General features: G+C 33.5%; 2 protein-coding genes, 1 long non-coding RNA gene and 1 pseudogene across 3 annotated transcripts; 2 read left to right on the forward strand and 2 right to left on the reverse strand.

Moving 5' to 3' along the window:
• The first annotated feature begins 1,358 nt into the window (after positions 1-1,358).
• LOC148599268 (uncharacterized) lies at positions 1,359-3,612 on the forward strand. Its single transcript, XM_088557213.1, has 2 exons — positions 1,359-1,482; positions 2,817-3,612. Exons 1-2 carry the CDS (start codon positions 1,359-1,361, stop codon positions 2,933-2,935), a joined length of 243 nt encoding a protein of 80 aa, XP_088413339.1. The 3' UTR covers positions 2,936-3,612.
• Positions 3,613-4,263: 651 nt separating this feature from the next.
• LOC148599269 (uncharacterized) lies at positions 4,264-27,171 on the reverse strand. Its single transcript, XM_088557663.1, has 6 exons — positions 27,092-27,171; positions 15,665-16,386; positions 12,480-12,647; positions 8,994-9,164; positions 8,387-8,551; positions 4,264-5,818 (listed from the first exon to the last, which is right to left on the reverse strand). The coding sequence occupies exons 2-6, from the start codon at positions 16,383-16,385 to the stop codon at positions 5,178-5,180; spliced, it is 1,866 nt and encodes a 621-aa protein (XP_088413789.1). The 5' UTR covers position 16,386; positions 27,092-27,171; the 3' UTR covers positions 4,264-5,177.
• Positions 27,172-53,758: 26,587 nt separating this feature from the next.
• Positions 53,759-56,743, reverse strand: LOC148599270 (uncharacterized). Its single transcript, XR_015917790.1, has 2 exons — positions 56,544-56,743; positions 53,759-54,327 (listed from the first exon to the last, which is right to left on the reverse strand). It is a non-coding gene; the product is annotated as an uncharacterized LOC148599270 (long non-coding RNA).
• Positions 55,076-55,844, forward strand: LOC148599271 (uncharacterized; annotated as a pseudogene).
• Positions 56,744-72,089: the final 15,346 nt, after the last annotated feature.

Below are 72,089 nucleotides of genomic sequence, written 5' to 3' on the forward strand. Positions count from 1 at the left end.
ATGTCAACAATACCTGAACTAAACGTCGTTTAAATATTTTTATCCTGCAATTAGGTAATTTGTTATACGAATAAAGGTATACGGTTATTATTATTATTATTATTTTGCTGCATCCGTACATTAGCAGGTTACCGACTTTCTGGCTCCTTCCACTCACGTGATCGACGGAACTACTTTTTTTTCAGGTATGCATGAATTAATCATGACCGCCACCATAGATACGATGTAAGCATATTGCGTATCCGGTTAATCTTTTTTTCTCTGTTTTGTTTCGTTTTCACTTTTTTTACCTGAATGAAATAAAAGATGTTATGTAAACCTAAGAATGATGTTGTTTTTTTTTTCACCGTCATATATATATGACAAATACCAAATCTCGTTCAGATTTGATTCATTATCAATTTGCAGACGACTTCCCCTGTCATTTCAGTCATGTCGGACTGAGAGCCAGTGTCCGTCACATGAACTGGTCCCCACTTAAAAAAATTGATTTTAGCATTACATTATGATAAAACTCTTGAAGAGACAAATGACGAGGAAACTGTTATGGATTTATTACTGCCTAAACCCAAAGATAATGAATCAGAGAAACGTTATAGATCTGCCCACACAACTGCCCCCTGTTCTTCAAAAATCTCGAACAAATATTTCAAATCCCAGAGAAACTAGTGCACAAATTATACCCCTGATATCTACTGCCATATGCCAAACAGAAACAAGTCAGCATCTACCTCTACACATGGAAACATAACCTCCTGTTATCACACCCCATCGCAGACCAGCTGAAACCGATGTGAATGCTGAATCTGTGTTGAATTATCCACAAAATCATGTGCATGATAATAAACAGTGTGAAAATGACACTCCCACAGCTCATCCATCTAAATCTAAAAATTCTAAATCTGATCTAAACACAAATGTTGAAAAGGAATATAATCCAGATTTCATGGACATGTCTGTTAGTGATATAAACAAATACATCAATGGTCAAGAAAATAAAACACACAAAAGAGAAATTTAACTGAAGTAGCCATGTTTACAAAATTCCTGGAAGAAATTAAGAATGAAACCAGAGAAATACACACCATACCACCAGTGGAGTTGGATCCGCTTCTAGCCAACTTCATTTTAACAAAATGAAAAAAAGACGGGAGAGTATGAACCTTCCTCTTTACGTGGCATTATTGGTAGCATAGACAGAAAACTTAAGCGCTAAAAATGTGAGTATTGTATTCTTTGAGAATGATCCAAAACAAATGATGTGTTTAATTTGACAAGGCATGCTTTGATGGAAAAACAAAAAGTTCTTACACAACAAGGGAAAGGGAATAAGCCCAAAAGATCACGGCCAATTATCGATGAGGAGACCAATATGTTGTACGAGAAGGATCTTGATTAACACACTATGGCTAAATAATACAGTTCACTTTGGGTTGAGAGGTGTTAATGAACACTATAGTCTCAGGTTTGTGATACAGACATGTACATGTATTAAACAATATTTTACTCATTATTGGAACTTTTCAAAACTTTGCATGTTAAATGATGTCAAATTCAAATATATTCAAACAGAAAATGCCTGTTCCAAGTGAAGAATATAATCACATTGTATCATGGACATCTATCAATTATAAAATAATAAATTTTAAAGCTTCAACATAAATGTGCATAGTATGACATGTTCACTACTTTGAATACGAAAACAAATACCATACATTTATGGTTTAAATTCAAATAAATATTTTCATAGGTTGTGCTTAGAAGGATATTCTGTAATTACGGCTCTTACATGTACATGTAAATACAGAGAAAAAAAATGTAGTATTGTAGAAAAATCATCATATGTCAATTTACATAAATGAGAGAGTTATAATTGTGTGTCGATTTGCACTACATGTAATATATATATTGAATAATTCCATTCTTACACTTCTCATATTAACAATCCAGTGTACACTTGTTCATGTAAATACAAAATATACATGTACATGTATTTGATTATCAGATCACACATACATTTTTATTCTGATTTAAAAAATACTTCAACAATTCACTAATATTTTACACTCAATTGAATATTACTATTCCGATTTTATAAAATAGATTTGTAAGAAATCCATATTCGCACAGGATTAGTATTTGTTCACATTCTCCTGTCAATAACTTCATATTAAAAATGCAATAAATACTAAATAAAAACAATTTCTATTGGCATCTTCATTTTATCCACATATATCACCTGATATGAATATTAATACCTAAACATCTCTCTTGTTCCCATAATTAATGCTGTCGCAACATTCCACGGTTCACAGATAGGATTCGACAAACACAATCCAACAATGTCATTGCAGAAGTCCATACATGTATGTATGGGTAGTATGTACTGGTAAATACTTCCAACCACCAATGGAAATCTGCAAAATGACAAATATATATATTAGTTTTCTGGAGTACTAACAAACATTAAGAAACAAAAATCAACTGGTACAACATTTTGTTTCATCAGATGTGTAGTGTTCATTAGAATGAATAAAGGCTGGTTTATACTCTGGTAGCGACAGCAACATAATAGCAAAACTGACTGGAGTAGCTTCATCGCAGCGACATCACTCTCATGATGAACTTGATTTAACTTTTCTGCGAAGACCAATTATTACAGGTTGCGACAGTTCGCTGTCGCAACCGAAGTATAAACCAAGCTTAATGCGCGCTACAAAACATGATGGAAAAGCTCGCTGAAGCTCGCTTTATTATGTTTCTAAAGCTCGCGCAAACTAATTATTAAGTTTTTTCTAATAAATATTATCTTCCAGATGGGGTTGATCTCACTTTAATGACAGGATCTGATGGCTGCAAATATCTCGAAATGAACGAGCGACAGACAAAAACAAGAACAGGAGAAAACATTTCAGACATCCGTGATGTCACTTAACGAATGTACGAAAGCTTCAACCATCGCGATCCTGTTGCATTGTATGAATTTTATTAGTCAAAGCGACCTTTGACATGTAGCGGGCCGGATGGCCCATTTTATCTAGCACCTATAACAATTCCCACGGAGGACAAACGGTCAGAATGTTAGTTCATCAGGCAAAAAAATTGGGAAAGAAAACTTTCATCCTTGATGAAAATTATGATAGAGAAAGCCGGACTAATCAAAGACAAGAGATAAACAATTCAAAGTGCTTGAAAATATCTAGGCAGTAAATTAAGGGAAAATGACATTGATGCAAGAGATATAATGCAAATTTATGGACACAGTCTGTTAATAATTACAGTGCCATGCCCGAGAATGAACATAAACAAAGTTCTAATATTCTCAGCAACACAAACAGGTTAACAGCGGCAATTCACGAAAAAGAAAACATACCTGGTGCCCGAAACGTGTTGCCATCGTCAGTTCCTCCGCCGGTGTTTGTTCCTTCGCAGCCCACTATACAAATGCCTCAAAACTTTCCTCCGATTTCCGTTCAACATCCTCACAGAATCGGTCTTCCATCGTCATAGATTTGCTCCCAATCCCAGTCAAACCATCGAGTAACGTCGATGTTTTATGGCGCCAGTCTCAATGTTGACACACTTTATGTGAACATGAATCCGCCAAATCAAAAGTGACATTGACCTTCCTCACAAAATTCAAAACCTTGATATTCTTAAAATCGATTTTACAACATTTAGAATATTTGTATTTATTGTTCATATTTTGATTTGTCTCTTGGAATTAAATAAACTTTAATATATTGCTTATTTTCTTCACACAGCTTTGGTGCGGAATAAATTTCAATGTTTATTGAGTCATGCGTATTAATTTTTTTCTTTGTGTATTCGCCTTGGAACGGGAGAAATAGCTCGGCCGAGCCTCTCATTTCCTACCGGTTCCGTCGCCTCGTGGTCATCATATATCTTCAATAATTTTCGACAGTGTACTTATATTGTATATCTATTTGTTTCACGTAATTTTTTGTTGTTGTTTGTTTTTGTTTTGTTTTTGTTTTTTTAACTAAGGCATTTTTTACTACTATATGAGTAATCAATGGAACCAATTCAATGCGTAACAATTCAATTACATAAAATGATCGATGAATGGTTTAATTAAAAGGCATGCAAACATATCGCCCATTATGAACCGCTGACTTCTGTATGGTAATCCCTATATCTATATGACCCACTGCCCATCCTGGTTCGTTAAAGACATATGGAAATATCGAACACTTCTTTCCCGAATAAGTTTTCTTACATTTCCACATACAATGTCAGGTAATTAATTCTTTATTTAGTTTTTTAATACTTTATTTTCCTAAAAGGAATACAGCATATAGGTATACATAATACACATTATAACAAATTTCATAGCATACATGTACACCATATAGATACATGTACACCATATAGACAAGTCAAACAAGGAAATTTGTGGAGTAATAGAAATCTTGCTTAACACGCATAGGAATGATGACATCACTGACGTATTTTTTCAGCAAACATTAAATATGTACTTAAATTTTTAAGTTATTTAACTTTTTTTTACAGATAATAATTGAACAAGTTTATAAATTGAGGGATTTCACTAATAATGATTTTTATTATTTTTACTGATGTATTTTCTTCTAAGTTCAGCATATTTTTAACATTCTAAAATAACATGAAATTTATCTTCAATTGAATTAAATTATATTGCAGTTCATACACGCTCTGTTATTTATGTCAATATGGTAAAATCTACTTGTTTCTCTATTCAAGTTATGAGCACAAATTCTATATTTACACATATTCGTTTTTAAGAGGGTATACATGGAAGTTACAAGAAGTGGGTGGTATATGGCAAACTTTGTTTTCAATAAATTTTTCATCCATTAAAGATTACTAACTCGTGTTAGAAGAATTGAATGTTGGTTTTTAATTTGCCGAAAGGGTAAAACGAAATAAATTACAAATAATACACGAGAAACTTTAAGATAAAGGGAGATATCTCTATGATCTGTGTTGTGATTTGATGATTGGGGAACTTTGAGAATAATTATATTCTGAGTCATCCACTTTCGATACATAAATATGTCGGTTCTTCTTGACTTCACAATGAGTTTACAAACAAATTGGTGGGATAAATTTACCCTGTGTGACCCACATCATAGTATCAGTCTGGTTTCTACATGGACGGACTTTAAATGATATCGCTATATGGAAAAAAATGGAAAACTGGTGAAATTTCTTGCACGCAAAATACGAAGTTTTGTATTAGCAACGCTTCCCATTCCTCCAAACATGGGACAAAGAACACTTGTCGAAACTACACCGTCAAAAGTATGGAAGATGCTAGAGTTTATATACATTATAAATCTATTGTTCAGTCTATCAACTAAGAAAGCCAGCTTTCCCGATTTCACCAGTCCGATGGAAACGTAACTTATCGTTTTCAACCTATATTCGCCATTAAAGTCCCGTGCCTGTAAAACTATTGCATTGATTTTGTTATTTTTATACATGATAAAGGACCAGCCCTTTATTTTTTCGTCAAATACAAAAAAGGAATTATCTGTTCTTTCTAGTTCTGCTAACCCGACCTCAAAAACAAGAGAAGAAAATGACGGATTAGTAACGATCGTGTAGTTATATTCCACTTCATAATAAACAATATGATTATCTCTCACACAGAAGTTTGCCATTACGCCTCTGTAGACCTTTAATCTTCCGTCATGACTGTTTGGTGTTTCTGCCGTGTCTTCATCACTTATTGTTTTTTCGTCTTCCGATATAAACAGAAATCTATGAGTCGTTGTGTTATCAAATTTCATTTCAATAATCTCGCTGTCCTTCTCTAAAACACAAAATAAAAATATATCCTGATTACCCAGCTACTTTTGTTTTTTGTTTCTTCTTTGTATGTTTGTTTGTTTGTTTGTTTGTTTTGGTTTTGGATTTTGTTTTGTTTTGTCTTTGTTTTTTTTTCAGTAACCGGAACTAATCGGACATTAATTTGCCTCTAAGCCAAACGAAAAAAATCGACAAGTACCGAATCGGTTTTGGGGGTACCTTGTGCCTTACAGTACACGTCAGATAATTGAAAAGGGCTTACCTACTAGTGTACTTATTACAACTTTTATACTATACAATATAAATATTACCAGGATTTCCCACATAAAACAGTTCATAAGATTCCAGATTATTGTTAACGATATATTAATACGATGACTAACTGGAAAGAGTGAATAACCGAAATGTTATCACGTGTGATGAAGAACGTCTAGATTATTACGCACACTTCCTCACACGAGTTCAAAATGTCCTTACCACGAGTAATTTAGTTATTCATGAAAACCAATTGATTATCATATTTATTGTATGGCTTTGACCCATAACTTATTGCTATTTTCAAAATAAAATTTTATATTTTATAATCTGTGGGTTGGTATTTGTGATAGAGTAATCAAGGGAACCAAGGTTATAGCGGTAATCAAAAGAATGTAATCCAGGGACAACATGGAAAACAGACATACACAACAAAGAACATAAAGTAACTAAAGTCATACATACAAAGTAACAAAAGCAAATGAGCAACTCGGACTCCACTAAAACAGGGAGCATGGACGAGGTGCACCGGTAGGGTAAGCGTCCTCTGCTTTTCTAGAAACACCCGCCGAGTTGCTCATAAAAAGACATGTCCAGGGTAGACAAACGAGGACAGGAGAACTATGACCCGTTGAATAAATCAGTTTTCAAGGTGAAGATGGATACACCATAACGATCCACGAGTTCATGATAACGACCATAAAACTTCTGTAGTGATGACTTCTTGTAGCAACATAACCCTGTTCCAGAAGCCTATTTGTTAGAGTTCTAGCGCGATACAAAAAGTATTTTCGTAATTTCGGCAAGCTCTGGCATAACGTATGAGTTGTGATATAAACACTCCATACGCAGGTGCTGAAGGGATGTTGCCACAGATGAAAGGAAAGTTGACAATTCTGAATACAAGTCATCATGTTTGTCGTAAAGTTTGGTCAATAGTTTTCCTTTATCATCGATTTCTAAGTGTAGGTTAAGATATGAGGCTGACTTCACAGTGTCTGTAGTATCCTTTATCTCAAGTTCTTTTGGGTAGATGCGATGTATCAAATCCCGGAAATTAGGATTGTTTAAAGATAATACGTCATCTATGTAGCGGAAACTGAGATTTGAAGGATCTAGCCAGACGATGTTCTTTCTTTCTGATCAGATCAGCTATAAAGTCAGCCTCATAAGAGTGAAGGAATGTGACGTTTTGGCGGGAGAGAGTCCTAGAGTGAAATTACTAAACCAAATTAACACTGTGAATTATCGAAATTATTTACACAGAGAATATAAATTATATTTCTGTGCTACTATAAGAAAAACCGATGAAGAATCCGCCCGATTTATAACTTGATGTATAACCCGCCCGATGTACAACCAGTCCAATGTATAACCCGCCCGATGAATAACCCGCCCGTTGTATAACCTGCCTGATGTATAACCCGCCCAATGTATAATCCGCCGCCCGATGTATAACCCGCCGTCCGATGTATAACCCGAGCGATGTATAACACGCCGCACGATGTATATATAACCCGTCCGATGAATGTCAGTTATTTCTTGATACTCAGTGTATAATTGAATTTTATTTGTAAATAATTTAATATTCTTTGCAACAAGCGTTCATTTATTTTTGTACATTCATTATTTCATTTATTTAATTGTTCTTTTTTTTATATTTTTGCTATTATTAATCCATATATTTCTATTAATTCTATTTTAATTTTTTTTCTTTCATCATTATTTGTTAATATTATTGTTTTTCATGGTTCGTCTATTGTCCGTTTAAACGCACGCTATGAGCGTTCGTCTATCGTGCGTTTAAACGCACAGTAGAAGCGTTCGTTTAGTGTCCGTTTAATGAGCGTTCAGCGTGCGTTTGGGTATGGTGCGGGCAGGAAACCTAAACGTCTCAAGGAGTGTAAGTACCAGTTCTTATGAAATCCATACGCTGTCTATGGTAGAGGTGATTCATCGTGTAGAAAACCCCTCCAAACAAACGATGCTTTTTCGCTTTTGATATACAAATGCTAAATCTTCAAGTAACGATAGCCCTTTCTGTATTCTGATGTGTATTTTTTAGAAAACCATACATGATTAACTCTAACTAAATCTAGCCAAAGTAAACCTTGTCAAGAACAATAACTCTTGTTATGACCCAATTTTTTACACAATTCATATAATTCTATCTCAAAAGCGCAACACCTGAATGACAAAATAAGACCAGTTATGAGGTCTGTAATTATTTCTAAATTAGATACGAAAGTTAGTTTGATGGGTTATCTGCATAAACCACCTACATGTACTGTCTAAATTCTATTTTGAATATACGCACCTATACATGTCTTGTTGTTAAGACAAGTTTTCGTATCTTGTTTTTCTTGTCGCTCACAACCGCTGTCGTTGCCTTGCCCAAGATATTGTTTTATCCTGTACTGCGTTCCAATATCACAGGTCGCACTACATGAAGTCCAAAAACTCCAACTTGTCCAAAAACAGTCTGCATTCAAGACAACAATGATGGTAAGCTTAGAATGTGGGTGAAAAGCCGACTGAGAGTATATGATCAGTTTGACAATTATGAACTTTTTACAAGTTAAGGTCACCTGACTTCTAGAGAAGAAGGCTAAACACAGCTAAATAATTGGTAAAACCCAAAGGCCAAAATTGGTCTTAACACATGTGGGGCTAAAATAATTTCCAAATTTGAATATTACCATATTCACTTTAGAAAGTACATATATAATAAGAAAATGTATACAAGTACAATAATTCAGATATACATGTATTTTGCTGATTATGGTATATAAACACATCTAATTGAATTAAATTATAAGAATACAAACGCACATTGATCTTATGCCCTGTTAGGAATCAACTGAAGAAGTTTAATCTTGAACCTCATTTTAATTTAGTACTATTTCACAATATGTAGTACTTACTTATACAAGCTGTAAGATTACAAGGTCTCGACTCAGTGAATTCGTCATTTGTACAGTTGTGTTCTGCCTCTCCACTGTACTGTTTAATTCTGAGTGATGTCCCCTTACCACAGGTGGTACTACATGGTGTCCAATGAGTCCATGCAGTCCATGAGCATTGGTGTCTGTCGTCTGGAAACAATATTGAATATGTCCAATCATGCAGTCCGCATTGTAAAAATTGAAGTGATTATTTAAAAAAACACTTATGTGTACACTGTATTTGCTATCGCATACGTAGAAATGATGTCACTCAATTTCTTCAGGGGCGGTTCCAGAGGGGGTCCGGGAGTCGGATTCCTTTTTTTGTCGAAAAATGTACAGTCTCGGGTCAAAAGTATTTCTGCAATATGGCCGACGTCATTCAACGTCATTTACTTTATACCACTAAATAAATCAATAAAAGGGCATTTTAAAGACAAAATAAATGAGATACTAACTTTAATATTTTGTTATTGCACCATTGGCTCTCAATACACGACGAATTCTAGTTGGAATAGAATTATATAATGTCCTTATATAGACTGGTTCAATGTCCATCCACACACGTTTAGACTCCCTGATCAAGTCCTCCTTCGTTTTGATCCTGTGCACCACCTTCTGTAACCGGATTTTAATGTACCTCCAAACATTCTCAATAATGTTGATATCTGGGCTTTGCGCAGGCCACACCATTCCTTTGATATCATTGTCTGCCTTCCATCAAATCGTGTGTCTAGATCGGTGGGGGGTAGCATTGTCATCTTGGTAGATCCACCTCCCTGTCGGAAAAGTTTTAGCCACAACTGGCCAAAGATGTTCATCCAGAATGTCTGTATATTTCTGTGAATTAATTGTCCCATTCACTGGTACAAAAGTTCCAACACCGTCAAATGTTATACATCCCCAAAACATAACACTCACAACGGGACCGGCTGTGTCGTCACCCTTCTCTCCAAGGCAAGAATTAAACCACTTTTCATCGTCTCTCCGCAAAATATGAACTTTGCTATGCTTTCCTATACATATTTGAGTCTCATCAGAGAAAATTATATTCTTCCAGTAATTGTTCACAGTCATATGAAGCTTTGATTGACACCAAGCCCTCCTTTTGAACCTGTTTCCATCACTGATCACAATTTTCTTCTTCACAACTCGTTTTTTGAATCCATAAAACTTAAGCCTCCTCTTAACAGTTGATTCATTTACCTTAACTGGTGTTCTCTCATTCAAAAGGTTAGTAACATCCTTTAAGTTCTTTCTACGCTCCGTTTTCACTATCCGTAGCAACTGCCTGTCCGTCCTGGCGTCACATTTTCTGGGTCGACCACTTCGTGTCCTGTTTTCTTCATTTTCACGGATCCGATAACGTTTTAAAAACTTTTGAACTGTAGAGGGATTCAAACCCAACATCTGAGCGATTTTTCGTCCACTATGTCCATCTTCATCTAATTTTACAATGCATTTTTTCGTATCAACACTCATCTCTTTTCCTCTCGGTGCCATTTTTTAGCAGACGACAAGTAAACAAAAGAGAGACAACTCTATGCATCCCTTCGATTTCCGGAAAATACTCTATAAATAGACCTTTTAAAAAACCAAATCTATTTTCACTTTGTTACAGGTCATGACAAAAATATCGGCATTTGGTTCACGCACCTGTCGGGCACGGATAACGTCGGCCGCCATTGTGCGGAAATACTTATGACCCGAGACTGTAGTTACATGTAATTTAGCCTGGACCCGTTCCCTTTTCTATAACTTCTATGATTCCCCTCTTCCTTTTCTGGAACCCCATCTGAACCCTCCTTTAAAATTGTCTGATCCTCATAACGGTATTAAATGCGAAATAAAAGTCATACTTGGAAGTACTGAGAGCCTAATTTTAGTCTGACACGAAGTCACATCTTTCTGACCATATAAAGTCGATAAAAAGCGTTATCGCGTTTATTACAGGTATATATGGTCTTCATTGTTTATTTAAATATTTATTTAAACTCAGATACTTTTTTTTTCGTTTCCGACTTTACATTTAGCCAGAAAGACGACCGATCTCACTAATTAGCGACAAGAAGTAACAAGAACTATCAATATGTCCAGAAAAAGTGACAAAAAGATTTTTATACACATTTGTTTACATATGCTTAGTACATTTAACTCCGCTCTCTTACAAATTACACCTACCTCAAATTACACACGTTATTTTTCAATTTCACGAGTCAGTTCTTAATGAAAAATATAACATGATTTTAGGCTTTGCATATGAGGAACGGAGCAATTTGTACTCAAATAACATTTATCTCTGTGGAAAATGCATGCTGTTAGATCACAGTATTCGAGACCTCCTGTAACAAATGATGTGCGTCTGCGTTCCAACTTCAAACAATCTCATCTTAACTGCATACGTTACTTCCAAACTACGTCACTTCCGACAGAAAGATTGTTTTGACCGAGGATCTGTGTACGTATGTAGGACGTCACTGTTAAAAAACATCTGGTAACAAATCATGTGTATATCCCTCAATTTACATACAAATAACATTATCGCGTAAAACACGGTCGGTTTCTTTTAAATAAAGGGCGACTATTGATTCTAAGTGTACTAGTGATTATTATCACAGGGATTGGATATGCGCCTAGTGCAGGGGGAGTCGAAGACTCTACTACTGCCGCTGACTAGCCTACTTGTAGGTGAAAAAGAAAGCCGAGTGCATAAGTCTTTCTTGTCAGTACAAAGCCTCTACCAGTCTAAGACCTCTACAGTGCCTCCTCGCGACAGCACACGGTAACTAGGGTCTAGTATCCTAGGCTAAACTGTAGAGGATCTCGGAGTATCAAGGACCCTAGAGATGCAGTGTGTAGACCCATCGGCGTGTGGATACGCCCTAGCACTCATCAACCTTGATCCAGCTATGGGTTAAATAGCATCACACTACTGCCTTGTAGAAGGCTTTGGACAGTCAAAGGCTATGGGAGAAAACCCAGACAGAAAATCCGTAAAGATGGTACTCGTTAGCATGGTGATGCATCCATCTAAGGGAAGGATCCCCCTACAGAAAATCTACTGGTCCTCCAAGTTATGGGGGTTAAGCTCAGGGCTAACAACCCTAACTTGTAAAAAAAAGATATGTTACGGAAACAGCAACGCTGCCCTACATGCCAGTGGCGTAAAGGGCAGTAAGTAAGTAAGAAATTGATTCTAAGAGGGCGATGGCAAATTTTGTGGGTCGGAATATTTATTTTGAAATGTCCTGGTCAGAAAGGTATTTTTTATCTAACCGTAGCAAGATTATTTATTTCTATTTTTTAAATTATCTTGAGGTCAGCAAATCTTTATTTATTTCTCGAAGGTGAAGGCCAGAATAGTTTTGTTCTAAGAAGAGATATATATATATATATAAGTGTGTGTATAATTTGGTTACAAAAGACGAAATCATTGTGGTGTTTTCCAATACAAAATGTGCTTACATATACAATCTGATGAGACGCATGGCGTAGATTCTATTACGTCATCCTCCAATGAACACTCATCCTCGCCAGTGTACTGTTTCAGTCGGTAGGAGGTCCCATTGCCACATGTCACACTACAGGATGTCCAACTACTCCACATTGTCCACGAGCATTGTTGTCCGTCGTCTGAAAGAACATGAAAGCGTACCTCTGAGACTATATGTCAGTTTGAAATAAAAAAAAAAACGCACCGAATACATTTAATTTGAAAGTACACGTATCAATAAAATCATTACAGCCTGGGAGATGTAACATTATTTTATTTCTACTATCAGCAATTACATGTATAAATGTAAAAACTGTGTATAAAAAACTCAAATAATGTAACATACATGTAGAAGCTGCACATATAATATAGCAAAACATGGCTTAGTCAATTGTTAATATGGGCAAATTGGAGGACCCTTCTCTTATAACGTAGCGTACGGTGTTGGTGTCATTTTTGGTACCGTCGAAATCGGCAAAATTTGACGTCTTTTTTGTATTGCGACGTAGTACATCGTTCTATAACTGTTACATGTAAAAAGAAGTGTGCTTAATTATTTTTTTTACATATAACACACATGACATGTTTTATTATTTAATTATCCGATTCGATATTAATTTTTCGTACGTTTTGGTCAATTGAAATGATCAGATTACATCCTGATATGGTAAATTGTTTGGCATCAACCATTTAAAAATGATTTGAAGAAAATTTTATCCTATGAGAAAAATGTTAGGAGTTAAGTAAACAAATTTCGTGATGCGAAAAAAGTAAAACACGCGCACTAAAATAGATAGCCAACTAACCTACAAGCAAAAAAGTCAGTAGCACCACCCCATCCCCTTTCCCCCGGAAATCATATTGTAAAAGCGTATAAAATGAATCTTTCCTATTTGGTTTTATATCTCTAATGCATATGTATGTTGATATTTCCGAATACATGTACTCGTTTAGGAACTTTATAAGGTCTGTTGCTAAACATAAAACATTGCTAAACATTTCGAGAAAACAAAACCTTGACAAATCTCTTTCTTTGAGAAAATCTGAAGGTGAAATCTCCCGTTTTTATTATACGACGAAAAAAAATTGCGGTCGTATAATGTTATGGCGCAGTCGTCGTCCGTAACATCGTCGTCGTGGTATGGGGACACTTTGTTTCCGTGCGATAACTTTAGTTGTGGTTGACGAATTGTTCTGAAATGTTGATACTTTTTATTGTTGTTAAAATTGACGTTAAAAGAGTTTGTACGTCGCAAAATGATAAAACCATGGAGGAGGATAAATACATTTTTATGGATATGAAGAAATCGACTCAACACCATTTGCCTTTTTGAACAATTCGTTCTAATTTCGCATGGTGTACGCGTGAAGAAAAAAAATATACAAATTTTAGATTTTGTGACATTTAATTCAAAATTTCATAGTTATTAGTTCACTCAAAGCTAACGAAAAAAGCTTTTGATAAAGACCGGGTAGCACGCAACGTGTAGAAAACGTCGGGAAAAAGACAACGTGACGTCACAACATACGTGTGTATTTATCTACTATTAGACAATATAAGTCATTATTTTTTTTTTAAAATAAACATGATATTCTGAATATTTAAATAGTCCTTTAAGCGTGAATATACTTTGGTAAAAAATACTATTCGTTGTTACATTTTACAACTGTAAGCGAGGAAGTAGCGAATGACCAACGTCGAAAAAATTCAGATTTGTGACATGGTTGAAATATGGACAAAAAGACTGACTGAAATTTTATATATAATTTAATTGGGGTTATGTAATAAATTGTCAAAATAGTAAACAAAAATCCCGATTTAAAAAGCTGTTCGCATAACAAAAAATGTCTAACGTTTTGTCTTCGAATCGTCTTTTTTCCATTTTTAGAATGTCCACATCAAAGGGGAGATATTTGTGATATTGTAATATGCTTTGATCTTATCATTACGTCATGAAAAATATTACATCGTCTGCAGCACAAACTGCTCTTTCCAAACATGTTTGTTTTATCGAAATACGCCAAGAAACAACTTAGATATATTGGTGAAATGGAAAGCAGCATTTCTTAATGTTACCCGTCCACATATGAAAATGGACTTTCTTGTGATCAAACAATGCTTTCCCTCCACAATTAACGGCATCTTTCAAAGATTAATGATTGTAATCCTAAAACAACAATCATTTTCGAACATTTTAATATCGATATTGCCTTTGATAACTCCACATTCTAATAGCAATATTTCGGTTTTCGTAACCAGCCCCGGTTCAATCGAATGTGACATCAACAATGTACGAAACGTCTACCCGTTACTCCTTCTATACCACTGAATGGAATTGAATGAAATTTTCGCAGAATCTTTATTAAATGATCCTATTGTGCACCTTTCGTTTTAGATTTTCATCCAAATCTTTATGGGGTTTTACATAGTTAAACATGGATTTTGTCATTTGTTTATATGGTTGAATTAGGGGACCCATCACTTATCCGTTACTCCTCCTATACCACTGAATGGAATTTAATGAAACTTATTTTTTATTAGGTGTTCCTATAGTGCACCTTCTATTTTAGATTTTCTTACGAATCAATTTGGGGGTTTCATATAGCAAAACATGAACTTTGTCATTTGTTGATATGGGGACATGGGGGACTCATCTCTTATCTGTTAATCCTCTTATACCACTAAATGGGATCGAATGAAACTTTCACAGAATATTTATGACAGGTTCCAGTGGTGCATCTTTTATTTTAGATTTTCATCCGAATCAAATTGGGGTCTCACATAGCAAAACATGGACTTTGGCATTTGTGAATATGGGAGGACCCATCTATCACCACTTACTCAGCCTATACCTCTGAATGGAATTGAAAGAAACTGACATAATCTTAATTAAAAGTTCCAATTGTGCACCTTCTATTATAAGTTTTGATTCAAATCAAAATGGAAGTTGAAATGTGCATGCTATCAAATAGGGAGTTGGGGTATCAAGTTAGAGAACATTGCTCTCAGTTTTTCTAGGTTTTATTATTTAGTCTCCGTTTCCTCTGCTTGGTCTTAATTGCTTATGATTTCGTATTAAGAGCAGTTGTCTTTTATGTAAGTTGGGTAAACGATGATTGTAAGCTAATAAGAATTTGGTTCAATGATAAAGCTTACCAGTATATCTCTTCGCCACAAAGAAAGTAATTGTTCCAGTTATTATGGCTACCACTATTACAGCCAGACATACAACTATCATAAACCGACAAGGATAGCGCGAATCATCAGGTCCCTTTGCAAGATTATCGTTAGCAAATGTAGTAAATGCTCCCATCTGCCCCTGCACACTATCCTCCATATTTGTGTACACAGGCGACTGAACGTGGGAGAGACTGGTGTCATTTCGTGGTGGACGTCTCTTATGAAGCGTCACATCGCTGATATGTGTGTTTTCCTGCGAGGATATACAATTGTACCTAGGCGATTGTGCTTGCGGTTGCAGCCCTCTTTGAGGATCTGGTAAATCATTCTGAATAGGGGAGTACATCTGTGTAATTGGAGCGTCAATTAACTGTGTGTAACGTTGATCTTTCTGAGAAGAAGTGTTATCATATTGTAAAGGTGCTGCCAAAGCATTGTCGTGGTACTCTGGGAACTGTGATGCTATGTCGTCGTATTCTGGGGAATTCGGCAATGCCTTGTTAGAATACGTCGGCGATGCAACTTTGTCGTATTGTGGCGACATAAAAGTAGGGTCATCGTATTGATGGGACAGTGCAACTGTATTTTCGTTCTGATATAGCTTTGCATATCTGTCGTTGCTCTTATCATGGGGGGTATTGTTGTTTTCATCTTCATAACAGTCATTTGTGTAGTAATTTTGTTTTTCTGTATTCATTCTAAAAGATATAACAAAATTAAACAGTATAGTTATACTTGTTTGCGTGTATGTTACATGTAACTTTCATGCAATTGTAAACGAACTTGTAAACAAATGTTTCGATCATTTGCGAATATTTGTGCAAAACAAATAGTTTTTGGTTAAGCTAGCTAGGAATGGCACTATGTAAACACGCTGTACAAAATGAATGTATTTAGAATACTTATATCATGATTTCTCCAAACAGATTGAATAACTTTTGAACGCAATTGGAAATGATGACCAATGGTTGTGTGTCTTTGATTTTGGTAGTAATATTAATTGCCTACTATCCATTACTATTTTTGTAATATGCCACGGAATACGCGTGTGCCGTGGTAAACGTACACTGAACATGTGCATGCGCATTGAGTAGGTGTAGCATAGCTTCTATGAATGTAAAACTAAGTACAACATACATGTATTATATGACTTTCATAGTCCTACATGCAGATCTGAACAGCCTAAAAGGGGCAGCATCATGTTGTAAATTGTGTAACAAATTAATCTTTAAGTTACTTATATTTCAAGGAGTGTAATCAAATTAGAAGTTTTATTTTCATTTGGGCCTTCTAAAACACATGTAGAGAATTTTGGAAGTATACAGCCAGCCTTAATCAGCTGCACTTGGGAGTTGAATCTTTAGCTCTGTCTGTTATAGAGTGCTGAATACAGAACGAATTGTCATGTGTTAGATTCTCGCAGCAACCACCAGGTGACTTTTCCCACAATATGCGCTGCGGGCAAGTCTACTGTAGAAGAAAATTTGAATCAGGGTTTCATAAGATGTTTTTGAGACCGGGTTTACTGATCGTCGCAGGTACAGTGGATAATGTGTGTCCCCGGTGGTTGCTGACTCCCCCCCCAAAAAAAACAAAAAGAAGGGAGAAGGGGTTAAGTGAATTTTGAACTGGTATATATATTTTGCCGGGTTAGATGACCACATCATTTCAAAATACAAATATTAAATTCAAACATTTTTTTTATACATTGGTACCATAAGAAATAAATGATTTAATTACTTACTTATTTACCTCAAACCGTTCTGCGATTACACTCTGTGATTCGAGTTAATAGATCTTACCATATCAGTGAACATAGTTTATCAAGAACCTGAGAGGAACATGAAACACCCTTTGAACAGTGTTCATTACATACGTGTACATGTATATCCATGTAATGTGAACTTAAGAAGGTTGAAGATTAGGATTGATTGGTTTCAGTGCCACACAAGAGCTTTACCGGAAGTCTCACTTATATCATGGACAGTTGTTTATTGTTTTTTTATACATTTAGGGGATGATGTGTTAATTTTTTTATAACAAATATTTCACAAAATTTGAGTTTGTTTTATCAAACTGCGATTAATACATTAAATACATTTCTCTAAAGGTTGAACAGAATTGAACATATTAGACCTTGATGTATACACGATGTATACTAGACACAGGCCTTTTCTGTTTAACATTTAGTTGAAATAGTTAAACAAATAAAATATTGAATTAAATACTTTATCTTTCAAATTCCTTCTTCTGTACATCCATGTGACGGTACGCGTATCAAATTGTAATCGTATAAAAGGCAGCGGTGATAACCAATCGAAAAATGGTCCATCAAAATGACTTATTTACAACTTATAATTTACAACTTCCTATATTTAATGGAACCAAATAAAACAAAAACAACAACAAAAAAATACGAAAAAAACAAACATCAACATAAAAAAAAACAAATTAAAAATAACTAACATGTACATACGAATACATACATGTACACAAACACACAAAAATAGTTTACAGTTGGCACATGGTTTCGTCCATAGCACTGTACGGCTTCACGACTGGTGACCTTTTCTAAATGAATTCCTCGACAGGAAACAACCTTGTAAATCGTTCTTGCATTCGATACGTTCATCTCCTTTGCGAGTATACCACAAAGTGACAGAACATTCTTTTTCGTCTCTACTTATAGTTCTCAGAACGCAAGAACACATCCTAATTTTCCCACGGAAAAATGTTGCTTCTAAATCTCAATATGATGGGAGTTCCCTGCTTCATGTCGATCAGCAAAATATCCGTGGGGTCTGGAGGTGGTATACCTGTATCAAGTAGTTTGTCTTTTTGGCAAACATTTCTTGGGCCATGATTATGGCCTATGATAAGTAATGGGCGTTCAGACTGATGGTACAAATGTAGTGTGATACTTGTTTTTGTTGAACTTGTTTTAGACCAACAACATGACACTCATTTTTTTTTTGGTGAGAATATTTTGAAAAAAATGGCGGGAGCTCGATTCATTGGCCGAATTCAACATATCATCCAAGACAATCACGTGTCTTTCTCTGGGATCCAAGTTTAAAGTTTGGGATAAAGTCGACACCCTCTAAAAATCATCTAGTCTAGGCATCATCATCTGTTTCACGTTTTGTACGAATCGGCGTACACACACATCTTTATTCCACTTCGGTGGGTCCTGCTATGAAACTTGTAAAGGGATGAGCCCACGGCATGAAATGATCGTCCAAGTATCCCTCGGGTACGGCGAAAGCAAGGGGATCGTTTGTCGGACTATGAAAAAACGTTTTCGCCATCTGGGTTCTTGGGAAAACCACGCTAACAGACCAATAAAATCCATTTATACATGTACATCCTGTCAAGCATAAGGCAGCTTTAGAAACACTGAACCGAATCAACAATGCATACTTGTTTATCGGACTTCTATAACAGGAATACACCAAGATGCTTTGACGAAATAAATACACCAAGATACTTTATACTAAAGAAGTTCATTTACGCCGAAACCCTTATATTACGATAAAAGAGATACGCCGATCGATCCAAAAATAAAACGTCAAGCTCGCAGTATCACAAAATATGGGTGTAAATAGAAAATCTGATATGACGTGCTTCAGAAATCTTGAGACCACAGCCATGGTTAAAATGTGATAAACATCGCTATCGCTCGGGGTAAAACAATGTGATATTATCGTTCAGCCCCTTGTAAAATAATTATATAATGGACTATCCGTGATTTATGTCTTTAAAACTACAAAATACGAAATGTAATAATATTCCACTATTGCGGATCGGGACGTATTGGTCATTATCATACTGTTTGAGAGTGGGAAACAGAGAAATTCGGATACAGTTAAAATGTATAAAACCATGGTCAGATCTGAAGCGAATAAAGATTTACATCAATGATAGCACAATAAAGCAAGTAAAATAAAATAAAATAAAATTCCACCCCGCTAAACTAACTTTATTAACGCATAACTTTAAGTACAGTATTTCTCGATTTTACAGTTACACTAGTGTAATACCTATTTAATGGACAGGTCGTGTGCCCACCTGAAACTGCTCGGCTTAAAAAACACAACACTAAAGCGGGGCAATTTTTGAAACCTATTTAAAATGCGTTAAGATGTGCTCCCACCTAAAACTATTCGGCTGAAAACACACAAAACTGAAGCGGTGCAATTTTTCAACCTATTTAATGTGAGAAGACGTGCGCCTACCTAAAACTACTCGGCTGAAAACACACAACACTGAAAGAGGCCGACTAAATAGATTAGGTTCGTTTTGCTCTAAATGGTGTTTAAATATCTTAAAAAAAAAACCAAACAAACAAACAAAAAAACTAGTTTTGTAAATCATGAAGGCATTCAAATTATCACTTGGGTTGTTAATCTTTTGATTGCAGGTACAGTTTTGAATATTTGGGCATTACATTAATACCCAGTGGTAAATTCATGTTAGGATGTACACAGGCAAATGTGCCACACATGGAGTCATTTGGTTTGCATCATATGATTACCATATGAATTGAGCACCATATGATAATCATATGTTTCAGTTAACATATGATAATCGCATGAATATCATATGATAAACACATGATTTTAACAAACATATGATTATCATATGTTTTCAAGCCCATATTATAATATGAGAATCATAAAATAATCATATGTCTGCCACATGATAAATATCATATAATTTTCATATGATTATCATATGAATCGAGCACCATATGATCTTTTATGTCCAATACTGTTCTAATTTATTTATACTTAAACAATGGAAACTATTACCTAAAGCAATTAAATACATTTTACCAATCTCTATAAAGTGTCAGTTGTGTACATGAATTATTAGTAAGACAATTAAGCAAGTACCAACGAATTCAAACCTATTTAGTCTCTTGTCATAGATTACGTATTATTCAATATTACAAATATTTCTTTCTTTCGATGTAAGTACTAGATGTCAAATATTTTTAGCTAATAAAGCCTTTATAAAGAAAATAGATAAATCCTAGTATCAAATGTTATTTGTGTTTGGGAAGTATTTTGATTTGAAGGAACAAAGAAAACTATTTATCTTCTTTGTTCATATGTAAAATTCAGATAATCCGTTTACTAAGGACGCTAATAAATAAGATGGGATGATTGACAAAAGCTTAGATGGTCAGCAGGTATTTGATGGCCACTGAAATTAATTATGGAAAGTAGTTTTAATTACTATTTGGCATTTGATTGGCGAAAATAGAAGAAGTTCTTAAATCCAAAGGTCATGTGACTAAAATTTCAAATATCCAAAATTATGTTTTAGCGACACTTGATCTTTGGAACTTGAAAATAAAACATCATAACTTACAGAACTTAAGAAAATGCACTATTTTTTTTTATAGCATCCATGTTTTGACGTACACCCCTCAGGGATATGCAATGCAATACTAGTACCAACACACATATTCTTCAAAAGTCTAATTTTACTGATTACTTCAATAAGTTTAACTTACAGAAATTGCAGAAATGATTGAAGCCTTGAGACTGAGGTATCCATTTACAATGTAGCTATATTGTAATTTAATATCTTAATGAGTAAACATCCAATTCCTAAAACTCAACATGTTAGACAATTCAAAGCATTGTGCAACTATTACAGGAAATTTGTGAAAGATTACTCCAAAATTGCAGCTCCAATGAATGTTCTATAACAAAAAGATAAACCTTTTTCATGGACTGTTGCATGCCAAGAATCATTTGAAACACTTCAAAATGCTCTTACTACAGTTCCAATTTTGGCCTTCTCCGATCTTTTACCTTGGCATGTGAAGCCTCAGGGTCTGCTATTGGGTATTTTTTAGGGCAGGTGGATGAAAATAAACGTTAAGGTGTTATTCCTTATGGTGGGAGAGCTTTAAAAATGAAGAGACAAATTGGACAATTAGTGAAAAAGAATTTTTGGCAGTTTTGAAGGGATAAAACAACATAAAGTTTATTTATTAAACAATACATTTACAGTTTTCACAGATCACAATTCATTAATATGGCTTCATAAATCAAAAGATACGAATTCTAAACTCGGGCATTGGGCTTTACAATGACAGGATTTTGATTTTGCGATCATTTATAAAGAAGGGAAAAAAATCAGAATGCTGATGTAATTTCTAGAATCCCATATCCACCCCAATCCCCTGAAGGACATGAATGAACAAGAAAATAATGACATAGGAGAAATTCCTTATCATATTGTCAATTCAATGTTATAAAAATGCTCTCAAAATGAAGATCAGAATATTAATGATGGATACATTGAAATGAGATTTGTATATGGACACGATGATCCAATAGTTGCTTCAATTATTGAACATAAACTTGACAATTTATCAGATGTTGCAAAGTTGCAACCAGAATGCCCAGAATTAACTGACTTCATTACATTTTTAGAAAATGGCACTTTACCAAAATGTGAAAAGAGAGCTACATGTACAACTGTATATTTTAATAACGATAACTATAGACTAGGCCAACATGGCGAAATGATTCATTAATGGTGGCCTAGAACTAAAGGTGTACCTAGAATAGACGCAATGATAGAACAATTAGTTCTTCCTAAAATATTAAGGGAAGATGCTTTACTATCCTATCATGACTGTGGCCATACAGGTATTAAGAAAACTTTTGCAGCTTTACACTTGAAATATTATTGGCCAGGATTATACCAACAAGTTTACTTTTATGTAATATCTTGTGATAAATGTCAAAGAGCGAAGAGGTCAGCACATAAGCAGCCAGCTCCTCTAATGCCATTGCCTGTAATTGATACTTTTGATCGTTGGCATATTGATATTTTGACTACACTTTCTAGTACAAAAGAAAATTATAAACACATTTTATTGATAGTTAATAGTTTTTTCAAAATGATGAGAGGCATTCCCCCTTAAAACCCAGGAAACTAAAGAAATAGCCCATATTCTTTACCACAAAGTGTTCACAAGATTTAGTTGCCCAGCTAGCCTGACCAGTGATAGAGGTCAATTTTTTTGCTCACAGCTTACCCAAGCCCTGTGTGAGCTTTTTCAAATTACCCGACAACATACTAGTTCATACCATCCCCAGTCAAACTCAACACGTGAACGTATGAACAGTACTATAGGTCAAATTCTAAGAACTTACTGAGATCAAAATCAAATGAATTGGGCAGATTTAATCCCAAGTGTTATGATGGCTATAAGAATGTCACCAAATACTGAATCCACAGGGTTTTCCCCTTATCATATGGTTTTTGGAAAGGAGATAAACATACCTTTTGATATTTCTTTTCTCCCAAAAGACAACATGTCTAAATCTGGTAAGGAATATTTGCATCAATTGATAGATCATTTGAAAATAGTAAAGAGTAACCAAGGGAACCAAACTTATAGCGGTAATCAAAACAATGTAAACCAGGGACAAAAACCAGACATGGAAAACAGACATACACAACAAAGAAGTAACTAAAATCATACATACAAAGTAACAAAAGCAAGAGCAACTCGGACTCCACTAAAAGCTGGGAGCATGGACCAGATGCACCGGTAGGATAAGCGTCCTCTGCTTTTCTAGAAACATCCACCGAGTTGCTCATAAAAAGTCAAATCCAGGGTAGACAAACGAGGAAAGGAAAACTATGACCGTTGAATAAATCAGTTTTCATGGTTACACCATAACGATCCACGAGTTCATGATGACGATCATAAACTTCTGTAGTGATGACATAACCCTGTTCGTTCCAGAAGCCTATTTGTTAGAGTTCTAGCGCGATGCAAAAAGGTTTGTATGGTTTCGGCAAGCTCTGGCATAACGTATGAGTTGTGATATGAATACTTCATACGCAAGTGCTGAAGGGATGTTGCCACAGATGAAAGGAAAATTGACAATTTTGAATGAAAAGTCATCACATTTGTCGTAAAGTTTGGTCAATAGTTTTCCTTTACCATGGATTTCTAAGTGTAGGTCAAGATACGAGGCTGACTTCACAATGTCTGTAGTATCCTTTATCTCAAGTTCTTTGGGATAGATGCAATGTATCAAATCCTCGAAATTAGGATTGTTTAAAGATAATATGTCATCTATATAGCGGAAACTGAGATTAAAGGATCTAGCTAAACATTATTCTTTATTTTGGATCAGATCAGCTATAAAGTCAGCCTCAAAAGAGTAAAGGAAAAGGTCAGCAAGTAAAGGAGCACAATTTGTTCCCATTGGAATGCCGACAGTTTGTTGAAAAACACGTCCACCACACTGGACAAATATGTTGTCGATTAAAAATTCCAGCATTTTGTAAACATCTTCCTCTGTATTTTTGGAAAATGATATGGAATTATTTCTTACAAAGTATGAGGATTCCCTACCAAAAACTATATATTTGTATCTAGGTGTACCATCTTTTTTGGGAAAACAACGATGTATAATGTTTTTAAGCCGGGATTTTAACTGAGTATGGAGAATAAAAGTATACAATGTTGAAAAATCATAGATTTTAAGCAAAACTTACATAAATCTCAAGAAAAATCCAAACACTATTATTACAAACTGTCAATTGAACCAAATTTTTGAGTAGGTGATAGGGTCCTGCTTCAATGTATGACAGTTCCTAAAGGACTTTCGACAAAATATGGATTTGTTTATATTTAACTTTTAATTCTATTTACAAGTTTCCAATTTCAAGTTATATCCGAAATTATAGTCTTTATCATAAAGCCTTTTTATAGGGTAAAATAAATTTTATTCATTTCTCCTGTTATAAATTTTCTTTAAATACTAAGTATCATAATTTCCTTTCTTATAAAATATTTACTATTTTATTTTATCAAAATTAATCGTACTGTGGGTTTCTTTTAATGGAAATATAAAATTTCCATATTTTGTCTATTTTTCTCTCACTATACTGATCTCAATCAATAATACTATCGAGCACCATTCTAAACATATTAGCAATTGCATCTGACCCAATTTAATACACTGTTTTGAATAAAAATACTGGGGGCCAGTTCTTTAAAAAATGACGTGACTTGTTTTTGTGTAACAGATAATTCACCCAACTGATAACCATAATTCAATGAATTAACAACAAAAAAAGTTAAATCCTTCCAATAAAATTTTAAAAAAACTCAAGATGTAAAACCATCAGAACCTGGACTCTTTTACTATTTTTCATCTTTTGCAAAGCTTCAGGAGCCTCTTGTACTGAAATAATTCCTTCTAAATTATTTGTTTGTTCATGCGATAAAATGGGAACTTGAGCATTACTGAGGACATCCTTTAAATCATTTAATGAACAGGAGTTATCTCTCTTAGTGTACAATGTCTTATAAAATTACTTTAATTCATGAAGAATATCCTGCTGGTTCGTTTTCACATCTTTTTGAACCTTAGGGATAATTTTGCTCATAAAATTTCTGGATTCAAGGCCACATAAATAACGAGTACGGTTTTCACCCTCCTCAATCCACTGAGTGAGTGATCGCACTAATTTACCTTTTACCTTTTTACTTCTCAGTTGCTCAAGTTCTTGTTGTTTCATCTCTAATTCATCAATGAATGTTTGATCAACACTATTTTCTAAGTGAATAATTACATTTTTTAAATCAGTTTCCTTTTTCCTTCTTATAACACTTGTGGATACAGACTGGTATTGCCCGCGGGGCAAGTATGGACGCAGACTGGTATTGCCCGCGGGGCAAGTATGGACGCAGACTGGTATTGCCAAAAGAGCAAATTTGAACATACATGTACATACAATTTGTCATGAACGTGTTTGCATAGTCTCTAAAACTTTTCCATTTATTAATATCAAAATTGAATTATGCATTATGATAAATATCCATCAACATGTGTTACTAAGCATCTAAATGTCTGCCGATTGTTTGTTTTTGTTTTTCAGAAAAAGAAGAAAATAAAGCCAAAGATGTTTTTTTTTCTTTCCTAGATGAACAAACAAAGAGTTAGAAATGCTGGTTGTCTATATTTTGAATCGATTGTAAACACACATGACGTGAGTGTGCTCTTGGTTGTGGATAATATCTTTTGTTATTCTGCACTTCTGTTATTTTTTGTTTTGACCATCGCCATAAATGAATGAATGAATGAACGTGGTCACATGACTAACATAATTTCCCCGAATACACCATGAACCACATTCACGGGTATGACTTGCCCGGGGACTGTGTAAACGCTTCGGTGCTTTACACCGTCCGTGAGAGACCCCAAATGATAGCCAAGGGCGTTACGAAACCCCTGAGCCCGTCATGAATTACAAATACCACATATGAATGCAAACCGGGTCTAACAGTATTTAGTATATATGTTTGCACAAAAACAAAAACTAAACCAAATTAAAAGTATTGGAATTGTCAGCTGATGGTAAGCGTCTCTCATATCGTGCAAATGACTGGCTAAAACTGTGTTACCAACAATTGGGGATTTTTGTGGTTTATATCCAAAGACAGTCGAAGTATGAACTCAATTGTCTGCTAGAAGCAACTATGTCATAGCTTTATAATGCACGAAATGAAAGGTGTAACGGATATACGGAAAGTGCTATCGTTTTCAACTTTATGGATATAGTATTTAATTAGAATAAGAAATATTTTACCTCTGATTTCCACTAGAAGAGTTTCTAGAGAAGCTGAGAATTGATTCTAAAAATATCTTGTGTTTCTACCTTTTCTACAAAATTGCGATAATAAACAAGTAAATACAGTAAAGAGTTGTTGAATTTAAGGGTTAAATTCAGTACAATCATGGAGTGATCAGATCGATAGTTAGAATTTATTGCACACCCTTTCAAACTATTTAGAATGTTTTCTGTAATAAGAAGGAAATCTAATCTTGCTTGCTTAAATGGAGTTTTCTCTCTCCATGTATACCTGAGTACATTAGAATATTGGGTCTCTCAAACCTTGACAATTAGCTGATAGAATATTCCAACCACACATCGTTCTTTGGTATATAACAATATAAAAGATAATATTGAAGTATAAATACTAGTACAAACTTTCAAATACAACTATGTGTGTATGTCAATAATCATAGTTAAAAACAACTGAAATTGTAACATGATACACACACAAGTATGAAAGTAAGAAGAAATAGGTACAAGAGTGATACAAAACATATTTCAAGGGCCAAAATGGCCAAAACAGTTGTAGCATAATTTTAACTGTAGGACAATTGTACTCTCAGTTATGCAGTTTTTAACTATCAAAATGCATACAATAAAGTAAAAATATGTATAAATACTTAATTAGTAAATCTAAATACACATACCATAATATTTAGTAATTAAACGTTGGTGTTTACAAAATAAAAATACTGTTCTGTTCATAAGTGTACTTTAACTACTTTTCAACTCTACCTTCTCTCCTGAAGCCTTGTGTGTACATCATCATATAGTCAATATTTTAGTTGTAAACCATCTCCAGTTCTGCCATATACTCCACAGTTATAATACCACACAGATTCAAAGCAGTTCATGTTTCTCAGTCTATTAATCAGTTCCAGGTTGGTAATTTCTCAGATTTCTTTGGTATAAGCCGTGGTTATCCTTTATCACCTTATCTCTTTTATTATTTGTACAAAGATACTTGCAAAAGGATTCGAGAAAATGATAACATTCATGGTATTAAGATTACTAGGTTGGAGCATAATCTTTCACAGTTTGCAGATGACACGTCTTTGATTTTAGACGGCAATGAAAAGTCACTGCAAGAATCGCTTTTAGAATTGGATTGATTTGCTAGTGTATAAGGGCTAAATATTAATTATTCTAAAACAAAATTGATATGGATATGTAGCAAGAAATATATTAGTGATATCTTATGTTCCAATAGAGATCTTTTCTGGGATGTGACAAATTTTAAACTTCTTGTGATACATTTTGATATAGATCTTGATAGAATAGTTATGGTTAATAATGATAAGAAACTTATCAGGTTACACATATTATGAAACAATGGTAATAAATCTTACTGTAATTTGAAGAAATAATTGCAGTAATACATTTTATATCCCTGTTTTTGACCATCTGATTGTCTCTCTGCCAAATCCTTCAAAAATATGATTTCTCAAATCAATGATTTATCGTGTGAATTTGTGTGGAACTCACGTACATTTAGAGCTAAGCGAGATGTTTTGGTCAAGGATCTTCATTAGTGGGGACTCAAGACGCTAGTTATTAATTCATTTATTCCAGCCCTGAAGTCAACATGGATTAGAAGAATTTTCCAGAGAGATAACAAGCACAGTAATATTGTTTTACCAAATGTTCATAAAAACAAATTTTAAAGTTGTGGAACTGGATATGTAAGACAGATATGTGATAATACAAACAATTTTTCAAAAAAAGGACTGTGAACATTTTTTATCCTGGCCAATATGGTTAATAAATAAATATGATATAAAGATTGGAAACAAATGTGTTTTTAATCAGCATTGGATTGTCCATGGTATTAGATATGATATGATTAATCAACGTTGGTTTGACGCTGGCAGTAGATATGATATATTTAATCAGCATTGGTTTGACCGTTGCATTAGATGTGATATATCTAATCAGCATTGGTTTGACCGTGGTATTAGGGATGATATATTTAATCAGCATTGGTTTGACCGTTGCATTAGATGTGATATATCTAATCAGCATTGGTTTCACAGTGGCATAAGATACAATATATATAAATCAGCATTGGTTTGACCGTGGCATTAGATGTGTTATATTTAATCAGCATTGGTTCTACCCGTGGTATTAGATGTGGTATAATCAATCAGCATTGGTTTGACCGTGGTATTAGGGATGATATATTTAATCAGCATTGGTTTGACCGTTGCATTAGATGTGATATATCTAATCAGCATCGGTTTCACAGTGGTGTTAGATATAATATATATAAATCAGCATTGGTTTGACCGTGGTATTTGATGTGACATATTTAATCAGCATTGGTTTGACCATGATTAGATATGATATATTTAATCAGCAATTGTTTGACCGTGGTATTAGATGTGATATATTTAATCCGCATTGGTTCTACCCGTGGTATTAGATGTGGTATAATCAATCAGCATTGGTTCACCCGTGGTATCAGCTGTGATATATTTAATCAGCATTGGTTTGACCGTGGCATAAGATATGATATATTTAATCGTTATTGGTCTGCCGTGGTAATAGATATGATTTAATTAATCAGCATTGGTTTGACCGTGGCATTAGATGTGATGTTTTATTAATCAGCATTGGTTCTAACCGTGGTATTATATGTGATATATTTAATCGACATTGGTTCTACCTGCGTTTTAACAACAAACACATTTTTATATGAAATCAGGATTGTTGATAGCTCTTTTTGCTTTTTTTGTACAAAAAAAGATGAAACAATAGAACATATATTATGGAGTTGTGAACATACTCAAACCTTGTTAAAAGAAATTGACAACTGGGTTTTATTTGGTAGTATAAGTTTGCCTCTAAGTAAATGTACTTTAATTTTTGGAGATGTCTCTAAAAGGGAGGTCCAGTTAATATGATTTTTCTTTATATAAAACAATATGCATACAACAGCAGATGTTTTTTTTTTCCCTAAAAATCTCTCTGCACAAACTTTAGTTGAGAAACTGCGATGTATGTATGGACTTGAAAGGATCAGTGTCATCAGATAAAAAAAAAAACAACAACAAATTTATATTTTATGGAATCCATATAAAACATTATTGACATGTCATAGTTAATGTAAATATAATAAGGTATACAGCTAGAGTTTTAATTTCTCGAATATATGTATTTTAACAGGATTCTAAACATAATTTATTTTATTAATTTTTTAATATATTTTTATTTCTCTCTTTCTCCAAATTCTATTCTATATAATCATAATAAAAACCCAACTACAATGTATTTATATTTACAATGATGATACAATAGTATTGGTGATTTGTAATTTATTTGTCTGGTCTTTGTCCCTGGATTACATTCATTATCGCTATAACATTGGTTCCCTCGATTACTCTTTATCATTTATATTTTGATTGTAATTGTATGTTGGACTGTTGAAAAATAAAAAAAGGTAATTTTGCTGTGGTGTCTGAATTTTGAAGGTATGTATTTTACCTAAGTAGAAGTATATATGTCAATGCGATTTTAATGAAATATTATTAGTTCATTGTTTATATCTAAGAATTGGCGATAATAAAAATTGTGTCTATTGAAAAACAACATAAAGTTTTCCATTGACATAGTGTTTATTTCGCTGAATTGGCATAAACTCATTAACAATAAATAGTTAAGACCCAACACTTATACATGGTTAAACATTATTCAAATTATATGGCAATTAAAACATCAGTAATAATAAGAATAAATATAATGTTCTGTGACAGACCAGTTATCTATTTAAACGTATCAATGAGTGTATTATCTTATCTACTTTATTTAATTATTTATTTATTTTTAGTTTTTTTTTAAGGAATTTGAAGAGACATATGATAACAATAGCAATTTTCTATGAATTAGAAATTTGAGATGTTTGTCGACGGACATTTCATTGACACTCCTAGTTGTTTAAGGAGGAAGGCGTTTTTAAACAATAAATGCCAAAAATACATATACATTTTTTTTTCTAATATAACATTTATTCAAAATATTTCTGTAAAACTGTTTTTTAACTAGAATTTTTCTCATGACCTTGACCTTTATATCATCGTTTTTTTTTTTAATGGAACATTTTCGTTCCTTGACGCCCCGTGCAGGTCCGAATGTCAAAAGAATAGACTTGCAGCAGCACCAAGCTTGTCGTAAAAGGCGACAAAATTGTGCTCAGACGCAATTTGGTCGTGTGCCCAGGTGGTGGAATGGGATACTCCTGACGTGTTACATTCTGGGGTTGTCAGGATATAATACGAAAAACCTGACCGCAAACCATAGTGGTACAGCGTGTTGGGAAAGAGGCCATGTTCCTCGCACGTTAAAGAACCCACCACAGGAGGCTAAATTGCCAGACCATACCCATCCCTCCCCATTTCTAGTTGCAATCAAAATTTGTAGACCCTATTATCCTTGTGTCCCCATCCCATTTTTTATTTCATTGTCATTTCATGTCATCTTATCATCTATTTTATGTTCATCACCTGAGTATAGCCTAAAATTGTGCTGCTCGGGCGTTAAACCCCAACAATCAGTCAATCGTTCCTTGACAGAAATAAACATTGTCTGAGGGAATGAAAGCTTTTCTATATTAACAAATAATAAAACATTTTCGCTTAATTGTAGTAGTAACCACATTAAAGGTCAATTAACAAAGGAATAGAAAATAACACATACCAATTTTTTTCGCACTGTGAAGAGTTTAGTTTCTATTTCTTTTCATTTATAGAAAGTTATAATGTATGCTAGTTACCATGACAATGGTCCATGTTAAATAAAAGGATAATGTACAGAGAAAAAAATCAATACACGATTCATAGATACATAATATGCGTAAGAAGCTGATGAGTGTACATGTATTGGGAGGAACAATGCTGAGTCACACTCATGATGAGTTTTATATACATAAGTTGAGAAAACTACCCTGGATGAGACATCTTTGTCATATGTCGCATAAATTTACATAAAAGTTGAGAACAAAACGTGATAAGCCAGTTTTTAAGAGCAAGATTGTATAAATTTGCAGGTAGCTTTTCAGATTGTCTAGTAACTTGTTCAGACAAAAAAGTTTAATTTATATTTCCAATTGATACATGTGTATCTGTATAGTTGCCCGTAAACGATAAACTCCAAGGTAGACTTTTAAAAAATGGTCTAGTTATCATTGCCCAATATACTAAATATGTCAATATTAAAAGCATGCTAGTGCCTGTGGCACAACATTATTTCAGTTGAAAAAATTCAAAAATGACATTATATGACACTACAGAAATCGTATGAGCGACCAGAAATTAAATATTAAAATGTCAATAAATAATGAACTGCGACACCAGTATTTTATTCCAATTCTTTTAAGTAAAGTTTTTTTTTTAAACTATTTCAATTGCTGTTATGGAAATATAATTGGTATGTTGCTTGCGGAAAAAGGCAGAACAAACACCTTAATTGACTCATGCCCCATTGCCCAATACTGCATAAAATGCGACGTTTATCCCATACACAACTCATACTTGATGTCAGAGCTTGCCCGTATCCATGCAAACGTTTTGAACCGCGCTAGATGTTATAAATATATGTAATGAGGCTGTTTGAACAGTGTTATTTTGCTACAATATTGAAATCATCACTTCATACGTTTGACGGTCGTCATCATGAGCTCGGTGATCGTTACGATGTATAAATCTGCATCTATGAGAACCTATTTGTTCGACGTTTCATATAGTTTTTCTTTCCTCTTTCGTCGACCCCGGACTTGACTTTTTAGGAACAGCTTGTCGCGTGCTTCAAAAATCAGAGGACGCTTACCCCACCGATGCACCTGATCCATGCTCCCTTTTTAGTATACTCCGTGTTTCTCATTTAGTTTTGTTGTTTTGTACATATTATTTTTTCATTATTTTATGTTCGTTGCATGTTGTGTGTATGTCTGTCGTCGATGTCTAATTTTTGTCCCTGGGTTACATTCTTTTGATTTCCACTAGAATAATGGTTCCCTTGATTACTATTTTAAAACTGTAATTTACGGTGAAGTTCCAGTCGATTCTGTTCATCTGATTGAACGAAATATCTTCTTGTTTGCGTTAGAAACTCGTCTGAAAATAGTTGAACCTTGAATCCATTAAAATGGATATTTTTGTTCAGCAACTCTTGTTAAATTCTTAAAGTTGCATTTCGGATTTCTGGTTGATGACATGATTTAATTGGTCTATGTCCGGTTTACCGATGTTGCACTTTCGGTATTGGGAGAGAAAGTTAAAAGAGTGGGAAATACTTCCCGCGAAGTACATATACACGTAGTCGTGCGACAAATATTAATACATGTTTTGCAACTTTTTAATATGAAACCGTTATTGAAATATTTTCGTTTCTATCAGCCAAATCGTAGTTAACTATAGTTATATATGTGTGCTTAGTTTTATAATCGAAAATATACGTTAGTTTTCAATGCATTCCTTTCATCTTATTTTCTCCGCTTCATGAGAAATGTTTGAAAAAGTTACACGGTACTTACACATATTACTCTGCTGTTCCTGTTGGTATTACAAAAAACATAACTCTGCAAATTTATCAGTTGCGCCAGTTTTATATGCATTTGTTTATGTAATCAGTTGTGTGTAAAATATAACCACCTGTTGAGGACTGTTTATTTCCGGGATTTGGGCATATTTTGAATCAGACCCACAAAAAGGTTAAAAACTGAAGCTGCTCTGCAAATTAAAACAAGAACTTAAGCATTTTTTTGCGTCTATGTACATGACTTCAAAATATTATTACATTAAATATTGCATATGTGTGTAATGGTATCTTTCCTGGTTGTACATACTATTTTGGGTTTAATGTTTATTAATCAATATATAAAAACAATATTTTTCATCATGTCAATTAACATATAAATAGCAATGTCGGTGTCAGAAGTTGGATATTTGAGCTATATTTGCCACAGCTTATCGATTTTAAGGAACATTTATTTATTTTTAATATTTTGTAGTGTTGAGATTCACCATTATTGTTTGTGAGATAAATATACTTTTATTTTTGTTTTAAACGGATGGAAACAACAAAAAAAAATGTTTTTTATAGGATTTTTTTGTATATCAGTTAACCATACTCATATACATTTTGCGATAGACCTAGGCATATTGTACATTAAATGCGGTTTTTTTCTTTCATGTAAATGCTCATTTACACATTTCCATTCAATACAAATGAGTAAGTTAACTTAGTGTTTAAATACAATAAACAAAGTTGGATGGGTTGTAACATGTGTATAAACTTCAATTTGTACTAAACGCATAACAAAACCTTTGGATTGTGTGTAGAGTGTTGTGGGATTAATACCTAAGTTTTATTTCTGCTTTGTTGAACACTCTTTTAAACTTCAATGAAATAATGTCGTCTCTCCTTTTCAGAGGGGAGACAATTTAAAAGTAAAATGTACTACAAACATGAGTATCTTAACATAAAACTGCTTTTCAAGAAATTAGCAAATCTTTCAGTATAAAAGACAGCAAACAATAAGGTCTAATAACTGAGATGAATATAACTTAAGTCTAACACACAAAGTACATGTCACATATACTGAATTCAAAAATAGATGCACGACTGTCTGGAGATTCGTTACTGTCATATATGTTTTCAGCACATACATTGTAAATATATTGTATATGTATAAAAACAGTAAGCAAACTAAATAAACTTCAATGTGGGTTACAAATTACCAAAAATATATTTTAAAAATAGCATAGTCTGCTACAAAAATGACTAATGTCTAGATGTTTATTACGTAGACATTCACACTAAAACCATTTTTGTGTGTGGCAAGTTGCTAGTAGTCCCCATCCGCAGGATGTACAAGTATACTAATGTTCATGTACGAACACCGTGCAAGTTTGAAAAACATTATTCGTAAATACAAGTTCGTATCTCAACTGATGGAATTTATATGTGTGCTCGGTTTTGTTTTAGTAAGCTTATACATGTACATGTTGTGCATCCATTATATGGTCTGCATCAATAAAATAGAAGGTTTTACAGATGAAATAATGTTTTTTTTCAATCAAATAGTAGAGGAGGAAGATTCATTATGAAGATCATTAAGGTTTTTGGGTTACGTACATATTCCTATAGCATGTATTACAAAACTCCATACTCATACATACTATAGACACGTAGTTCTTTGAAGAAAAGCTTAAAAAATTATGGAAATTAAAATGAAATATTCAGCTATGACGAAGATGACTTATTTCTAGATGACTTATCTAGAGTTCTTTTCCATTTAGTTGAATTTGAAAATGATTTAGCAAAGGCTATTTATTAACGGTATGATATCTTTAATAATGTCATCAACAAACATGCTCCTGTAGTAACTAAGAAGGTCAAACGAGATAAAAAACCTGAGTGGTATAATAATGCTGTAATATATGCATGAAAAAAATGAGAGATAAATATCATATTCTAGGCATGAAGGCAGAATATAGATTCTAGAGAAATAGAGTTTTACATATAATTGAGGAGTCTAAAAAATACTATGATAAAATGGTTATAAATTCAAAAGATCCAAAATGTCTATGGAAGTGTATTCACAGTCTCAATCCATCAAATCATGTAAGACCATATGAACTGACTGTCACAGAAGGTATTAGGACAACTGATGTAAACGTAATTACCAATGAATTCAATGAATTTTTCACAACGTGTGTTCAAAACCTTGGAGATGCCAGTCTTAATACCAAATTAAACCCACCTACATTACTAAACTTAAAACGTTTTGTGCAGGTAAAAATAGTAAATGAAAAATTTTGTATTCCACATTTAACAATTCCTGATTTGTTTTTGCTGTTTAATAAACTAGGTGTAACTAAGTCTTCAGGAACAGATAACATTGGTCCTATATTGCTTAAACTAAGTGCACCTATTATTGCATCATCTCTAACATGTATGTTCAACAGAATGATAGATACTGGTACTTGTCCAGATAATTTTAAAAAGTGCAAAAGTGACACCAATTTTTAAAGCAGGTGATCGTGATCTTTCAACCAATTTAAGACCTATATCAGTTTTATCAACTATCTCAAAACGTATTTAGCGCCATGTTCACTCCCATTTTTATGATTATCTTTCTCCCTGCTCAATCAGATTTTAGACCTGGTCATTCATGTCAGACATCCTTCATCAATATAGTTGATATATTTATTGAGAAAATGAATGAGGGAAGTATTGATATTGCAATTCTCCGATATTTGAAAAAAAGCATTTGATGTTGTTGACCATTCTGTACTTGGACAAGAATTAGAATTACATGGCCTTGACAAAAACAGTGTAAAATGTTTTGAATCTTATTTGGAAAATAAAACCCAGCAAATAGGAAATGTTAAGTAAAAAAAATTCCCAGTGAAATATGGTGTACCTCAAATATCAATTGTTGGTCCTCTTTTGTTTTTAATACAATAATATAAATATAATAATATAAACGACCTTCCACTTCACATAAAAATGTAATACTGATCTTTACGCAAACGATTCAACAATTCTTTTATCTGGAAAAGATATAATCAGGATAAAACCTAAAATAGAACAAGACCTAGTGGATATATAAAAATGGTGCGAAAGTAATAAGATGTTTATAAACTGTGCGAAAACAAAATGTTTGTTAATTGGAACTATACAGAAAATCTTGTCACAAAGTGATGCTCCATCATTTACAATAAAGTCTAATATTATTCAAAACTCCAACTGTAATAAGTTAGTAGGTGTTACGATAAGATCCTCAATTATGCCGGTCAAAGCAGATAGAAGTTGTATGTCTAAAATATCCAGTCGTATTTATCTGCTACCTAAGTTTAAGAATTTCTGAATCTTGTTTCAAGGACAGGGATCGAATTTCCCATTTTTCATCACTTGCTCAAAAAAAGCAAGTGCTGATTTTTCTACTTGCTAAATTTTGTAATATGTACAGTAGGTACAGTATTTGGCCACTTTGTTTTCTATCCAATATACCACCAGCGTGTAACAAATGGCCTTGGCTCAAAACTGTTTAGTGCTTTCACACTCATGACAATTCTCATTAAATCAAATTTATAAAGTGTACTATCATCTGTATTTTCTGCAGGGATCGAATTTTACTGGAAAATTGACCGGCAAATTTTAGCGAGTGTTGTTTCCATTTCCATGTATTTATGGTATATTTAAGGTCAAAAAAACGTTTTGTACCTACCGATGATGACCTGTCTGTCGAGTGTTTAGTACAGATCTCGCACTAGATTTTAGTGACAACGTCTCCAGTTCGTAGGAGATTGGGATTTGAAATTCCTTCTCCCATTTTTTAACGGTCTTCAAAGAAGCAATGATAGCTTGATTAATACAAACGTTCTTATTATTGTCCGGCTGGCTTGTGTAGTCTACTACTGACAGTGTAGGTTTGTTTACTTTACTAAAATTGGTCGACTCATGCCGGCATATATAAATAAATATTGACCTTACAAGATCGTTTAATTTTCTTGGGACCGTAACACACTTTAAGGCAGGAGAAATAATCCTCGCGTCAAGCGTTCTAATGATTATGACACTCAAAAGTGAAACTTGGCAATATAAGAAACACTCTCTAAAATTTGCCGGCATGATGTAGCTTCAACTCGCTAAATTGAAATTCCACTCACATTTAGCGAGTATTTCCAGTAAAATTGATTATTGTATAGTTATTTGGGGTAACTGTAGTCTGGAAAATCTAAGCCGCATTTTTAAACTGCAAAAAATGGCTGCAAGACTAATCCTTGATACCGATTTCCTTGCACCATCTGCGCCCTTGTTCAAACAACTAGAATGGTTGACGGTTGAAAATAGGATGATATATCACAAATGTGTTCTAATTTTTAAAGGTATAAGCAATAAAGCTCCATCGTATCTCTCTAATAAGATAAAGTATATATCTGATAACAACTCTTACGCATTACGAAACACAATCAATGGTAACTTATCTAATCTTAGAACGAAAACTCAACTCTACAAAAGATCTTTTGGTTACTCTGATCCAACTCTGTGGAACAATATTGTCTGGCCTTTTCACTGGATTACATTCTTTTGAGTACGGCTATAACCTTGGTTCCCTTGATTACTTTGTAAGGAGAAAACAATAAGGACAATATTTGAAAACACAATGTTCAATATTGCTTAATTTACTGTGTGAAGTCGTTCTGGCATGCAGACGTGGAAAACAATTACGTTTTTTTTTTATTTTTGTAAACCTGTTGCGATGGTTACTGTTAAAGAAATTATTCTGTACTGCTAAAAAGGTCATTCAATTCCATTTTCGATTTTTTTTTTGCATTACTGTAATGACTAAATCACTTTGTTCTGCATTAATTAAGGCCCACATCTTAACTTCATATATAGTTCTCTGTCATAGTTGTAATACTACTGTTTGAATACATGCTCAAGAATAGTCTAAAAGTACCTTTCAAAACGCTGTCAGTTTTGCAGTACAACATTTTAGTTAATTTCAATTAGAACTACACACAAATACACTTAACTCTTTATTACATTTTATTATAAATACTGGTTGTATTATTATCATGGAGTTGTCACCAGTAGATAGTTTAATTCAAATGTTTCAAAATATAAACTTTTCTCTATATTATATTTTATTATGAATACTGGTTGCATCATTATCATGGAGTTGTCAAACAATCTAAAGCATAACTCTATAATGTCTGTATTGATGGTTTCCATGGTAACAAGTCCACTGAAAACAGCAAAATTTCCGTTTTGGTGATAAAGATAAATATTAAATGTTGGTTTCCATGGCAACGGATTTGCAAAAAAAAAGTTTCTGCTAATTTCGATGTTAATAAGTGAAAGAGACCTAAAATTTCATTTCTGAAATTTCGAGGTTTCCACATCATGTTGACTCATAATGTTTTAATGTTTTTTTTTCATGTTTAATGCCACATGATATGAACATCGAAGTAGAAGTTCTTATTAACAATTCATACATACATCAACTAATATTAACAGTGAAACAGAAAATGTAATACAGACACGCTTTACCAGGTAATAACGAAATAGCATGAAGACATTACTACAAACGTTTTTTTTTTTTCTTTTTTATGTTGTCATAATGAACTTGCGGTATTCATCTGCACCATGATAACCGATTTATTCATAGAGCCATAACTGTTCTTTCCTCGTCTGTTTACCATGGATATGATTTTTTTAAAGCAGAACATGCGTAAGCAACCGATACATTTGGTGCATTCTCCAAATTATCAGTGGAGTGTCTGCACTGTGATTTTCTTTGTTTCTTTGTACGTATCATTTTGGTTACTTCATTTTCTTTGTTGTGTGTAAACAGGCAATATGTCTATTCACCAATGTAATGTCCAATGAAGGATATTGACCATGGCCATTAAAAATGTATCATGAAATAATGAAGATAAAAAGTCACGTAAAATAAAGTATGAAATGTGACATTGGACTAGTATTTAGTGTCTGATTATAATAGTCATCATATATTTTTTATCTCCCCGTTTTGACTTTTTTTCATAGACAAATACTAAGAAAAAGGTATATTTAATTCGGTCCTCTGGTTACTACTAGTAAGTAATGAGGCATGTCATAGTCAGTGTTCCATGTTGAAAAGGACGTAGTTCGTGCTTAGTGGAGAGTTGACATTTGATATGTGTTCTTACAGTTCTTTATTAAGTGTTAAACTCTCAGCTGATGATTGCCCTCAGAACTTGCACTGGACTCAAGAATAAAGTATTTTATTAGAAAACTGTTAGCGTTTGCTGCAGTAGTTTTAGTAGTGGTGGTTGTGGCTAACGTTTAGGACAAATGTACTAAAATCTGAGCTAAGTTTGACGGTTACTTAAATTTATATGACGACTTTTTATTATGCCTACAGAATTTCGCAACCGGTAGGAAAGCTATCAGATATCATTCCTAAGACGATACAAGATCCGTGTCTTATGTAGGGTTTATCAAAATTAACAGAAATATCAGTGATTTATCCTGTTTCGATAAACTGTCTGCCCTGCAACAGGTTTTCACTTTTCTTGGAAATTAAATAGGCTACATCCCTATTCGGTTAGTAGAGACATAATCATTTTGCTTTGTAATATCATTATTTCTTGCAGAGCAATATTATACTATGTGATCTACGGTTGTTACATGTATCTTAACTTCCCTTAAGATTCTAAATATACATGCAAAACATCATTTTTTACAACAACAGCAAAAATGACGAAATGAAGCTGTCCTGAAAGATAAAATTTTTCTTTCGATAAATGAATAAAAATGTAACGTTAAAGATGAAATCAAGTGCGCATGCTGATTATTTTATTAAACCAAGTTATTTAGTAACATATTAATATGAACTTTATGTTTAATAAAAGTACATTTTGTTTTGTGTAGTAGGGCTTTACAGATCTGAGACGTCGCATGCATTGTACGTGTATATTTTATTTATGCTATTACCGGTACTTATCTATGGTATGCAGTCATGTCAATAAATTGTAAGCTTAAGTTTTTATTGACACCTTTAAAACCTTAGCCTAAATTTTAAGTGTATAAAGGAGGTCTAAATTGCAGCAGTAGAACATTGTGTAGTTTACATAAAACAGAAACTTAGTCCTGTAGTCGAAAAAACGATTTTTTCTCATCAGCAATGGCTCGAGCTAACCAAGCTCTGTATATTAACAGAGGGCATGAAAGTGTGGTCAATAGTAGTGATTACGAAAGTAGTGTGAAAACAGCCTCGCAGGAACAATGTCAAATTTACGATGTTTTAAGTGATTCAATAAGAATGAAAGACGTACCGTCTTGCACTAACAAGGACACATTAGATCGAAAAGAATTGACTAATCGGGCACGTTGTCATCGAGCAGTTTTTGTTTGTGCTGTTGCTATTTTAGCTGCTACAATATCAGGAACAGTTACGTACGTTGTGACGAAAAGCACATTTTCCGAAGTAAAGTCAGGTTCAGGTAAATTCTATTAATCCGATCAACGGTTGAACAAACATTGCCTTTTAAATAAAGCATATATTTACAAACTATGCTCTGCTGCTTATATTAATTTCCCCTTTCGATTTGCAAAATCAGATAAGTAAATGTGCTTAAAAAATAAATCTGGTACCAAACTACAACTAATTCTACAGTTAATATACATTACACTATTATATTGGATGTTAAGCTTTTCATTTGTAAGAAATCTCATTGAGGTATTCACATAGGTCATCTTAGTGACAGCACATAATGGCCGACAAGCAATTTATTTCAGAAACACACCCGCCCCGTGCACGTCCGGGTGTCAAAAGAATGGGCCAGCGGCAGCGCTATCGTAAAAGGCGACTAAATAGTGGTCACAAACTTGGCCGCTCTGCCCTTAGAACAACTGGGATGTGTGCCCCAGGTGGTGGAATTGGGTACCCCTAGCGTGTTACATGCTGGGGTTGTCAGGCTATAATACGGATAACCTGACCGTAAACCATAGTGGTGCACCGTGTTGGGAAAGGTGCAACGTTCCTCGCAAGTAAAAGAATCCATTGAGCCATACCCTATTGACCAATTTTCCCATAGTCAAAACCAAAATCGCCCCATGGGCAAATAATACGTGTTATACATGTTAGAAATTAATTTTTTAATAATTTAGATATCTAATGTCGATAGATAAAGTAACGCAATAAGCAGCGTATGCTTAATCACAATACCTTGTGTTACATTTCACATCGCTTTTTATTCATTCTACTTCGCCGAATTACCAATTCAAATGAAAAGTGTACCCAATTCAGGTAATGTTGTTACACTTGCATATCAAATGCTGTTAATGAGTTGAACTGCACTTTCCTAAATACATCTACTAAATCTACAATGTATCAGGCAATTTTAGAAAACAGCCTAAGAGATATTTTTGGACTTTTTTTAAGCCTACACGTTACACCTATATCACGTAAAATAAAGACTGTAATTCCAAGCATATTCAAAATGTAACTGAGAAAACATATTATCGCTATTTTGTTTAAAATCCCTTTGATCGTGCTATACGATAATTTTCAATCTCACGCCAGTCGAGCGAGAATGAACATTATCGCTAATTTCTATGTCCTCGCTTGACACACAAGCAACAGCGTAGGAATATTTGACCCAAATAGCCATCTGTTTATTTACTGCGTATGAAATAATGGCTAATTTATGGCATTATTTTCAAGTCTACAATGGCAAATGATTAAATACAGTAACTTACCCGATTAGAATAAGTAAATCCCAAAATCATAGTTTACCGGTTTTTTTTTTTTTTTTTTTTTCAAAAAAATGTGTATCACAGCTGCACAACATACGTGACGTCACATAACACAACGCTGAAAAAAGTCCCGAAAATAAATTTTGCAGTGCTCATAAATTTTACATATATAGTGGTGCACCGTGTTGGGAAATATGCCACGTTCCTCGCACGTTAAAGAACCCTACTGTGGTATTCTCCCGGAGTAGGAACCATAGGGCTCCGCCAAAGGAGGCTAAATTATTCGACCCTATCCACCTCTCCCTATTTGCAGTGGCAATCAAAATTTGTCGGTCCCATTGTCCTTGTGTCCCATTCCTTTTTCATTTCTTCATCATTTCATGTTCATTTTATCATCAATTTCATGTTCATCGTCTGAATATTGCTGAAATATTGCTGCTTGGACGTTAAACCCCCACAAACAAACAAACAAACAATTTAATATTTTTTGTACGAGATGAGCATGAGAAACTCCCTCTCGTTGCAAACATATTAAATAATCTAATAATAAAGTCTACTTTAATGCTCATTTTGCTTTACTCAGTCATATTTTGACCATCTAAACACTTCGTAATTTGTCTAACTCCACGCAAACATGTGTAGGAGAAAGTACACATGAAGCATATAACATGTATAGTGTGACTAATAATCCAACATTTTGTGCAATGAGGTGAACACATTTTGTCTATCTCAATGCACCAGAGTTGATGAAGGCATTTTGTGACATGTATTTCTTATGCAGATTTAATGCATTGATTGAGATACTTTATGTATTAAACGTGTGTGAATTGTCATATCAGTTATTATCTTGTATTAAATATAGATCAAGTTTAACGTCTACTTCAAATTCTGGATGATAATATCAATTTGAATAAACCATTTGATTAATTATGTTCCACGCGCGTGTGCACTTATCTATAACTTATATTGACTACATGCGTATACTGAATTTTGACCTCTACTCTACAGGGTCAAGTCAGGAAGTGCAAATAGGGTATGATCATAAATTACAGCCCTTTCCAAATGTAATATGCTAAGATAATGTTGTCATCAAATATTTTGACAAATCCTATCGTATAGAATTATATGATCACTTTTATTTCCTTCAGATATCGTACATCAATGTTCCTGGGCATTATGGAGTTACTGGACCCCTTGTGAAATCACCTGTGGTTACGGGTTATCATTCAGATTAAGACAGTCCACAGGAAACTGCTCTAGAGATGACGTTAGATAGTCAAGGTAATGCGCAATTCCCGAATGCATAAGTATAGGTATATGTGATAGGCCGCATATCATTTTCATATCTACGTTCTAGCAACATTCCATCATTGCCTGCATTTGGAGTAATATATCACAAAGTTCATGTGTCATGTTTGATCATGTCGAAGCTATAATGTGTTTTAAAATGTGCCGAATATGAGATCTATTTGAACTTATTGACTAAAACACTTAAAACATCACGTCAAATAGTAATCACTTCCGCCACGAGGACAAATTTATGTATAAAGCCGTGGTTCTATTTTTTCGATGTATGATGTTACATTAAATAATTAATTCGATGGTTCTTTCTAAAATAAATAAGAGGAGGACGCTTGTCCTATTGGTGAACCTGGTCCATTCTACCCGTTTTTATTATTGACAAAAATAACTGGAACTTCAAAAAATAGAAAGACAATTCAAAACATATAAAATACAATTCAGGGATAAGGACTAGACAGGACACACACAACAAAGAGCATAAAATAACCAAAATTATATGTACAAATGCAACAAAATTAACAATATTTTCATATACACCGTGTAGCATCACAGGATACTCTTTTTATGCAAGTGAGTATGTCGGTATGACATTTTTTTTTACAAAAATAATGTAGCTCCTTTCAAAGCGTAACCAGAAATCAATTATTCTATTGAAGAGACTTTTTTTATTAAACTGATATGAATATACGGTAACGATTTGTAAATCAATTACGAAAAAAAGGACCCGACTGTCAAATAGTGTACTTTACACGATAATGTAACTTAATGTAGTATAATTGCTTCATTAAATCTAGAAAAATGAATATAAAACAGGGTAATCAAAGGAGACCGATTAGATTATTTAATATAAAATAAAAAGTACAAAAAATCTGATTTACACAATCCTGGCTTGTCAGCGGTCCACTTTAGATAAGAATCTGTGAAATTGAAGTTGACATAATAAATTACAGTAACTGTTCTTTTTTATTATTAGATGGTGACGATGCTTATCTTAAATTTAATACAAGCACCCTTTATAAGCTGTGTTACATATCTGACGATGAAAGAACTCTTAGTAATGTTAACACAATAAAAACACCAAACTCTCCAGATGGATCATTCAGGAACTACAAGGGAGTCTCTGTCGATATCTGCATCAAAAAGGGAGAAAGAATATACTATGAAGTGGACTTTCACTATAAAGTCATAGGAACAAGCACAATAACTGGTTGACATTCGAAATATGATTAGCTGAATTACAAAAAGCAGACTCTTATTATACAGTTTCTACGAATGCTGGTTGGTCATTTAATACTTATAAAGACAATATATTTTTAGATGTACAGTTCCAAGCTAAACACAATTACTTTGCATACAAGCAAGAAAAAATTAGTGCATATTCAGTAAATACTGAGGAGATGGGGAAATTGGGAGCTTTTGTTGATAGACACAACAATCAATTTTCGTTAATTTATAATTCCAGCGTATTTTATACTTTCAAAGGAGTTGAATCTGCCATTGACCTTTGCCCAATGTTTGCAGTTTACAATCCAAATGTTGTACATACACGATTACGCATTTTGAAGTCAAGAAATTTTACAAATTATCCACATTATTTCCCAGGATAACTATTTAATAAACCAACAGATTTCACGAGTTCAATAATTCTATAAAAATCAAAATAAACAACACAATAATAAAGATCATGTTTCCCCCTTTTTCAAAATTGTTTTAAATATGAATGTATATATTTAACATAATATCTTTAAACCAACATAGCTGTAGGCGTTAATAATGCTAGTAATGGCGGATATTGTAGTAATTTGATATTATATCATAAAAATACAATGCTAATATCATTGTAAATACACCTATAATTACAATTATTATATGCATTGTTTTAATGCTTTTCCGCTTGTGAAATATGGAATAAGTTATATTTATTTGTAGTGATGTATACTATTAATTAATCATTCCAATCATTAATCAATCTTTTTATTCATATAAATACATGTAGCAGGCATTATGTACTGATTGATGTGCGCATTTACTCAAATGTCGCTTTTATTCGAATTAATTGTTATCTTAATGCTTTAAAACTAAAATTATGTCTATATTGTTTATATGCTACATATCAGTATATTTAGATAATTATTTGTGTGGAAACGGGTCTAAATTGTCCACTGAACTAACTTAGAATGGTTCATTAAAGCTAAAGTTTTTTTTTTTAAATCACTCTATTTTCAATAAAATCATAATAAATTGTAATAAAAATAAATAAATAAATAAATAAATAAATCTAAGCATACATCTAAATTGAGCAGATCTGTTAGACTGAATAATTTAACGCAGTGAATGACAATTAATTTCATTCTGAGATCTGTTTTATAGGAAAAGGGAAATGTTATAGATTTTGTTTTTGATTTATTACATACAAGTTTGTCTTGTTTCATTACTTAAAAACAGAAAATTTTCTGTAGAATGATAGCAAGTTTGAGATTTGGACTATACGCATAAGCAGAACGAGTCGAATTTTGGCGACTCTTTAAAGGAAGACTTTGATCTGTCATTATGTGATTATACATGGAAACCGGGAAAAAAATCAAAAGACCCTCATAAGAATAATTTTTTATACTTCTAAATAAAAAGTACAACAAAAGTTGTTTTATTTTACTAAAGTATAAATAATCGAAGGGTTCCAATATTGAAAAAAAAATATATTGATCTTAGCATTTTTGTTAGGTGATACGGATACATATTTTGCATTCAACTCAAAAACCGTTAGTGTGACTGCAACTTTTCTGATACAGAACACTCAGACATGATAATACCTAACAAATGTTTAAAATAACATTTTAAAACATAGGAAAACTTACAATATAGACCTTTTTCCTAAAGGAAATGGTAAACGAAAATTACAATCAATTTCATTACTAATTGCAATAAACATAACGATAATATGTATGGTGAATGTGTCAAAGAACAGCAACCCATTCTGGATGAAGATGTCAGCTCAAGGCCACTCGGTGTTTTACTTTTTGTAACAAATAAAATATGTCATGGAACCTATTCTAATGAGTTTTATCGCAAGATGTGAATTTGAGCATAAATGTTGGTAGAATCATATATATTTTTGTAAGATTAACACGAAAATATATTACGATTTTTTGTAAATTGGAGGACAATGTTCATACACATTCTTTGGAGGGGAGGGGGGAGGGCAATAACGTACAGATCAAATCCTCAAAGACCAGACATGGAAAACAGACAAACACAATGAAGAACATAAAATACATGTACATGAAATATACAATTGTGAGCTGACCGATCATAAACAGGACGTTTTCGCCGTTTGATTCAGCATATCAGAGATAATGAAAGGGTTACAAAGCTTTAATTGGTATCTTTAAGAGGTACATGTATATTCTGGTCCTATGCAGAAAAGTATATTCATCAGTTCAATGTACTTCGTTACAGTTTTTGAAGATAAAGTAAGAATGTACATTTTCAAAAAAAATATTTTCTGAACAGGTCTTTGTAGAGGTAATCTGGGTTGCTGAAATCTAACAGTAGTTTAAAATTAACCAGAAAGTATTGTATCTAAAGGATACACTATCCTTGGACTACTAAGTGTACTTTTGATAGTAAATAGGTTAACTCAAATTGTTATGTTTGTGTAAAAACATAACATAATTTTTAACGTTGCAGTACATTTTTTTTTCAGAAAACAACAGAAAAAAAAATCTATAAAGTTAAAATATGCATAGCATGTACTTAAAACGTACATTTTTGTACTCATAACCTACATGGTTATGTTTTATGCAAGTCAGATGTACATATACGCAGTATAAAACTTCTCCATTAGTGTAAAAACCAGATTAATATTTGTTCATAAGTTTGGTTGATTCTAGATAACATTTGTACATGCATATGCACATTGAACTTGCTCAACATTTCAACAATTCTAACTTCTATACTGACATCTGTCAAGTAGGGTCTTCAGTCCTACCACTACTCCCGTAGTGGAATTAATTCAATGTAGATCCTGAAACATTCGAAATGTCTTCTGGAAACCCTCTTTATACTTCTATTCCCCATACGTAGTTAAAATCCCGACTCAAAAACTTTATACATCGTTTTCACTACAAAAAAGGCGGTACATCTAGATATAAATAGTTCTTATTAGAGATTCCTCATACTTTGTAGAAAAAAATAGAAATCATCTTTCACATACCAAAGATATTTTCAAAATGCTTGAATTTTTCATCGACAACATATTTGTCCAGTGTGGTGAACACGTTTTTCAACAAACGGTCGGCATTCCAATGTAAATAAATTGTGCTCCTCTACTTGCTGACTTATTCTTTTTTTTTTTCTAATGAAGCTGACTTTTAAACTGATCTGATCCATAAGAAGGAACGGAACATCGTTAAGCTAGATCCTTTAATCTCAGTTTCCGCTATATAGATGACGTTTTATCGTTAAACAATCCTAGTTTCGGGGATTTGATACATCGCATCTACTACAAGAAAAACTTTGATAAAGGATACAACAGACACTGGGAAATCAGTCTCTTGACCGACACTTAGAGATCGATGGTACAGAAAAACTCATGACCGAAATATAATACAAACGCGATGACTTATCATTCCCTATTGCCATTTTTCCTTACATCTTTCGCAAAATTCCTTCAGCACCTGCGTATGTATGTTTCATATCACAACTCATTGATTATGCCCGAGTTTGCCGTAACTACGCAGACTTTTTTTGTATTGCGCTAAACTTCTTAAAAATTAGGCTTCTTGAACAGGATAATGTTGCTACAAAATTAAAGTCATCACTACAGAAGTTGTATGGTCGTCATCACGAATTCATGGATAGCTACGGTGTATCCATCTGCATCATGAAAACTGATTTGTTCAACTGTCATAGTTTTCCTTTCCTCTTTCGTCTACTCCGGACTTGACTTTTTATGGGCAACTCGATGGGTGTTTCTAGAAAAGCAGAGGGCGCTTACCTTACAGTTGCAATTTGTCTATACTCCCACCTTTTAGTGGAGTCCAAGTTTCTCATTAGCTTTTGTTGGTTGTATGTATTATTTTGTTTTTTTCTTATGTTCATTGACGTGTTTTTCTGTTTTCAATGTCTGGCCTTTGTCCCTGGATTACATTCTTTCCTTACATTCAATCTTGGTTACCTCTGACCGGATGGTTTTGGTGAATGTTGTAAACTTTTATTATAATGGCCAATAAAACTAAATATTTAGTCTAAGTAATACTCTGTGTAGAACATTAGAAGTTCCTTTAGCTGTTTCATTTTTGTCTCGTGTACAACTCTCCTACTCAAGTTAATATAGACGGAGCGTCAGAGTAGAGTGTGATTCCAGAACATATATGAATGGCTAAAAAAATGTTCTGACGGTAGTGACGAAAAATGTCGACATGGAAGTAGACGATTGTGCAAGTGCGGAGGCGCTGTTTTGTCTTTTAGTAAGTCGATGAATACGATTGTATAAATATTTATTTAAATAATAATAAATGGGAAATTATTGGCAGTGAAAAATGTAAACATAGAATGAGCTCTGTCCATCATAGACATAGCCTAAAATCATAAAACATGTGACTCTGCCTTGGGATACATATTTTTCATTGCTTGGTCTCCTCCTTCGCTCGGCTTAGTCGGGCATGTATATCAGATTTTTAAAAAGCTATATCAAATGTCTTAAATATATAGACTACATTCTATGTACATGTAAATGTTTATGAAAAGGATATGTACATAATAGTACATGTAACTTATCAGTATACTACTTTTAAGTGTTGCTTATAAAGGAACAGGTAAGTGCTTAACATGTGCAGCGTCTGAGTGGTACAGTTCATTACAGTATAACCAACTACATGAAATGCAGTACAGGCACTCTGACAGCGATACCTTGAATAACCAGAAAGCTCATTTGTCAGTTGTCCCTCTAGTTATAGAACGACACATTTATTGCTTGTTTCTGTCTAACTGCGTTTAGTTTGTATGAATATGATTTCTTTACTTCATTTTTCGTGGGTGAGTTTAATCATTTTGCGGTTTATTAAAAATTTCCGTAACGCGTAAAAGAAGATTGATCAAATTTACCGAAGGAACGAATTGACCGGTATGTTTTATTATTAATCCACTTCGGATATTTCCAGTCAAATCAAGGGTGAAGCTGTAAGTGAAATCAACTTGAGACTATGTAATAAGATAAAATTTCAAAGCTATGGTTTTAAAGAAGAGGATTTTTAGTCCGACGTACATTTCTATGAAATGAATACATATGTGCAATAAATAAAACGAAACATATACTACACAAACATTCTTCAATATATAAGTATATTTAAATCATATTTCAAAATTTCATCAATTTAAGAGTTTCTGACGAACTTACATTAATTCTCATATACAAATATATACGATTTTTTTAAAATCTTTATTGAAACAAATATACGATGTTGGTAATTTTGTTTAATAACATTATAAATAATCAACACATTCTGCACACATTATGTATAAAAATCATCTTACCAACTATGGTCTCCAAATGTCCTAAATCCTTAGCAAGCGTATAAATCGTACGTACAAATTGAACATAATGAACGTTACAAACATTCCATGGGAAAACGTTACAACGTTTCCCGGTAAACTTTCAATTAACTAATGATAGTCAGTGTAAACAATGTAAATCATGAACGATAATGCAAAAAGACAATGCATAATTAAGATTATTTTAAAAACAGTTCTTACAGACCAGATTATGTTGAATTATTTTGCAAGTGTAGTAGGTCTGACAAATGTATATAGGATCGATTACTCAAGAGAGAGCTCGAGCATCTGTTACTGCGTTAGGAACCGAGACCGCCATGAGAGGCAAGAAACCCATTCATCATAGAATGTACACACGTCCAAATGTTCTGTTGGTTCAGATGATTCGAATTTTCAATCTTGTTTAAATTGTGTAATTTACAGCTTATTATGTGTAAATTTTGTGTTACGACACATTTGCATTAGAATTACAAATAGTTAGTGTCTTTACGCGCAGTACTTCTTGGGTAGCAAGAGAGTCCTGATATTTGCCTTTCTAGAAATCAAAATAATAAACCCGGCTGAGACTGACCAATTTTAAATTAATGTTCAGAAATTACTACTGAACTACTGATTACTACTGAAGTTCGTTGAGCTAATTATTGTTTGCAAAAAACTTTAGCGTTGAAACGCGATAAGTTCGGGAATTAAAGAAAACTGTTCGTCTTGTAACACGTTATTTTGGCGTTTCATCGCGGAAGTTTCGCATTTAAGACAAAAAAACAATTTTGAACTGAAATAAGCTCAGTTGATTTCCGTAGTTGATATTAAGTACAATGTGTTACCTTCTGATTAAGAATAGGACAGCGGGTGACGCAGACTGCTTATATAATAAAAAAAGTGCTGGAAAATCGTCCTGCCATTTTTCCATAAATGCATTCAATCTAGTACATTTGACCTATAAATATCGTCAAAAGGCAAACTTTAAAGATTTTTTTTCAGTTAAAGGCGTTTCAGTTGATTTGAATTAAAATTTATAAGTGATATATGTAAGATCCCTATTCTTTAGTCCTGCAAGATTCTTAAATGGGCTGATACCACATACAACTTTGCCAATAACGAGACATAAATAAGTTTCTTTGTTTTCCGACAAGTTACAGACTGTTTAAAGTAGTATAAAATCACAGAGCGTTTATTGTAACTTGAAGATGTACCATGAGATTAATTAATTTCTAAAACCATAACAAAAACAATGCTTTATTATATATTTATTTCTCAACATCACTCGCCTTCACTGTGTTATGTTGAACAACATGTAACTATCATGTGGATATATCCTATATTATCTCCTATTCTAAATCTTACAAACTGTTTGCCTAAACACCTATACGGTTTTCTGTAAAATTAGATAAAACAAATAAATAAAATCTTAATTTTTGCTATTGTTCCAAATTTTTGTTAATGTAATTCCATAAGCAATAATTGTTAGTCAGGAATAATAAATGTTAGTGTAACCATATGGCACATAAACGTTACAGATAAATCGTAGTTAAAGACTTTTACCCTATTACTTTAGTTTATATGGAGCCAGCAGTGGATCCAGGTTATCTATTGGATAAAGAACGGAATTGAATATCAATTTGAATATCAAACAGGATTTTTATCCTGTTCGATATTCGTTTGATATTTGTTTCCGGGTTATATATTGAATGTAAGATAGAGGACCAAATTAACGATATATGTCGCAAAAAACAAATCAGTTATATACAGACGTCTCAGAATGTGACGACTTTATTCGCTATACTGCTCCATAGATGTTACAGCGGTACAAGTTCGAGTCCCGCTGAGGGAACTACCAAATCTTTGCTTTGCCGTAATATGAAGGGAATGCATGTGATGTATAATGTAAAATTGTTGAAAGTAAACGATTAGAATCCAAATTTGAGTTGATCTTGAACTTTGGACAGCTCGTCTATAGGTGTTGATATGTAGGATAGAGGGTCAAATTAACGATATATGTCACAAGAAATCAATATCATGCGTTTTATTGCCAGTACTTAGCAAAATATTTTCTGTCATGTTAATAAATTGTAGGTAATATAAAGTTTTCTAATGTTACCTTTAAAACTTAAGCCTAAATCATAAGTATAATAAAGGTCAGAATTACTGCAGTATATCATGGTGTTTTGTATATAAAATAAACAGGGATTGTCTTGTAGTCTTCGATAATACTCATCAGCAATGGCTCGATCTAACCAAAATGTGTATATAAACAAAGGGCATGAAAGTGTGGTCATTAGCAGTAATTACGAAAGTAGTGTGAAAACGGCCTCCCAGGAACAATGTCAAATTTACGATGTATTAAGTGATTCAATATGCGAAGAAGAACTGGCTTACACTGACAAAAATGCAGTAGATCGAAAAGAAGTGATAAATTGGTCACGTTGTCGTCAAGCAGGTTTATTTTGTGCAGTCGTTTTTTTAGCAGCCACTATCTCAGGAACAGTAACGTACACTGTGACAAAAAGAAAGTTTTCACAAGTAAAGTCAGGATCAGATAAAGTGTATTTATTTGATTATGTTGTAAGCAAACAATTTTCAACTAAGGCACGTTTTACCAACTATATTCTATTTTTCAGCCGTTCTACTGACATTTCCATATCATGTCCGACAGTTCCTCTGCTAAAGGGCTGATATGGAAAGGGTGTTATATAAGGGATGATATGGAGCAACACAATAAGATATTTTCATCACATATCTAAAAAATGAATACGATTTCTTCCTTTATTAACACATTATTCAATTTATTATCAGAAGGATATTTTCTTTACCGATGACATTTTTGCTGACGATTGGCTGGTATCGATGGCGTTGCCTTTGACGACGGGCCGATATTTTATCAGCTCATATCTGATTTCAGCTGACAGCTGCCGGCGTTATTGAAAGGGCACGAATATCAAAATATCAATATATCTTCTAAATATATGCAATATAGTCTTTATTGCGTTTCAAAAACGTTTTGGATTTCCCCCCTTCGTAAAAATGTAGATTTGCTGTTACCCAATTAAGCTCGGAGTATTTTCGTTGGAATTATTAATGTTACAAACAAACCGTGGCTAGAAAAGGAACAAGTGCATCGAATAGTATTAGAGAATAAAGTTGCTTTAAACCCATTTATAAGTATCAAATACACTTAACAAGCTTTATACAATAGTCATATGTTTGATATATTTATACCTGGTTTTTTCTATTATATTATATTTTATTTTATTTTATATTATTATTTTTTTATATTTTGTTTATTTATTTATTTATTTATTTTATTTTATTTTATTTATTTTTTTTTTTTGTTTAAACGAAATTCGATGGATTTATCAATTTTAAATATCAACTGCATGCAGTAGATTTATTGTTAAGAATACAATTTCAATTTATTGTTTATTATTTGAACCTTTTTTTCGCTAGTATAGATAAAGGACACTATATTGCACGTACATGAAAGTGGTCTATGGGTACTAAATTAAATCAACTCTTGCCTTTTTCACCTTTGATGTCAGAAATCTAGTCTACTAGAAGGAGTGACCGATTATTTCTAGTGCTGAGAGTTATGATAATTTTGTCATTCTTCCGAGTTGCTCATTTACTTTTGTTACTTTGTATGTATGATTTTAGTTACTTTATGTTCTTTGTTGTGTATGTCTGTTTTCCATGTCTGGTCTTTGTCCCTGGATTACATTCTTTTGATTACCGCTATAACCCTGGTTCCCCTGATTACTCTTTAGATCTTCGGATTTGGCTTTAAGTTACTTCGAGCATTCTTTAAGTTGATATCTGTTATCTCCACGAAACTTAATGGTCATACAATATAAAAATGCGGTTTTCCATGGAAAGAATTTAATGTATTATTATTGAGTAATGTTTCATGCATGTTTGTTTGTTGTTTCAGTTTATTTTTGGTCTTCCATTAAAGGGGGTTTGCTAATGCCTTATAAAAAAGTTGAACCGAATCGAAGATTTCATGGATTTGTCCACACTCAGGAGATGTTGGCTTTTTATGTGTCTTTGTGTCGTTATATCACTCTTTTATTGTTTAGTTTTGACGTATTGTCTTATAACCGTGGATTTGTTTTACTTTTGTGTCGAAATCTTTCAGAGACATTAGGGATTGTTTACAATTGTTTAGGACCTTTTGATGATCTCTAAGGTATTTACCATTTTAGATGTAGGTTATACGCTAATGTAATTTTTACGTTCATCATATCCATCCAGTTCCATTGAAAATGCGTAATGCTTAAACCATGTGTAAATGATGACATATGATGAGGCACAAGTAATTTATGAAGTAAATCTCTGAAAGTGACAATTTGTCTATTGCTCAATACCGTCATGGACCATTCCCCGTGTCTCATTCCTTAAAAATGTTCATATGTATATGTAAAAAAACACGGGTAATATATGTCAGAGAATTCAATGATTCCCTATATTGTTCTGTTGATAACATGAATATTCTGAAGTACAATTTGTACTCTGCAGGTGCATAAGGACAATTGGAACTGTTGTTATCAAGCATTTTAACTAATCCGCATGTGCCAATGTTCAGAATAATGTGATAAGTAATAATTTGCAGACATCGTACATCCATGTTTCTGGACATTATGGAGTAACTGGACCCCTTGTGTAACCACATGTGGTTACGGTGTATCCCACAGATTTAAACAGTACAATGAAAACTGTTCAACCGATGAAGTTAGAGAGTCAAAGCAATGCACACTCCCCGAATGCATAAGTATAAGTAAGTGTGATAGGCCTCATATTGTTTTCATATTTACGTTCGTTCTGACAGCATTTTCCCAGCAATGCATCATGCATCATGCAAGCGTCTTTGGAAGCTGTAATGAAAATGTGTAGATTGCCAGACTGTTGTCATAGTACTTAAGTCATCATTTACCATCTTACGAATAGTCCCGTCCTAAGTAAAAGCATTCATGGGGAAAGTGTGGGAAACTGGGTACGCAGACTAGGTACTGCTATACCTTACGGGTGCAATGACAACATCAAAAGTATAGGAAACCTTTCAAGCCTGTAAAACAATAGCATACGTGTGATGAATTTATTTGACAAAAATCCAAGACGGAAATGAAGTCATGGCCATCGCCTCTATATGTCACCTAGACAAATGATGTCTCCATAGATGGTCTTCTTCCATTTATTCAAAACCGTTGTAGCAAAAAATATAGTATACTATACATGACAAACCCCGAAACAACATTGTTTTGTCTGCAAAACGTATTACATCAAAAGTTTATTATCAGTGGTAGACGTAGAAAATAGTAGCATTGATAAAACCTTTATTGCAACTACACTCTCTAAAAAAGATAGTGGAAAACCATAAATGTGATCATCTTTTCATGATTTATTAAAATTATAAGAAAAGCGAATAAATCCCCGGTTGTCTTGTCATAACGCAAATTTTGACGAAAGTCAATGGCAATTTGTGTTGAATATCGAGGGGTGAACAAGATATAACTTTTCAAAGTACTAATTTTACAGAAAAAGAACATCGAATATTCATGTAAGACCATTGTTTGTTAACTATACAGTGTGAACTCAATTGTTTCATTTAAAAGTCAAAGGCCAATGCATATTTATGTTACACTTGTTATAATTTCATTTGTAGGAGATGGTAAAGACGCTTATATCAAATTCAATACAAGCACACTCCATAGGCTATGTTACATATCCGACGACAGTAGAACGCTCAGTAATATGTACACAATTAAAACACCGAACTCCCCTGATGGATCATTTATGACCTACAAAGGAGTCTCTGCTGATATCTGCATCCAAAAAAGATAAAGGGTTTATTATGAAATAAAATATGAATATAAAGTGACAGGATTAAGCTCGATTGATTTGTTGGTTTTTGAAATAGGATTGGCTGAATTAAGAAAAGCCGACAATGACTACTTTGTTGCTTCGAATAAAGTAAGTGGTTGGTCATTCAACACTTATAAGGATAATGAACAATTTGCTGTAATGTTGCAAGCCAGTCATAATAACTTTAGGTACAAAACTGGAAAAATGGGAGGATTTTCAATCCACAACAAAAAGAAAGGCAATCTTGGAGTTTTTGTGGATAGATATAACAACCAATTTTCGTTAGTGTATAATTCAAGTATATTTTATACGTTCAAAGGAGTTGTATCAGCTTTTGACCTATGTCCAATGTTCGAAGTTTACAATCCACATATTGTACAGGTACAGTGCCGTATTACAATGTCGAGAAATTTTACAAAGTATCCTGATTTTTCGCCGGTGTAATGAATTATGAAACCACCAAATATCTTTATTGTTATTATTTAGAATTTTCTATTTCATGTTTTGTGTGTGTGTGTGTGTGTGTGTGTGTGTGTGTGTGTGTGTGTGTGTGAATAATTCAATTACCTAAAAACATATACTTATATTTAGCTCTACCAAAACTGTATTTATGATATTATTATGAATAATTTTGGTTCTTTGAAAAAAAAACAAGTATATATAAACGCACATGATCTTAGACAAAAAAGGTTATACATTAGTTGTATAATACTGAGTGTTTGTATAAATGAAATACATGACACATAAATAATCTCCACTGCAAGTAAATCTCCCCAGAGAACATGACCTCCTATCGAGCCGTAACATTTACCTGGCATATTTACGTCAATACTGCATACACTACACCGATAACTATCAACATCAAATACACAAATCATGTATATATTTCATACACGAAAATTCGACAAGGTGTTCTGCACAATAAATGACAAATTTCTGCTTACAGATACCTTCATCAGCTAAATACAAAATTAACGGTACAGATAATTTATATGTATCTAAGCATACTAATAGTAATGGCAAAATAACCCTGCATAAGTAACAAAATGCACATCACTATTCTTACATATGTTTCTAAAATAAAGATAATCACAAGTTGAAACTATGGAAAATAACCATGAAACATCTGTCACAGTTAGTCAAACTTACCGTAAATAAAATCAATAAAACTAACTAACCAACCTATCAGCTGTCAGGACAAAGAGCCAAAAAGAGGAACATGACTTACCATGATTTCTGGTATATTATGCCTCTATGGACAGTGATTTTCCCACCCACTTGAACTGTGAATTCCTGTCAAATTACTGCACAAGAACTATGAAATAATATTATTATTTGGTACAGGTCATGGCAGTATATAACAGTCTTTACCCTCCGACTATTATGAACTCTCTATCACTTAAACAGTCGGAGACAGGAAAAGATAGTCTTTACCTGTATTGTATAGTATACATTATGCAAAGTGACCCTCAGTGTAATTTTAAAACTAACACTTTTTTATATAAATGAATATAAAGTTGCTATTCAACTAATAACTAATGCATCGGAAATCGCAATCAAACCAAATTTTTGTTAATTATTATTCTCCTGTCAGTTTGCCACGCCGACAAGTTTCTTATGGAAGCAATTGCATTTAATAAAGAAAAGTTTTTTTTACTTATCATTATAACTTAAACCATGATGCCTTGAAAAATATACAGTCATGATACCTTTACAGGTACAGTGTGAAGTATGCGATTATTCTGTGGTGGTCGTTGATCGATGAGGGAATCGATAGGGAATGATATTCCAATGAGGAACTTGTCAGCGTGACGATGTGTCTTGTGTTTTATAAGTTTGATGGTGGCGGGTTTTTTTTACCCCCACACAGGATATCTGGCGTGGTTTAGTGGGCCAAAAAATACTGAAACGGCCGAAATACTCTGAACATACACTGAATTTACTGAACAAAGATATGTTTAGTATCGTTTAGTGATTCAGTGCAAATTCAGTACGTTTTACTTAAGTTGTGTTCCGAGTTTTTGTTTTTATTTCAGTAACATATTTATCTGTTTTATGTTGCACAATATAAAGATCTACATGTTAACTTGTCTGTGAATTGCAAGCCGACACTTTTGTCACGGATGGCCGAACCGTGAAAAGATCAATGAAGCTGCCCACGCTATTTTTCACTGCAGCTAAAGCATCCTTTAAAATTAATTTCTATTAAAAAGTTAGTCTGGTACACAAATTGTTGGTATTTTATCGACATCTAAACAGACCAAAGTAAAGTGTACGTACATGTATTAGGTAGATGTGTATTGTCTCGGGTAGAGGGGGTCTGGAATTTTCATTTATAATAAATATTGCAAACGCATTAACCGCGCCTTTTTTTCAACGGTTGTATAATATGTCTTGCTACTGTAACGCAACTAAAACTAACAACCTTTCCGGTGACACTCAGCAGACATCGCCTGCATCAAGTGTATGCTTCTTTTTTTTTCTCTAAAAAACCAGTTAGTTATGCATTTTGACATGTTTTTTTCTTTCTTTCTGTCTGTACTTGTATAATGTAACCGCATATTTTATAAAATATTTTACAAAACATTTGCTTCTGTTACTGTGTATGTACGATTTTAGTTATTTTATGTTTTTTTGGGGGTTTTTTTTTGTATATCTGTTTTCCATGTCTCGTCTTTGTCCCTGGATTGCATTCTTTTGATTACCGCTATAACCTTGGTTCAGTTGATTATTCTTACAAAGAAATTAACAAGCATTTATATTTCAAGTTACATACATACAAAAAAGTCATGCGTATGCATGGATAAGAGCAAAACTCACAAGAGTACCTATTGGGAATATAATCCAGGACCCCTATAAATAAAGCTTTCGTCATTAAATACGTATACAATAACCTTCACGATACGACAATAAGACAATGGCGGACAACTAATGTTTACCTTCATATGCCAAGATTCCACCAAAACTCCATGGCTCAACTGACTCCATGGCTATTTCGTATGACCTCTGTAATCTCTCCTTCAAAGCATCGACATATTTTGTAGTATCCTGGCTGCTTGTTGAACTCTATTCTCAAAACTGAATCGAACGGCAAGGCGATGTTCTCTCCCAAACATAAAGAAAAGTTTTGAAAAACCTGTTGATTCCTGTTTAGTGCGATTATATGCATGCACAAATGGACCAAGGTATTGCTTCCAGTTATTCTTTTTTGAGTTATCGAAAGTACCCAACATATTTCAGTGTTCGGTTGAATCTTTCGAACTGTTCATTGCCCATCGGATGGTAAGGGACTTCGCAATACCAGTCAGTTGACAAAATTCCTTCATCAATCAACTCCCGAAGTTTCCTCCTTGGTCCGAATGCATTAACCGGGGAAAACCATAGTGGATCACATATAGTTGTTAAAAAAAAGCTTCTGCTGTCGTTTTCGCTGACATATTCTTAGTTGGAACAGCCTGGGCATAGCGTGTGAAATGGTCCCTGATGACCAGTATATCCTCCCTGCATATAATCTCATGTGGTTGTGATGTAGTAATACTTTTCAATATTGCTCTCTCATTTGGCAATGTCTTCCTCTTCAAACATCTCGGACAGTGTTGAATCCATTCTTCAATGCCTTTTGTGCGTACCATGCCCGAAGAATCTGCCTTTCACCAATGATGATGTCCTGTCACAGTCTTGATGACCCATCTGGTTGTGTAGATACTTAAGAACAGTGCAAAACAAAAACACTGGTAGTACTATCTGGTATCTATTATCATCATCTATCTTTGTTCGTCTTAATGGTAGTCTATCCTTAATGACCATTTTGTTGAGGTTGGATTGTAGATGTCGATGAAAGGGTCTTGTGTCGAAATTTCCTCTTTCTTATATGGTAAATCCAATAGCGTATCACTGGGTCTCTTAGTTGTTCTCTTCTGATATCAAAATGCTCATCCGCGGTGTCATCTTTATTAAAGTCATCAATCACTTTCGTGGTCTGTAATAAGTTTTCTAGGTAGGGTTGTCGTTGTACCAAACTACAGAGGGCCTTTACTGATGTTACTGGCATCTAACTGATTTCCTGTATATAACTTGGTACTTCTGATGGTTCACACTCCTGTTGATCATGTGAAGCTGCAAGTCTGGACAAGGGTTCAGTATCTGCATTTGACTTCCTGTGTCTGTACTGTATGCCGAAATAAAATGCTGACAAGGCTGTTATCCATCTATGTCCCGTTGCGTCCAGATGACAGAACGTAAGTCGTCAGGGGATTGTTGTCCGTCATCAATGTGAATCTGGCACCACTCAAGCAGTCGCTAAACTTGTTGCAGGTGATCCATTGCGAAGCAAGAAATTCCAGCTTATGTAATGGGTAGTTGTTTTCTGACTTGGAAAGACTACGACAGGCATAAGCTACAACCCGTTTCTTTCCTCCTTGAGTCTGGTACAGAACTCCTCTGAGACGCATCTGTGTGTAATTCATATTGATGCTAACAATCAGGATAACTCAGGATAGTTGGGCTGTTCTTTCAGATCTTGAAAAATTTATAATTCTTGTTCTTTATTCCAATACCATTCTTTCGTATGTGATTTCATCTTTTTCTTTCCTCTCTTTGTAATGATTGATTGCATCAAATCTGTCAATGGCCTTGCTCTTTTGGAAAAATCTTTTACATACGCCCGATAATATCCTATGAATCTACGGAAATGTTGGACTTCATCTGCATTGGAATGCCAGTTGACGACTTTTTCCAACTTATTTGGGTCAGGTTCTTTTCCATTGGATGAAACGATATGGCCTGAATACTTCACTAGCTGCTGGAAAAATGAGCATTTCTTTGATGATAGCGTTAATCCTACTTCACACAGTCGCTAGAACATCTGTTGACGTCTATCTTGATGTTCATCCACTGACAGGCCGTCCATGTACATAAAACATATCCTGGCGTGGAAATCTCCTAAACATTCTTCCATTAGCCTTTAGTAAGTAGCAGGGGAGCTAGTGAGAGCAAATGGTAACCTGTTGTATTCATAAAATCCAAGAGGTCCAACGGTGAATGCTGTCCTTTGTTGATGTTCTTCCAATACTTCTACTTGGTGATAATCATCCTCATGTCCAAAACTGTGAATAATCTGTTGCCTATATGAACACCTATATGTTTTTTTAACATTCAAAACCAGGATCGTTCATGCATTGTTTAGATAAATATATATGTAGCTTCATTTTATGCCGCTGTCAAACTATAAGGTCATGCGGCATTTTTTTTTTTTTTTTTTTTTGGCAATTCACATTGTTTGTAAACAATGTATTTTCGCACTGAATTGCCACACAGGACACCCCTATTCTTTAGATCTTTGGTGAAACAAAAATTTAGCTCTAGAAAAAAGAATTTAGATAAAAATTACCAAGAAATGAAAGTAATGTAAGAAAAAATTCAAACCAAACTATGCGATTATAATTTAAAGTTGCTTCTTTCCTGTTCTCTATGTCGCTCTGTGGAAAATTTGACCGATTTGTCAGGAAAACCGAAAACATACTGCAGCCATTCCTTATAATGTATTTTTTATATCCAAATTCAAGGAGTAAATCATTTAAATAAGTTGATGACGTCACAGTCATATTACAAAATTTTGATTTTGAGATGATGGTCATGTTTTTTATTCATTCAGAAAGCCTGTAACAATTCTGAAATTAAATCATTATTAGATAAAATTTGATTATAATATGTTTTATAATGACGGCAGAATTCAGATGCTAGAAGTCAGATATGAGAAGAGACACAGTGCCTTGTGTTAAAAGCAAATCAGATATACCATAAAACACATAACAAAAACAGAACAACATATACTTCCTAGCACAATGTCAAAAGAAATATAACGGTGAAATGCCTGGGAACATGGAAAGTACTTTATATAAAGCTTCATGATTAATGACCGAACTTTGTTTATTTTGTTTCGTTTTTGTTTGTGTGTGTATTTTTTGGTTTATTTATTTATTTTATTTTTATTTTTTTCTGTTTCGTGAGACATCACAAATCCTAATTCGAGGTTGAGCCCGACTGCCTTATTACTTGCATTATTTAGTGCTTTAGCTTTAATTCGTTAACATAGACGTGTATATTACGTCGTTTAATTAGAGATGACAAATTGATTCAAAATTGACGATGACCCAAGCCATGCGAATTTTAATTAGCCATGTGGTCACGTGACCGTACCACGTCATTGGTTCTTAATTCATAGAGCAAGTGGTTGAAATGCGTGAGGTTTCTGCATTTGTGCATGACTTCTACAATTAAGAATGAAAATATTGAAAGTTGTATTAATTTAAACCTCACCAAAAAGAAATTGATAAACAATGTCCGAACAAAATATTACGGGTATGAAGACTAGACTACCTACAGTCAGACAACACCATTTCTTTTCAAAGATTACAAACAATATTTCATTATGTTCTGCCATGATGGATACACCGTAACGATCCACCATAAAATGATGATGACAATAAAACATCTATAGTGATGACTTCAATCTTGAAGCAATATAACCCTGTTCCAGAAGCCTATTTGTTAGAAGTTTAGTGCGATACAAAAAGTCTGGGTGGTTTCGGCAAGCTCTCGCATAACGTATGAGTTGTGATATGAACACTCCATACGCAGGTGCTGAAGGAATTTTGCCACAGATGAAAGGAAAGTTGGCAATTCTGAATGAAAAGTCATCACGTTTGTTGTAAAGTTTGGTCAATAGTTTTCCTTTACCATCGATTTCTAAGTGTAGGTCAAGATATGAGGCTGACTTCACAGTGTCTGTAGTATCCTTAATCTCAAGTTATGTGGGTAGATGCGATGTATCAAGTCTCCAAAATAAGGATTGTTTAAAGATAATACGTCATCTATATAGTGGAAATAGGTCAAAGAGACCTAATATTATGGAGGTAAAATCATTGTCGCAAAAGAACGCCGCATTCATCTGTCCACTTACGTTTCTCTTCAGTTTTGTACATATATTTCTGAAACTCTGGTGATTTTTTAATTGTACTGTTGTTTTTCTTTTTTTTCATCTCATTGGTATTCTTTTCTTTTTGTCTCTTCATTGTCCTATAAAATCTTATTCAATTTTAATCATCATAATGATTCAATGCATGCCCTATATGTTTTTATTTGTGTATTTTATATTTTTGTTTGGAGAAGACCTCACAAGGTAGTAAAACCTGTGTCCTATCCCTTTTGTATAGTGAACGAATAAAATTGTTGAAACTAAACTATAAAATCCCGAGTCTATGATTGTTGTTAGACAAAATGTCATTTACAATTATAGTAAACATCAAAACAAATAGTTGACATTGAATAATTCTTAATATTCCATTCACACCGTAAGTATCTTTACTGCAATAAGAAACTTCTTTGGGCGTATTCTATGAATGAGAAATCACATACGCATGGCACCTGCGATTGGATAAAACTATCTTACAATGTTTTAATTGTCCCCTTGTAATGTAACTTCAAAAACGAAATGTAACAACAAGGAACATCACAATGAATTTCACTCAATATTACTTCCATTTCGTTCCATAAACACTAAACATGTTCATGATGTTATTTGGGCAGATATTTTAATATTTATTAATAAGGAATTTCGATTGTTTCACTGAAATTACAATGCAATCAATGTCCTTATCGGATAATTGGTTACAAGTATGATGTGGAAATACATAAGGCATGTGCCAGGACAAACTAACATATTGTTACTATGTTTAGAGATAGCGTTGATGAAATATAAGTGATAATCTATGTTTTCACAATCTGTTGTTTATTGAATACGCATTATCGTGTTGCAAATAACTAGATAATTATGATGCATATACGTTGTTCTTTGTTGCATGTGTCTGACTGCCCTGGCTGGTCTCTATCATGGAATATATAATTTTGATTTCCTCTAGAACCTGAATTCCAATTGTTACTCTTTTTGAAAAAAAAAGTCCCTGTCTAGTCCTTTGAATACATAGTTTTTAATCAATCCTTATCGTGTTTCCCTTGATTACTCTTAGTCCAGAATTTATATAGGTTCAATGGGCTATAGATTGGTTCGGCTTACACGGGTGTTTGGTTAACCAATGTTCAAAATTCTTATTAGTGAACTTTATAAACTGATGATGTGGTATTGTACACAGTATTTGCATGCACTGGGGAATAATTCATATCCTCTAAATCATTAGCATCAAGGCTGAAGCATATAACAGTTTGATAATATCTTTGTCTTTTTGGTTATCACTATAGAAGATTCATAGATGTCATCATAATTTGTGGATTGTTATAGTGTATCCATCTACATGATGAAAACCGTTTTGGTCTACTAGGGCCAGGAGAGTAGGAAATAATCAATATCATCATACAAATGTACCTATCAACATCAAGTAACTAATCAAGGCAAGATAATATCATTATATGATTGTTTTTTTTTTCTTGGTTTCATTTTGAAAAATGAACATTAATAGTTGTCAGTTACAGCGATGGCAAATCTCCTTAAAATGTTGGATGAAAATACGTTTGCATAGTTTATTATTTATAATTTCTTTCGAATTCACATGATAAAACATAATGCGTTTTGAAGTGTTTCAACATTGTAAGTGTTATCGTACATTATGAAGACATTTATATTAAAAAATCGTTCCTAAGACACATCAGATAAACTACTGGTTGCAATAAACATATATATTTTATGTTTTTTTTCTATACAACTTTGTTATGTTGTACAATAAATAAATTTATATCTGATGTGCAATAAACAATATTCTTCAAAGGATCAATACAAGTGAAACCATGATTAAACTGAACCCTGAACCAGCCATCTATGTAACCTCTGTATCGACGGTCTTTTCTTGTCATATTTATACAAAAGCAAACTGAACTTTGACTGAACATAATACCCAATCACGAAAGAGTGTGTTACGATAGATTTTGTTTTACTGAACAGGATAGGAGAAATAAAACATTATTTTCGGAGAAAAATAAGTATTACTGATAAAACACTTGTAATGTCGATGAACATAATAAATCATTCTCTGTAAGAATCAGGCAATGAGTTAAACATGGTATGAAAACTTCATTTTTTTTAAATTTCAATTTGACTATTTGCAGGGTCAGAATTAAGGAAAACAAGATTATCTTACCATTTGGTAAACTGAGTTATTATTAATATAATATTGTTTTTTGTTTGTTTGTGTGTTTTGTTTTGTTTTTGTTTCTGTTTTTGTTTTTGTTTTTTTTTCTTGTTTTGTTGTGTTTTTCTGATGTTTTTCATTTATTGTGAAATGAATCTAGAATAATGTATTATTTATAAAGATATGAGAGTTGGTTTGATTGTCAATGAGATCAATTACACTTCTGCAGGACACCACACGGTTTCCATGATGGACAAAACCCCTACCATACAGCACGTTGTGAAAGGCCAAAACATAAATTATATGGAAGTTATATTCGTAAAGAACGAAAAATCGACCTGATAATCGAGATCGATACAGAATAAAAACACCTTGACAAATCGAACAAAGACAACAAACTGTACCTGCCTCGAAAAAGTACTCGCTGTTCCTATGTAGTTCAAAATCTCATATCTACAGAAAAGCGCACAAGGTTTATTTTGAAAATGTTCCGAAGAAAACATATCCATCAGGGTTAAGTCGATAACACTGAATTAAGCCTACAAATGTTCAAAACGTAAAATTATGGCTCTTTGAGTCATCGTTTTAGTATTTGACAAATAAACGTCTTATTATCACAATGTCATCGTTCTGCATATTTATTTGTCCTTGCATTGCGAAAAGCATACCAGGAAAACATTGTATTGTTGACATGTATATAATGCATTTTCATATGTCGACGGTCTACATGGATATTCACTGTCTGTTTCTTCAACAAGGGTTTTTTTTGTTACCTGTAGAAAAATCCCTTTTTACCCGTTGTTTAACAGGAGAACCTTAAATTATGTTTTAAATGACATGAATTGTACTTGATATGATGTAATTATTTTATTCAAAGTCGAATAATAGTGTAGAAGATGATTTAATACATCTGAAACCCTGTATGAACGGCAGACCATCTGAAATAAAAAAAAATCCTTTGATTTACCGCATGTTAACTTTATATTTGTGCAAAAATATATCATTGATAAGGAGTATTATAGGTTCAGCATACAAACATCAGAAAATTATGTTGTCAGTCAACTCTCTTAAGACCAGAGTAATTTAACCGTCTTGAACTCTTCTCGTTATCATATCTTAATTTCTCACCATTTCATTACCACATTCGTAACATTAAGAATTTGGCTCTGTATATAATTGTACGTAATTTATCAACAGTGGTTAATAGAATAACTGTTTATATAACAGACAAGTATAGTGGCTTAATCGTGAACGAAGAATATATTGTTTTACTGATAAAAGATGATAGGTTATTAAAGAGTAATCAAGGGAACCAACGTTATAGTGGTAATCAAAAGAATGTGATCCAGGAACAACGACCAGACATGGAAAACAGACATACCCAACAAAGAACAAAAAGTAATTAAAATCAGGTTACAGACCACCAATTCAACCAATGAGCATTTGGAACGTACGCAAAAATAGTCCTACGCAGAAATTACCCCTGTTCCTCATAGTGCTGTGAAAAAAGTTCTCATCTTATTTAAAACATTTAAACAGTTTCTGAAAGGAAAAACATTTCTGTACATTTTATAGGTGCATTTTGCTTCTTGTGATGTGAAGCCTAATCTCCATAATGATTTTTAAATATACCCCTATCTTGTGAAAACACTGGGATTTCCCATGTTACATATGAGCAGACATATGTAGAATCATGCTGATATATAGTCCTCTGCAGGTTAAAGTTAAGGTAAAGTCCAGAGAAGCCATTGAATATTGTGAAATTAGCATAGAAGCCTATGGAAAGTGGAATTAGTGGTTTTTAGCCTAAAATCATACATACAAAGTAACAAAAGCAAAAGAGCAACTCGGACTCCACTAAAAACTGGGAGCATGAACCAGGTGCATCGGTAGGGTAAGCGTCTTCTCCTTTTCTAGAAACAACTGCTGAGTTGCTCATAAAAGTCAAATCTGTGGTAGACAAATGAGGAAAGGAAGACCATGACCCGTTGAATAAATCAGTTTTCATGGTGCAGATGGATACACTATAACGATCTACGAGTTCATGAGGATGACCGTAAAACTTCTGTAGCGATGACATCAATCTTGTAGCAACATAATCATGTTCCAGAAGCCTATTTGTTTAAGTTCTAGCGCGATACAAAAAGTCTGCGTAATTTCGGCAAGCACTGGCATAACGTATTGTTATGAGACGAATGAAAAGTCACCATATTTGTCGTAAAGTTTGGTCAATAGTTTTCCTTTACCATCGATTTCTAAGTGTAGGTTAAGATATGAGGCTGACTTCTCAGTGTCTGTAGTATCCTTTATCTCAAATTCTTTTGGGTAGATGCGATATATCAAATCCCCGAAATTAGGATTGTTAGATAATACGTCATCTATATAACGGAAACTGAAATTAAAGGATCTAGCTAAACGATGTCCTTTTTTTCGAACCAGATCAGCTATAAAGTCAGCCTCAAAAGAGTGAGGGAATAGGTCAGTAAGTAAAGGCTAAAAACCACTAATTCCACTTCCCATAGGCTTCTATGCTAATTTCACAATATTCAATGGCTTCTCTGGACTTTACCTTAACTTTAACCTGCAGAGGACTATATATCAGCATGATTCTACATATGTCAGCTCACAATCCTCAGAATGGCATGTGGGGTTAGCAGACTTGCAGTGCAGTACTGGTCGCCGGAAGTGAAGTGTCTATAAATAGCATGGGAAATCCCAGTGTTTTCACAAGATAGGGGTATATTTAGAAATCATTACGGAGATTAGGCTTCACATCACAAGAAGCAAAATGCACCTATAAAATGTACAGAAATGTTTTTCCTTTCAGAAACTGTTTAAATTTTTAAAATAAGATGAGAACTGTTTTCACAGCACTATGAGGAACAGGGGTAATTTCTGCGTAGGACTATTTTTGCGTACGTTCCAAATGCTCATTGGTTGAATTGGTGGTCTGTAACCTAAAGAGTCACTTTTTGTCTTAGAAAAAATAAATAACTATACAGGTATCTTCCTACACACATCCTGAATGCATTTGCAAAGTTTCAGTGAAATGTGACAAGCACTTTTTTAAATATTTGATTTTTAAATATAGGGTAGCCAAGTTGTGCGAGCAAAAAAGTGACAATATTCTACCATACTTAAATGCATTAAATATTTGCAAAGAACTTTTTCTGACTTTTCAAATAAAAAAAATCAATCACAACTTGTTTTTTAACAATATTAGTGAAGAGATAGTTTTAAAAGTAATCATTTTCTGAGAAATTGGTCTATTTTTAAAAATTTATTTCTGACATGCCTCCCCCTTTTTCTTGATCACATGTCAAAAATCCTAAATCTTTAAATTCTCACAAAAGGTGATATCTTTGGCTTTAAATTTGTAAATACAGGTTTTTCACATTAAAACATGACCAGTAAAGGGCACCTTAAGCAAAAAAAGTACTCAATAATGGATTTTCCATGTTGCCACAGGGGAATGCTTATATGGCCTTAACCGCAGTAATGAAAGTGAGTTTTTCCTCATTTCTAACCTAATTTTTGCTCAAATCTACACAAAACTTGATTTCAAGTGCTGATTACCACCATATTTAGGTAAATATAGCCCTCAAAGTTTAATATTTGATATTTTTACTAAATTTTCTACACTTTTTACAAGATAGGACATAAAAATCAGCCAAAAAGACCAATTTTCCATAATTTGGACCTATAACTTAAAAAAATGCATATTTTGAAGGATTTTTGTAGTGTATTCCTCTCATGGCAAAGTTAACAAGATCTTCAAGTAGTTTAAAGCTATTTCAAGAAACTTTTCATTTTGCCATGGCTTCAGCTTAAGGCTAAAAACCACTAATTCCACTTCCCATAGGCTTCTTTGCTAATTTCACAATATTCAATGGCTTCTCTGGACTTTACCTTAACTTTAACCTGCAGAGGACTATATATCAGCATGATTCTACATATGTCAGCTCACAATCCTCAGAATGGCATGTGGGGTTAGCAGACTTGCAGTGCAGTACTGGTCACCGGAAGTGAAGGGTCTATAAATAGCATGGGAAATCCTAGTGTTTTCACAAGATAGGGGTATATTTAAAAATCATTATGGAGATTAGGCTTCACATCACAAGAAGCAAAATGCACCTATAAAATGTACAGAAATGTTTTTCCTTTCAGAAACTGTTTAAATTTTTAAAATAAGATGAGAACTGTTTTCACAGCACTATGAGGAACAGGGGTAATTTCTGCGTAGGACTATTTTTGCGTACGTTCCAAATGCTCATTGGTTGAATTGGTGGTCTGTAACCTAAAGAGTCACTTTTTGTCTTAGAAAAAATAAATAACTATACAGGTATCTTCCTACACACATCCTGAATGCATTTGCAAAGTTTCAGTGAAATGTGACAAGCACTTTTTTAAATATTTGATTTTTAAATATAGGGTAGCCAAGTTGTGCGAGCAAAAAAGTGACAATATTCTACCATACTTAAATGCATTAAATATTTGCAAAGAACTTTTTCTGACTTTTCAAATAAAAAAAATCAATCACAACTTGTTTTTTAACAATATTAGTGAAGAGATAGTTTTAAAAGTAATCATTTTCTGAGAAATTGGTCTATTTTTAAAAATTTATTTCTGACATGCCTCCCCCTTTTTCTTGATCACATGTCAAAAATCCTAAATCTTTAAATTCTCACAAAAGGTGATATCTTTGGCTTTAAATTTGTAAATACAGGTTTTTCACATTAAAACATGACCAGTAAAGGGCACCTTAAGCAAAAAAAGTACTCAATAATGGATTTTCCATGTTGCCACAGGGGAATGCTTATATGGCCTTAACCGCAGTAATGAAAGTGAGTTTTTCCTCATTTCTAACCTAATTTTTGCTCAAATCTACACAAAACTTGATTTCAAGTGCTGATTACCACCATATTTAGGTAAATATAGCCCTCAAAGTTTAATATTTGATATTTTTACTAAATTTTCTACACTTTTTACAAGATAGGACATAAAAATCAGCCAAAAAGACCAATTTTCCATAATTTGGACCTATAACTTAAAAAAATGCATATTTTGAAGGATTTTTGTAGTGTATTCCTCTCATGGCAAAGTTAACAAGATCTTCAAGTAGTTTAAAGCTATTTCAAGAAACTTTTCATTTTGCCATGGCTTCAGCTTAAGGCTAAAAACCACTAATTCCACTTCCCATAGGCTTCTTTGCTAATTTCACAATATTCAATGGCTTCTCTGGACTTTACCTTAACTTTAACCTGCAGAGGACTATATATCAGCATGATTCTACATATGTCAGCTCACAATCCTCAGAATGGCATGTGGGGTTAGCAGACTTGCAGTGCAGTACTGGTCACCGGAAGTGAAGGGTCTATAAATAGCATGGGAAATCCTAGTGTTTTCACAAGATAGGGGTATATTTAAAAATCATTATGGAGATTAGGCTTCACATCACAAGAAGCAAAATGCACCTATAAAATGTACAGAAATGTTTTTCCTTTCAGAAACTGTTTAAATTTTTAAAATAAGATGAGAACTGTTTTCACAGCACTATGAGGAACAGGGGTAATTTCTGCGTAGGACTATTTTTGCGTACGTTCCAAATGCTCATTGGTTGAATTGGTGGTCTGTAACCTAAAACGTTCAACCGCTGGACAAATATGTTTCCGATAAAAAAATTGCAGCATTTTGTAAACATCTTCCTCTGTATATTTGGAAGATGATTTGGAATTATTCCTTACAAAGTATGAGGATTCTCTACCAAGAGCTATATATTTCTATCTAGGTGTACCATTTAAAAATACAACGATGTATAATGTGTTTTGACTGAGTATGGGGAACAGAATTATACAGTGTTAAAAAATAATAGGTTTTAATGCTATTATATTCAGATAATAGTCTTGAACTGATTGCCTCCAAAAGATCTTTCAAATTTTTCAGGATTCACATTGAATTAATACCACTATGGGAGTAACAAGTGTTGTTGTAGGACTGCAGACCCACTTTGACATTTGTGATTATAGACGTTAACATTTTAGAAAGAGGTTTGGTGGTACATTTTGCAGATCCAGCCAGGAAACGTTGTTTGTATGGATTCTTGTGGAGTTTAGGAATCCAGTACATAGACGGTAAATCACAATCATCGTCCTTCTTAGACCAAAAAAGGATAGCACAGATTTATGGTTTTCCACGATCTCTCCTTTGGATAGTGTTGTAGCAGTATAAGTCTTATCACTGCTATTATTTTCTACGTCCACCTCTGATAATAAACATTGGATGTAAAACGTTTTGCAGACAAAAAACAATGTTGTTTGCTGGTACGACAACATATTTGTCATGTATAGTAGATAATGTAAAAAAATACACTATAACAATAAAGTTGAAAACGACAACACATTCCGTATGTCCGTTACACCCCTAAATTCGTGCATTACAAAGCGAGGACATCGTTGCTATGAGCAGATAATTTGACTCTCTTTCCGAAAATAAACCTATAAAATCCCAAAAACACATTTTTAGCCAATCATTTGCACGATATGAGTGACGCCGACTATTTGCTGACTGTTCCTATACTTGGTTTAGTTTTCGTTTTCGTGCTAACATATATACTCAATACTGTTTGCCCCGGTTTCCACTCATATGTGGTATTTGTAATTCATGACGGGCAAAGGAGCTTCTTACCGCCCTTGTCTATTATTTAGGTCTCTCACGGACGGTGTAAAGTATTGGAGCGTTTACACAGTCCCCGGGCATTGTCATATCCGTGAATGTCGGTCATGGTGTATTCGGTTAATTAGTTGTCATGTTACCACCTTCATTCATCACCAGCCGGTGAAAATGTTTTTTGCAATGTACCATGTATAATAAAATGGACATATTTCATATCAACAATGTAATGTTATTTTTTTAATAAAATGGTATTGCATTTGTTGAAATACCTTAATGAAATTTTTTTATGAAATTTTAGTACTTTTGTTCTTCTGGATCGAACAAAGAAATTGTGTTCCCAATGATCCATATACAACAAATATTGACATTTCTCACATAACAATTAATTTCTTTTCATATTTATAGCAATAAGATGGTATTGCATCAACAAAAAATACTCATAAAGTTTTATATAATTTTAATATTTTCATACACCCAGTCCAGTCAATGTACAATAAATAACACTGTATAATAAAAATGGACATTTGAAAGAACAAGAATGCAGTATTTTCTTTTTAGATCAATAAGATGGTATTCTATTAGTTTGTTTGTTTGTTTGTTTTTTGTTTGTTTTTTTATTGTTTGTTTTTGTTTGTTTTTGTTTTGTTTTCTTTATTTTGGTTTTATCTGCTCCTATTCTAGTTTCAAGTTATTCTAAAGTACATGGTATGTTTAACATTGACTTATTATAAATATTGAGTACAAGTCCTTAATAGCACATATGCTGTATAAGATGCATGGTGTAGAAAACCCCACCTAGGGCACACATCCCAGTTGCTCTGTGAGCAGAGCGCCAAGCCCCCAGCTAGGTTTCTGAGCACTATATATTCGCATTTTACGACAAGCTTAGCGCTGCTGCAGGCCTATTCTTTTGACTCCCGGACCTGCACGGGGGGGGGGGGGATCCAGGGAACCAAGGTTAT

This window comes from Perna viridis, chromosome 13 (genome assembly GCF_037379345.1).
Source record: "Perna viridis isolate PV_CMFRI_1.1 ecotype Kerala chromosome 13, ASM3737934v1, whole genome shotgun sequence".
NCBI classification, from domain to species: Eukaryota; Metazoa; Mollusca; class Bivalvia; order Mytilida; family Mytilidae; genus Perna; species Perna viridis.

What these genes read in the sequence shown, in the direction of transcription:
- LOC148599268 (XM_088557213.1), top strand. Translation starts at nt 1,359, where the DNA reads ATGAGGAGACCAATATGTTGTACGAGAAGGATCTTGATTAACACACTA. An exon ending in CAGGTTTGTGATACAGACAT is followed by an intron (nt 1,483 to 2,816) that starts GTACATGTATTA and finishes ATTATCTTCCAG; the next exon opens with ATGGGGTTGATCTCACTTTA.
- LOC148599269 (XM_088557663.1), bottom strand. Translation starts at nt 16,385, where the DNA reads ATGAATACAGAAAAACAAAATTACTACACAAATGACTGTTATGAAGAT. An exon ending in TGTGGCGAAGAGATATACTG is followed by an intron (nt 12,648 to 15,664) that starts GTAAGCTTTATC and finishes ATGTTCTTTCAG; the next exon opens with ACGACGGACAACAATGCTCG. An exon ending in CGTCTCATCAGATTGTATAT is followed by an intron (nt 9,165 to 12,479) that starts GTAAGCACATTT and finishes TATTGTTTCCAG; the next exon opens with ACGACAGACACCAATGCTCA.